This window comes from Tamandua tetradactyla, chromosome 21, assembly GCF_023851605.1.
Source record: "Tamandua tetradactyla isolate mTamTet1 chromosome 21, mTamTet1.pri, whole genome shotgun sequence".
NCBI classification, from domain to species: domain Eukaryota; kingdom Metazoa; phylum Chordata; class Mammalia; order Pilosa; family Myrmecophagidae; genus Tamandua; species Tamandua tetradactyla.
The window spans coordinates 27,366,717-27,430,765 of record NC_135347.1 but is presented as its reverse complement, the minus strand read 5'-3'; the positions used below and the strand labels follow the sequence as shown (position 1 = coordinate 27,430,765).

At 38.5% G+C, this 64,049-nt stretch overlaps 1 protein-coding gene across 2 annotated transcripts; it reads left to right on the top strand.

Moving 5' to 3' along the window:
• The first annotated feature begins 22,136 nt into the window (after positions 1-22,136).
• Positions 22,137-43,080, top strand: MACIR (macrophage immunometabolism regulator). Of its 2 annotated transcripts, none has more exons than XM_077139022.1 (3): positions 22,137-22,302; positions 29,078-29,167; positions 40,267-43,080. In XM_077139022.1, exon 3 carries the CDS (start codon positions 40,290-40,292, stop codon positions 40,911-40,913), a length of 624 nt encoding a protein of 207 aa, XP_076995137.1. In that variant the 5' UTR covers positions 22,137-22,302; positions 29,078-29,167; positions 40,267-40,289; the 3' UTR covers positions 40,914-43,080. The 2 variants fall into 2 exon arrangements, with proteins under 2 accessions (XP_076995137.1, XP_076995136.1); XM_077139021.1 differs by lacking the exon at positions 22,137-22,302 and adding an exon at positions 22,947-23,441.
• Positions 43,081-64,049: the final 20,969 nt, after the last annotated feature.

Below are 64,049 nucleotides of genomic sequence, written 5' to 3'. Positions count from 1 at the left end.
CATTTTTAAACAGTTTTATTCTAATATCATACAATCCAGCCTAAGTGTGTAGACATGCCTTCACCACCATAAACTACATGAAGACATTTCCTTTATTTCCACAAAGAATCCATACCCCTTCCCCATTCCCTGCCCTCTGCCTGCTGAGATTTAGGTATGGCATAATGCCTTTGTTATATTTATTGGAGGCATATTACAATGATACTGTTGGCTATAGACCCTAGCTTGCAATGGTGTACTTTTTCCTGTATACCATCCATTTTCAACACCTTGCAATGCTGACATTCATTTGTTCTCCCTTATGTAATTTTTTTTATTTGTACATTTAATCACCATCATTCTCAACTCTAGACATTCCTAAGTTATACCATCTCACTCTTTATCTTCTATCTTTCTTTATAGTTCCATATGTGCCCCAAGCCCTTCTCCCTCAATCATACTGACATTCAGCATCATTCCGTTTACTTGTATTATTGTACTAAAATCAGGTTGTATTGGACTGGCTATTTCTGAATTTTTAGAATCAATCCTGCTGCACAATCTGTATTCCTTCAGCACCAAATGGCCAATCTCTACCTTATTTCTATCTCTTGATAACCTATGTTCTTAACTTCAACTCTCAAAGTTCCCTCACTAATGTTAGTTCATATTAGTGAGACCATACAGTATTTGTCTTTTTCTTTCTGGCTAATTCTGCTCAACATAATGTCCTCAGGGTTTATCCACCTTGCCATATGCATCATGACTTTTTTCTGGCTTACAGCTGCATAATATTTCATTGTATGTATATACCACAGCTTTTTAGCCACTCGTCCATTAATGGATATTTGGGCTGTTTCCATCTCTTGGCTATAATGCTGCTATAAATATCAGTGTGGGAATGTCTATTTGTGTCCTTTTCTGAATATATATGTAGTAAAGGGATTTCTGGATCTTATGGCATTTCTATACTTAGCTTTCTGAGGAACTGCTAAACTGTCTCCTAGAGCACTTGTACCATTTTACATTCCCACCAACAGTGCATAAGTGTGCCTCTTTCTCCACACCCACTCCAGGACTTGTCATTTTCTGTTTTTTTGATAATGGCCATTCTAGTGGGTGTCAGATGATATCTCACTATGATTTTGATTTGCATTTCCCTAATAGTCAGTGATGTTGAGAATCTTTTCCTGTGCCTTTTAGCTATTTTATTTCCTCTTCTGAGAAGTATCTGTTATGTCTTTTGCCAATTTTTAAATTGGGTTGGTTGTCTTTTTGTTGTTGAGTTGAAGGATCTCCTTATATATTCTGAATATTAAACCCTTATCTGATATGTGGCTTCCAAATAGTCTCCCATTGTGTAGGCTGCCTTTTTACTTTCTTGACAAAGTTCTTTGATGCACAAAAGTGTTTAATTTTGAGGACATCCCATTTATCTATTTCTTTTTTCATTTCTCATGCCTTGGATGTAAGATCTAGGTAACCACCTCCTATCACAAGATTTATAAGATATTTCCCTACATTTTCTTCCAAAAACTTTATGGTCTTAGCTCTAATGTCTAGGTCTGTGATCCATTTTCAGTTCATTTTTTTAATAGGATATGAGATATGGATCCTCTTTCCTTCTTTTGCACATGGATACCCAGTTCTCCAAGCACCATTTATTGAAGAGGCTGCTCTGTCCCAGGTAGGTTGGCTTCACTGACTTATCAAAGATCAATTGTCCATAGACAAGAGTGTCTATTTCTGAACACTCAATTTGAATCCATCGATGAATCCATATCTATCTTTATGTTAATACCATGCTGTTTTGTCCACAGTTGCTTCATAATATGCTTTAAAGTCAGGTAGTGTGGGATCTCTCATTTCAGGTTTCTTTCTCAAGATATTTTTAGCTATTCAGGGCTCTGCCCTTCCAAATAAATTTGGGTACTAATTTTTCTATTTCTGCAAGTAAGTTGTTGAGATTTTAATTGGCATTGCATTGAATCTATAAGTCAATTTAGGTAGAATTACCTAAATTTAAACTATATTTAGTTAAGATGTTCCAACCCATGAACACATATGCCCTTCTATAAATTTAGGTCTTTGATGATTTTTTTAAGCAATTTCTTATAGTTTTCTGTCTATAGGTCTTTTGTATCTTCAGTTAAATTTATTCCTAAATATTTGATTCTTTTGGTTGTTATTGTAAATGGAATTTTTTTTTCTTGATTTTCTCCTCAGATTGCTCATCACTAGTGTATAGAAACACTATTGATTTGGGGGAATTGATATTTTACCCTGTCACTTTGATGTACTTACTTATTAACTCTAGTAGCTTTGCTGTAGGTTTTTTTGGATTTTAGACATATAGTAACACGTCATCTGCAAACAGTGAGAATTTTATTTCTTCCTTTCTAATTTGAATATCTTTTATTTCTTTTTCTTGTCTAATTGCCCTGGCTAGAACTACCAGCACAAAGTGGAATAACAATGGTGATAATGGGCATCCTTGTCTTGATCTTAGAGGGAAAGCTTTCAGTCTTTCCCCATCGAGGATGATGTTAGCTGTGCATTTTTCATATATTCCATTTATCATATTGAGGAAGTTCCCTTCTATTCCTATCCTTTGAAGTGTTTTAATCAACAAATAATGTTTAATTTTGTCAAATGCTTTTTCTGCATCAATTGAAATAATCATGTGGTTTTTCCGCTTTGATTTGTTGATATGGTATATTACATTAATTGATTTTTTTTATGCTGAATCACCCTTGCATACCTGGAATATATCCTACTTGCTCATGTTGTGTAATTCTTTTAATGTGCTGCTGGATTTGATTTGCAAGTATTTTGTTGAGGCTATTTGCATTTATATTCATTGAAGAGATTGGTCTGTAATTTTCTTTTCTTGTAGTATCTTTGTCTGGCTTTGTTATTAGGATGATGATGGTTTCATAGATTGAATTAGGTAGATTTCCCCCTTCTTCGATTTTTTTCAAGAGTTTGATATAGATATTAATTCATTCTTATGTGCTTGGTAGAATTTACATGTGAAGCCATCTCATCCTGGACTTTCTTTTTTGGGAGCTTCTTGATGACTGATTCAATCTCTTTACTTGTGATTGTTTTGTTGAGGTTATCTATTTCTTCTCATGTCAATGTTGGTTGTTCATGCCTCTGTAGGAAGTTGTCTATTTCATATACATTGTCTAGTTTACTAGAATATAGTGCTCATAGTATCCTCTCATTACCTCTATTTTGTGTGTGTAGTCAATGGTTATGTCTCCTTTTCCATTTATGATTTTATTTATTTTCATCCCCCCCCCCTTTTGTCAATCTAGCTAAGGGTCCATTGATTTTGTCAAAGAACCAACTTCTGGTCTTATTGATTTTCTTGATTGTTTTCATGTTCTCAATTTTCTTCATTTCTATTCTAATCTTCATTATTTCTTTCCTTTTGTTTGCTTTGGTGTTAGTTCTTGTTCTTTCTCTAGTTCTTCCAAGTGAACAGCTAATTTCTTGAGTTTTGCTCTTCTTTTTTTAATATAGGCAGTTAAAGCAATAAATTTGCCTCTAGGCACTGTCTTTGCTGCATCCCATAAATTTTGATATGCTTGTTTTCATTTTCACTTGCCTCAAGATATTTACTGATTTCTCTTGTAATTTCTTCCTTGAACCACTAGTTGTTTAAGAGTGTGTTGTTTATCCTACCTTTATTTAGGGATTTTCTGCTCTCTGCTTGTTATAGATTTCCAACTTCATTCCCTTATGATCTGAGAAACTGCTTTGTATGATTGAAATCTTTTTAGATTCATTGAGACTTGCTTTGTGACCCAGCATATAGTCTATCCCAGAGAATGATCCATGAACCCCAAGAAAAATGTGTATCCTGGTGTTGTGGGGTGTAATGTTCTGTAAATATCTGTTAAGTCTAGTCTATATATTATATTATTCAAAATCTCTATTTCCTTATTTATCCTCTTTCTAGCTGTTCTATCCATGATGAAAACAAGGAATTGAAGTCTCCAGCTATATGGCTGAGGTATCTACGTCTCCCTTCAGTGTTGTCAGTGTTTGACTCATGTATTTTGGAGCACTCTGGTTGGTGCATAAATATTCATGATTGTTATCTCTTCCTGTTGAATTGTTCCTTTAATACATAGTGTCCTTTTTGTTTCTTTTAATTGTTTTACATTTGAAGTCTAATTGGTTGGATATTAGTATAGCTACTCCTACTCTTTTCTGATTGTTGTTTGCATGAAATATCTTTTCCAAACCTTTCAATTTCAACCTATTTTTGTTCTTGGGTCTAAAATGAGTCTCCCGTAGAGCGCATATAGATGAGTCCTGTTTTTCAATCCTTTCAGTCAGTCTATATCTTTTGATTGGGGAGTTTAATCCGTTAACATTTAACATGTTATTACTGTAAAGACAGTATTTTCTTCTACCATTTTGTCTTTGAATCTTATATGCCATGTCTAATATTTTTCTCTTTTTACCTTTACTGATAGTCTTCATTTCTACACTCTCCTCCAGACTTCTCTCTCCTGCCCTTTCCTATGTGCCTGCAGTGCTCCCTTTAGCATTTCTTGCAGAGCTGATCTCTTAGTCACAAATCCTCTCAGTGATTGTTTGTCTGAAAATGTTTTAATCTCCCCCTCAGTTTTGAAGCAAAATTTTGCTGAATTTTTGCTTGCAGTTTTTCTCCTTTAGAATCTTAGCTATATCATATCACAGCCTTCTGGCCTCCATGGTTTCTGCTGAGAAATCCACACGTAGTCTTATTGAGTTTCTCTTGTATGTGATGAATTGCTTTTCTGTTGCTGCTTTTAAAATTCTCTTGGATCTGTAATTTTATGTCTTTCATAAGAGATGGGAAACTTTCAGTGATTATTTCCTCCTTAGTCTTTCTCCCCTTTTCCCATTTCTTCTCCTTCTGGGATACCTACAACACGTGTGTTCATGTACTCCATGTTGTCATTCAATTCCCAAAGGCATATTTTTCTATTCTTTTCCCTACATTTACTTTAGTGTGTCAGATTTCAGTTTACTAATCCTTCTTCTGCCTTTTCAAATATATTGTTGTAGGCTTGCATTGTTTTTTTCCATCTCTTCTATTTTGCCTTTTATTTCCATAAATTCTGTCATTTGTTTTTTCATGCTCTTGAGTTCTTCTTTTTGTTCACTCAATGTCCTCTTTATATCCTCCCTCAATACATTGATTTGATTTTTGATGAGATTTTCCATGTCTGTTTGAACACCCTGAATTAATTGTTTGAATTCCTGTATCTCATTTGAAGTGTTGGTTTGATCCTTTGTCTGGGCTATATCTTGATTTTCCTAGTACGACTCATTATTTTTTGCTGGTGTCTAGGCATTTGATTTCCTTAATTAGTTATTCTGGAGGTTGTTTTCACTCTTTTATCAAGAGGTGAATGGCTTTGTGCTCTATCTGTTCTTTGATATTCAGTTCAACTTATTCTAGACTTCTAGCACAAGTTCTGTTTAACTGATCAGAATTTTTCAGTTCTTGTTTTTCTGTTTCTTGCCCTGCCTATATGGAGGCATACACTATAATAGGGTACTCTATAATACAAACCAGTCAGATTTTCCCAGAACAGACAGGCCCACATTTCAGATGGAAAGAGTATCTAGTATAAGTTTTACCTGAGGGTAAGACCCAGCAGGTTGTCAGACTTTCCTACTAAGCCTCTAGACTCTGTGCTTTTCCTAATCTTCCCAGCATGTGGTGCTTCTCTGCCTGTGGTTTCCCACTAGCTTAAAGTGATATGGTGTCTCTAATTTCAGCAGATTTTCCTGCCAGGGGCATGGTTGAGCCAGAGGTAGTAGGATGGCTTTAATTGCTTCTGTTTTCCAGTCCCTGGGGCCTGAATTCCTTGAAGGAGGGATTCCACTTGAGCTGGGCCTGTCCACTTTTTCTTGGGGGAGATACACGCTTTAGGGAATTAACTCCTTTTACCTGACTAGTTTCTTTGTCTCTTAGACAAGCTTAATTCTGTCCTTACCTGAGACAGTGCTGTAGCCTGAAAATACTTCCAGTCCTATCTAAATAGCTGTTTAAAGAGTAAAAAAAAAGGAAAAAAATCCTTTTCAGAGCCGGACTCCTGCTGCCTGGGTTTGTCAATCAAGAACTTGAGTTGACATGGCTCTATGTATCCCCTGGCTCTATGTTCCCCTTTTCTTAGGGCCCAGCCCTTTTTCAGGATAAGCCTTTGGTTTATTTTTTTTCCATCAACCCCACCCCCTCTCTGTTTGGGGCAAAAACTCCCAGTTTCTTTAGTGCTTATTCCAGGTTTATCTTTGCTGGGAGCCTGTTTTCAGTAGTCAGAATTTGTCAATTAATTCTGCAGTTGGAGCTTGTTTGAGCTAATCTCTTGCTGCTAGTGAAGTTTGTTTACTTTCCCCTTAGGGCACCAGCTTTCCATGCCATGGTGGAGTGGCATTGGCCTCTGTGGCTTGGAGAACTTATAATTCTCTGTGGGACCTTAGCCATTCCACCTGGTGCAGACTGCTATATGCTGTATATCTGGTCAGTCATGTTTCACCACCCTATTTTCACTGTTTTGGCAAATCCATTTGAAGCACACAAGTTTTTAATTTTGTGGAGGTCCCATTATTTGTTTTTTCTTTCATTACTTGGGCTTTGGGTGTACAGTCTAAGAAACCATTACTTACTACAAGATAATGAAGATGCTCCCCTACTTTATCTTCTAGGAGTTTTATGGTCCTGGCTCTTCTATTTAGGTCTTTGGTCAATTTTAAGTTCATTTTTGTACAAGGTAAGGGTCTTTGTTTATTCTTCTGCGTATGGATACCCAATTCTCTCAGCACAATTTGAAGAGACTGTTGGCATGTGAACTTTATATATAGCTGATTACACCTGTGGTTGGCTAAGGGAAGTACCTTCCTCGATAAGCAAGGCATAAAAGAGAGGTCAGAAAACAGCTCAGCAGCCTAGCATGCCACAGCTCAGCACTCAGAGACCACTCAGACCCAGACATTTGGAGATTCAAAAAGGAACTGCCCCAAGGAAAGCTGTTTGAACCAGAAGTTGGGGGAATGGATCCACCTGTGTGTGTGGAAGTAGGTGAGTTGCCCCCTAGAGGCAGAGGGTGGGCCTTCTGTCTTGATGTGCAGGAAAAATTCAGGCCTTGGAGAGGGTGGAGTACATTCCTCAGGTATTAGAGGGAGCCTGGCTACCACTCCAGTGCTCTGAAGGAGTTAAGTGTGTGCCCTGGACATGGTACAGAATCCAGGTGCCATCCAGATTCTTGAGGAGGGTGGGGTCAATAAAAGGTGATCATGTCAATGTTCCCCAAGTTTGCAACCTTCATCCCACTATTTGGAGAGGACAGGGCTACTGTGGAGGCCCTTGGAAAGGATGGGACTCCCACTTTCTAAAATCGTGAGGATGACTGACTCTCAGACTTTGTAATCTAGTGGAGTTTGCCCTGCAAGTTTCAGAATTGTTTAAGTCCAGTGACCCATGTTTTCCTTCCAATATATCCCTATGGCAATGGGATTGTTTATCCAGTGACTGTCCTTCTTTGTATATTGGGAGAAGACAACTTGCTTTAGGTTCACAGGCTCACAGTCAGAGTAGAATTTTTCTGTAGGACAGACCATGACTGTAGCTGTATTTGTATTGTTACTGAAACGGTTTAAGACTTTTGTGATATTGTGTTAGAATGAAAGTATTTTTGCATATTGAAAGAACATGTCTTTTGGGGGTCCAGAAGGTGGAATGTGGCAATTTGAAACTATTAGGTACCCCAGAAAAGCTCCAATTTTGTGGGGCAGATGCATTGATTAGTGTGGGAAACTTTGGATTGTTTCCACAGCAATGTGACATACCCAATTGTTGGTGTGAATTTTTGATTAGATGGAGGTGTGACTCTGCCCAATTAAGGGGAGTCTTGATTAGTTTACTGGAGTCCTTTAAAAGGGGAAACATTTTGGAGAATGTAGAGAGCCAACAGAGCCAACACAAGACCCAGACATTTGAAGATGCGGAAAGAAAATGCCCCCAGCGAAGCTGTTGGAAGCCAGAAACCAAAAGTCCCCAGAATACAGCAGCCACGTGCCTTTCCAGCTGACAGAGGTGTTCAGGATCCATTGGCCTTTTGTGAGTCAAGGTATTTTTAACTGAATGCCTTAGTTCGGATATTTCTATGTCCTGAGAACTGTAAACTTGCAACTTAATAAATTCTCTTTTTAAAAGCCATTCCATTTCTTATATATTGCATTCTGGCAGCTAAGCAAACCAAAACACTTACTTTTGTCTTTCTTTTTATCCCTTTAGTTACCCTTACTGCTTATTTTCATTTCTAAACTCTCCTCCAAACTTCTTTCTCCTTTCATTCTGCTGACCTCTCCTTGGTAATTTTCATAGAACTGGCCTCTTGTTAATGAACTCTGTATGCTTCTGTTAACTTGTGTATATTTTAAATTCTCCATTTTTTTCCTTTTACATGGGCAGGCACTGGAAAGTGAACTTGGGTCTCCAGCATGGCAGGTAGGAACTCTGCCACTAAGCCACCCTTGCCTACCTTCTCCCTCATTTTCAAAAGACAGTTTTTCCAGGTAAAGATTTTAATGCCTGGCCTTTTTTTTTCTTTCAATACCTTAAATATATACCACTGCCTTCTTGCCTCCTTGGTTTCTAATGAGAAATTGACACAATTTTATTGTGGTTCCTTTATATGTTGATGAACTGCTTTTCTTTTGCTACTTTCAGGATTCTCTCTTTATCTTTGGCATTTGGCACTCTGAATTCTATGAGCCTTGGAGTAGGCCTATTAGATTTTATTCTGTTTGGAGTATGTTGCATTTCTTGGACATGTATATTTATGTTCTTCATGAGAATTGGGAAATTTTTGGCCATTATTTCTCTCAAATATTCTTTCTTCCCCTTTACCCTTCTCTTCTTCTTCAGAGACAGCCATGATGTATATGTTTGCATGCTTCATACCAGAGACCCTGCTCAAATTTTTTCCATTCTTTTCTCTATCTGTCTCTTCTGTCTATGAAATTTCAATTGTCATCTCTTCTATTTCCTGGTTCTTTCTTCTGCCTGTTCAAATCTGCTATTGTATGACTCTAGGGTATTTTTAACCTTTTCTATTGTGCCTTTCATTCCTATCATTTCAATTATGCTTGTTTTCATACTTCCAATTTCTTCTTTTTGTTCACCCAATTTCTTCTTATTATACTTCATCTCTTTAGGCATATTTTCCTCCATCTCCTTGAATTGATTTAGGAGATTTGTTTGAAAGCCTTTGATAAGTTATTCCAAATTCTGTGTCTCCCCTGAGGTTTTAGTTTGTTCTTTGACTGAGCCATATCTTTCCTTTACTTAATATGACTTGTGATATTTTGCTGATGTCTAGGCATGTGATTAGCAGGCTGAGTTTACTTTGAAATTCAGTTTCACTCTCTTACCTATGGTTTTATTGTTGATTGGCTTTGTGTAAGACTCTTTTTAGACACTTGGCTCAAGTTATTCTAGACATTTAGAATTGCCTATGTTTAACTAATAAGATGTTTTCAGCTCTTCATCTGATTCTTTCCCTGGGTGTGCAGTACAATATTTAAGATTGCACAATTTGTGCAGTTGTTTCACCCCCCTGGGGAAAGCTTCCCTTCCTCTGTTCCTTCTCTGTGAATTTTGATCTGTTCTGTGTGTTTTGTTTTGCATCTTTTTTTTTTTTTTCACTCCCCTTTCATTGCCTCTAATAGCTTTTGTCTGGAGGACAAATTCTGGAGGAAGATCACCTCAGAGTAGACTTTCTAAAGTCAGTATTTCCAAGCCAAAGCAGGGCTAGGGGCCAATAAAGGGGCACAGACCAGTTCCAAAGCACCCTGGGGAGAGAGTCAGAAAACACATCAAAACCTTTTTAACAGCTCCCTGAAGTTGCACTTTCCTGGCTTGCCCAACGGGGGTACTTTCCAGCAAACTGTTCCCCACAGCCCTAACGAGGGATCTTATCTTTAAGCCTCTACTGCCTTCATGCCTGTTGAGGGTGGGGTTAAAAAAAATGGCCATGGTTGTCGCTGTCTGGGGCAGCCTAAAACAGTGGTTCAGAGCTGGGACCCACCAATCTAAATTCACTGATCTAAAGCATGATCAGTACTTGGCTGCCACCTGCCATTTTGTTGAGGAAGAGAACTTTCACCTCCCTCTCTATCTGCAGCATCCAGCCAAGGACAGGATCTGAGGTGGGCACCAGCAGCTGCTGTGGAGCAAGTTATTCACAGTTTTTTTTTTTACCGCTGTTTCTCATCCTGTTCTCTGGATGCTGCACAGTGCTCTCCTGGCCTTCAGAGTCCCAGAACAGTTGTTTCAGACACTTTCTGCCTATCCACTGGCTGTTTTTATAAGAGGCATGAATCCTGTAGCTCCCTACTCCATCATCTTTCTCAGAAGTTCTTAGCTACAGAAATTTTAAAATTTATATTTTAGTTTTTTCTTTTGCATAGGCAATAAATTTTACATAACTTGAAATCAGATATTTGTCTTTTGTTAGGTCTATGGTCAGCAAATATTTTCTCTAAGTCTTCAGCTTGCTTTTTCAACCCCTTAACAGGATCTTCAACAAGGTAATGTTTTTAATTTTGTAGTCCAATTTATCAATTTTTTCTTTTATAAATTATGATTTTGGCCTCATGCTTGAGAATTTTTTATCTAGCTGGAGGTTCCCAAAATTTTCTCCATTTTTTCCTAAAAGTTATATAATTTTATGTTTTTCACTTAAGTGCATGATTTATTTTGAGTTCATTTTTGTATAAGGGGTGAACTGTAGGTTGAGGATCTTTTTTTTTTTTTTTGGCCCCCTATTGATGTTCAATTGCTGCACCACTATTTATTAGAAAGGCTATCTTTTCCCCATTGAAATTATTCTACACCTATGTAAAAAATCAGGGGTGCATTTGGGTGTGTTTACTTCTGGGTTCTCTATTCTGTTCTATTGATTTATGTTTATCTCTCCATCACAACTACTCAGTCTTGATTACTGTAGTTTTATCATAAGTCTTGGAATAAAATAGGTGTATTCCTCTCACTTTATTCTTCTCTGTTAAGATTTTTAAAAGATATTTTAGAACCTGTGTTCTTCCATATAAATTACAGAATAAGCTTGACCACGCCTACAAAAATCCTTGCTGAGATTTTGATAGGATTGCATTAAACTTTTGGCTCAGTTTGGGATAGAACTGACATCTCTACTCTGTTGAGTATTTCCATTTATTTAGTTCTTTGATTTCTTTCATAAGTACTTTAGAGTCTTCAGCATGTGAATCCTCTACTTGATTGGATAGATTTATACCTAAGTTTTTGTTTGTTTGTTTGTTTGATTTTATGTTTGGGGTGATTGTAAATGTGATTGCCTTTTAAATTTTGGTTTCCACATGTCCATTGCTAGTATTTAGACATATAATAGATTTTCATATGTTTATCTTTATCATGTAACCTTAACACAATCCCTTCTCTGTTCTAGAAATTTTTTGCTAGGTTCTTTGGGATTTGTTACTTAGGCAATCATGCCATATGCAAATAGGATCATTTTTATTTCTTCATTTCCAGTTTGGATGTCTTTTATTTCCATTACTTCCCTTATGGCACTGGCTAAAAATTCCAGCACTATGTTGAGTGAGAGGTGACAGAAGACATGCTTGCCTTTTTTTTGTAAAAATTAGGGGAGAGTACTCAGTCTTTCACCATTAAGTATAATATTAGTTGCAGCAATTTTTTTTTTTTTAGTAGATTTTCTTTGTCAACTTGAGGAAGTTCTTCTATATTCCTGTTCTAGTTTGCTAGCTGCCAGAATGCAATATACCAGAAAAAATGGCTTTTAAAAAGAGAAATTTAATAAGTTGCTAGTTTACGGTTCTAAGGCCGAGAAAATGTCCCAATTAAAGCAAGTCTATAGAAATGTCTAATCAAAGGCATCCATCCAGGGAAAGATACCTTGGTTCAAGAAGGCCGATGAAGTTCAGGGTTTCTCTCTCAAGTGAGAAGGCACATGGCGAACACAGGGCTTCTCTCTCAGCTGGAAGGGCACATGGCAAATATGGTGCCACCTGCTAGCTTCTTCTCCTGGCTTCCGGTTTCACAAAGTTCTCCGAGAGGAGAGCTTCATCTCTAAAGGTCGTTGGCTCGTAGACTCTCTGCTTCATGGTGCTGCAGCATTCTCTGCTCTCTCTGAATCTCTTTCATTCTCCAAAATGTTTCCTCTTTTATAGGACTCCAGAAACTTATCAAGACCCACCCAAATGGGTGGAGACATGTTGTCACGTAATCCAGTTTAACAACCACTCTTGATTAAATCACATCTCCTGGGAGATGATCTGATTACAGTTTCAAACATACAGTATTGAATAGAGATTATTCTGCCTTTATGAAATGGGATTTAGATTAAAATATGACTTTTCTAGGGGACATACATCCTTCCAAACCAGCACAATTTCCATTTTTCTGTGAGATTTTTTTATTACCATGAATATGTGTTGAATTTTGTGAAATGCTTTCTTTGCATCATATGAGAATATCATGGTTTTTTTCTTCTTTATCCTGCCATGACGGTTGATTACACTGAATGATTTTTGAGTATTCAACCTACCTTGTTTCCCTGGAATAAATTCCATTTGTTTGTGGCATGTTGTTCTTTTTAAATATTGCTGATTTCTGCTTGCTAATATTTTGTTAAGGATTTTTGTATTACTGTTCATGAGAGATATTGATTAAAAGATTTCTTTTTTTTTGTACTGTTTGGTTTTAATATCAAGGTAATACTAGCTTTGTAAAATGAATTGAGATGTGTTCACTCCTCTTCTATTTTTTGGAGAGATTGTCCAGAACAGGTGTTAATTCTTTAAATGTGTAGCAGAATTCACCAGTGAAACCATCTAGATCTGGAGATCATTTTTTGGAAGTTTAAAAATTATAAATTCAATTTTCTTAATAGTTATAGGGCTGGTCAAATGATCTATTTCATAATCAGTGATATGTGGTAGTTTGTAATTTTTTTTGAAGAATTGGCCTATTTCCTTTACGTTGTCAAATTTATGTATATAGAGTTGTTCATAGCACTTCCTTATTATCTTTTTGATATCTTCAAGATCTGTAGTTGTAGCCCCTGTATCATTTCTGATTTTGGTTGTTTTAGTTTCTTAGGCAGCTTAAACAAAAAGCATGAAATAGGTTGGCTACAGTTTTGAGGCTAAAAGAAAGTCTAAACAAGGTATCATGAAGGAAATGCTTTCTCCCTGAAGCCTGTGGAATTTTGGGGCTGGGCTGCTGGAAATCCTTGGCTCCTCTGTCACATGGCAAGGCACGTGGCCTGTCTCCTGGTCTCTTCCTTCTCTTCCAGTTTCTGTTAATGTCTAGTCTCTTGTTTCCAGTGGCTTTCTCTCTCTGTCTGAATTTTCACTTCTCTCATACAGGACTCCAATATTAAGATTAAGGCCGTCCTGATTGAGGTGCGCTGTATCTTCTTAAGTGAAGTAACCTCATCAAAAGGTCCTATGTACAATGGGTTCACACTCACAAGAATGGGTTAGATTTAAGAACACATTTCTCTGGGATGCATACAGCTTCAAATCACCACATTGGTCATTTATGTCTTCTCTTGTTTTTCTTAGTCTTTCTAGAGGTTTGTCAGTTTTATTAATTCTTTCAAAAAACCAACTTTTTATTCAATTGATTTTTCTTTTCAATTTCATTGATTTCTGATCTTATCTTTATTTTCTTCCTTCTTTTTGCTTTGGATTTATATTGTTCTTCTTTGTCAAGCTTTTTGGAGTGGGAGCTTAGATTATTAATACGAGATTTTCATATTTTCTAACATATGTATTTAGTGCTATAAATTTCCCCTTTAGAACTGCTTTATTACCTGTGTCCCATAACTTTTGCCATGTTTTATTTTTGTTTTCATTAAGTTAAATGTATTTTTTTTTAATTTCCCTTAAGGCTTTCTCTTTGACCCATGGATTATTTAGAAGCGTGCTCTTTAGTGTCCCAGTGTTTGGAGATTTTCCAGCTATCTTTTTGTATTGATTGTTTTATTTTGTTTTGTTTTATTCCATTGTGGTTGATAAGATGCTCTGTATGATTTCTTTTACATTTGTTGACATTTGTTTGATAAAAGGTGGTCTGTCTTGGTTTATGTGTCATGTGCCCTTGAAAAGATCTGTGTATTTTGTTCTTGGGCAGAGTGTTCTATAAATATAAATTAGATCCTGTTAGCTCATGGTGGTATTGAGTTCTTCTGTATCCTTGCTGACTAATTGTCTGACTGTTCTATCAATTATTAATGGAGGGGAGTTGAAGTTCCAACTACAGTTCTCTCTCCTCTCAGTTCTAACAGTTTTTAATTTACATATTTTCCAGCTCTGCTGTTTGGTGTACACACATTGCTATGTTTTCTTGGTGGGTTGACTGTTTATCATTATAAAATTTCCATCTCTGCCTCTTAATTTTTTTAAAACTTTTGCTCTGAAATCTTCTTTATCTGATACTGCAGATGCCCTTGTTTTGTTTTGATCAATGCTTGCATGTTTTATCTTTTTCCATTCTTTTACTTTCAACCTACCTATATTCTTATATTTAAAATCAATTCCTTTTAGACAGCATATAGTTGATGATGATATTTTTATTCCATTCTTCGAATCACGTTTATTAAATATATAATTATATATACAATTATAAATGTAATCATAATTACAATTAATGTAATTATTGATATGCTAGGTCTTAAGCCTGTCATTTTATTATTTTTTAAATATATTTTCTCTTATCTTGCATTCCTGTGTGTTATTTGAACATTTTTTTAGAATTTTATTTTGATTTATTTGTATTTTTTTGAGTATGTTTCTTTGCATAACTTTTTTAATGGCTGATTTAGGTATTACACTATTATACATAACTTCTCATGGTGCAGTGGTATCATCATTCTATCAGTTCAAGCGACATATAGAAACTTTCTCACCCTTTTATAACTGTCTAAAGTATTTCCTCTATAAACATTTAAACCTACACTATATAGTTTTATATTTGCTTTGCCTGTCAAACATTACTTAGAAAATCCTAGAGGAGAAGGAAAGTCATTGCATTCACCTATAATTTTGCTTACTGTGCTTTTTCTTCCTAATGGGTTAAGTTTCATTCTTTTGTTTCCTTTCTGCTTAGAGAACTTCCTCTAGCCTTTCTTAGGGTAGTCGTGCTGATGACAAATTCTCTTAATTTTCCATCATCTTGCAATGTCTTCACTGTTCCTTCGATCCTGAAAGATATTTTTGCCATGTATAGGATTCTGTATTGACAGTTATCTTCTTGCAGCACTTGAGAAAATGAACCGCTTTGTCCTGGCCTTCATCTGCTGTCAGTAGATTTTTTGCCCCACCCGTATGTATTGTTTCTCTCCCATTCCAAGAGTTTTTCTTTGTCTTTAGTTTTCGAAAGTTTGACGATGATGTTTCTTGATGTGAATTTCTCTTTGCTCAATTTCTTGAATCTGTAGGTTTATGTCTTTTCAAATTTGGGGAGTTTTCAGCTATTATTTCTTCATGTATTTTTTCAGCATCATCCTCTTTTCCTCTTCTGCAAAGATGTTGGTGACCTGAACGTGACATCTTTTCACTGTTCCAGGCTTCTGCCTGCAGGAGAAATTCTTTGATTCTCTGAATGATTCTGGGATCCTGAGTTGGTCTGTCTCATCAGGAAGATTCAGTGCCCAGCCCTACTGTCTTTTAAGTTTTGTGGGCCTGTGTATGTTGGTTTGTGTGTGGGTGTGGGTGTGGGTGTGAAGAGAGGAGTATTGAGGGTGGGAGAGGGTGTAGATTTTTTTCCTTAATCTTTCCCAGGGCAGAATAGTAAGCCAATACTGTCATGCAAACATAATCTTCTTACCTTGAAACATAGCTGGGTAAATCTCCCTGTTCTTTAATAAAAGCATAAATATGTGATCTCTAAACATGTTTACATGCCAATATTTAGAAACATACTAAGATATTAATATTAATAATATAATATTAATACCTTAATTAAGAAAAATTAATAATGATCACAGTTTGTTGATCTCATTTGATTTAATGATAGGGAAATATGTAACTTGGTAGTGTCAGGGGGCTCTCAGGCCCTACAGAGGGGAGTTTCCTGAATTTCTCCTCGAGTGAACCTGGGACCATTTTTGCAAGTCAATTATTCAGAGCCCCAGACTTTATCTTCCCATAGAAACACATCCTCAGAGAATCCTGGAAATAATCAGAATATTATCATACCAAATTATAATTGTATACTTACTTGTCTCCCTTATTCATTGACTTTAAATACTTTGAGGGCGGGATTGATTCTTCTCTGTCTTTGGTTTGCCAGCACCTAACACAGTGTCTGATATGTAATGTGTATTCAATAAGTCAGAATTTGATTGGAAGTGATCTTGAAAACAACCTAATTCTATCCATTGTTAGGGGGAAGACTCGTTCCTCATCATGATGTTTCATTCGGAATGGAAGAAGCTCTATAGCTATTATATCCCTAGTCTTGATTGATCAAATAAATCAATCAAGTAGCATCATTTAAAAATTGGAATGAAAATAGTGTAAAAAATATGAAATCTATAATTATTTAAGGTTCTGCTTTATGAGCAGGGGGTAAACATGACACAAAGTCATTAGGTCAAATACCACCTTTGGACATTGTTTTAGATGAAGACTTTCATGATATATTAATTTACTGTTTAGGAATTTTAAATAGTTAGGAGGAAATAAATAACAATGTAGGTTCAAATTATGCTGCTAGGTAAAAAAGCTGTCATAGATTATTAAAATTACATCATGAAAGTAGTCAAATTAGGCAAAAATTTAAAGAAGACTACTTGGTAATATCTCTGTTCAATAACACTTTCCTTCTTATTTATTCAGTGTCTTCTATGTGCCAGGCACTATGCTGTGATCTTAGCATACACTTGAGCAAGAAAAAGGTAATTCCTGCTTTTATAGATGTCACATCTTTGTGTCATGTTTACCCCATGCTCATAAAGCAGAACCTAAAGACAGAAAAAGCAAGTGTATAAATAATCAAATAAGTAAATCATAAGAAGTCAACAATTTCATAGGGTAAATTCTATAAAGGAGAGCAACAAGGTATTATAACTGAAGATAATACTAGAGGATACGAGAACCAGTTCACACACAGGCTAATGGAAAAGTAATAAGTCTCCTGCCATAAAAGTACATCAGCAGGCGGTGCAAGGGGAGTTCAATGGTAGAATTTTCACCTGCCATGTGGGAGACCTGGGTTAAATTCCTGGTCCATGCACTTCCCCAAAAAAACAAACAAGCAAAACAAACAAACAAAAATAAACAAACATCCCTATTCTCCCTCCAGCCCCTCATGAGCAGTGCTGTACCTGGCTGCACTTTCCCACAACAGTTTAAGGAGCACAGAGCACCTGCTCCAGTGCAGACGGCTCATTCCCCAGAGGAAAATGAGGGTGTCTAGGTGGAGCATGCCCAATCTAATTCTCATATGAGAGTCTCTCCTTCTCCCTTGGATAAGAATATAATGGAACATATATATATATATATACACACACACAAACTAAACTACTTCCTCCAGCTTTCCAGAAACAATTGGCTCCATCTTTGTGCCTTCATCTTATTTCACAATTTGCAATGGGGGCAGAGAAGAAGGGTGCTACTAATTGAGCCCTCTTGAAAACCCTAGCTCTCATCTCTTATTTACAGATGAAGGAATAGAGGCAGAAAGAAGTAAAGCTTAAATTAACAAAATTCAGTGGTAGTTTTTGAGAATCCTTTACACACAAGTTTATGTATTGTGAGGGACACCCAAATAATCACAATTTGGGGAAGTTTCCCATGAAACTTATAATTTAGTGACCTGTCCAAGGTCCCGCACTAATACTGGCAGAGCTGGAACTAAGAAATGCTTACTCCGGTGAGGTTTACACTACGTTCTCTCCTTTTTTTGCTGTTCTCTTTCCTCCTTTCTTTTCTATCCTCTTTTTTACTCATATAACTAAGAATTAAATAGACTTTCTATACTAACTCTAGAACTGAATTTGCTCTGTTTCTGTGAGAGATATTCCTGAAATCACAGATGTTACTTCTCTGACCTCCCTCTCCTCTGCATATAGTAGGGGCCCATTGAAGCTCTTTAAGTTGGGTGGTAAAATGGTTTTTGGATGGGGGTTGGAGAAGGACCCTGATTTGTAGTGTTTGCCAATTTCCATAGGGTAAATACTCCCACTATAGGTGATTTCAAGCTTCCAATGATTTCACAACTGGCTGAAAAATTTCCTGAAAATTTAGCAGTTAGCTCTTATGAGCCAGATAAAGGCTGACTTCAGAAGGCCTAACCTGCAAGCTCTTCTCTCCTACTCTCTATTTTAGCACTGCGTGGTGAGTGTTATAGGAACAACGTGAGGTACATCCATGGGGATTAGGACACTCCTTCCGGAGGGGTCTGTATCTACATTGAAGTCTGAGGAACATAAATGGGAGGCAGCGGTTGAGAAGAATGCTCAGTGTAAAGGGACTGGTTGCATTACAGGTTCAAATGATGAAAACAAAAAGCAGGATGGGAGTGTGGACTTAGAAGTGACTCAGTAAGGCTAAGGGCAGTCGTCACCTCCCTCCTGAGCTCTAGGTCCACATATCCAACCTCCTATGGACCTCTCCACATGGACATGCCAGGCCCACCATAGTCAGTGTGTCCCAAAGTAAGCTCATCTTTTTCTCCCCACCTTCCTCTTCCTTGGCTTGGTCATCAGTACTTACAGTATTTTACTTCTATGCCTGGATAATATTTTAAGATATTAACTTATGATTGTTTTCACGTTGTATTTATCCTTTGTTTCATCAGGGGAGGTCTGTGGCAGGGCATAAAGGAGCTGCCTGCGGAACATTCTCCTTTCTGGCTTTTTCTGCCAATGGCCTGAGCTCCTGAGAGGGGCAGAGTTTGTTAGTAAAGGCAAAGTAGAGTGGGAAAAACAGGCAGAGAAGACGAAGACCTGCCAAAGAAGAAATCTTCTGGGATCTGGAAAGGAAAGGGATAGGTCTGTGTGTTCCAGGGAAGAGGGATTTGAGCATGAAGTCCTTGGAGAATAGGAAGGGAGGTGACAAGACCCTAACTGTAAATGACAGAGGATGTGTGAAGCTTATCAGGATGGTCCCTGACCTAGGAAATATTCTCTGGCCCCAAACATGGTGATGGAGCAGGAGAGAGCTGAGGAGCTATAGGGCAGGGCCATCCCATAGAGTTGGACAAGTTGTGTACGGTAGCACGTAGCTGTAGCTTCTGTACACAGATAAGTATTAACCAAACCCCATCCCCTACAATTATCAACCACCCATATTCTGGCAATGCATAGGCTCTTGGAACTTTGACCTTACCCGAGAAGGGGATTTGAGGAATTTAAGAAAGACTGAGGCCTTGAGATAGAAATAAAATTGCATGCTGATCCTGGCCTGTTTGCCTGCCTTTAGATTCATTTCTTGCCCTTTTCCTATTTTGCTCTGTATTGCAGAGGGGCTGGCTGCTGCAGGCTGTTTCTCTGGCTCCTTGGCAGCTGGTCTCCAGGTTTGGCCAATGGTAGGCCCTGGCAGGAGACTGAAGAACAGGAGAAGAGGAGAATCTATAGTACCATAGAGGGCTTCCCTCTCAGGCTGTGGCATCTGTGGCATTGGCTTCCAGCAGTGGCTGACTCCTGGCCCTAGAGCTCCAGCAACCCTGCCTCCTCCCTTTGTTTCTACAGCTAGGGTTGATGTTGGTAGTTTCTGTTTAACTTTTGAGTCCTTCCATCACTGGTGTTACCAATTCCTTGCATTAAATTCTCTTGTTGTAGATATTTGAAGTGGTCTCTATTTTTTCTGGTTAGATACTGCCAGAAACAAGTTGGTTTATATTGAAAAAGGCAATGTGGTAGTCCTTGCACAAATGACTTTGTTGTCCACATTTTATATCCTCTGTCTTGTTAACCAAATCCACCTAGTCTGTTCTCTCAAACTGGCTGTTTGCAGGGAGATCCTATTTACATCAACGTATAATCCACAACACAGACATTTTTCAAGTGATTTTCTGAAAATGATGCCTTGAGGCAAGGTGTAAATTACACAAGGGGGCACTTGAGATGGAGTGTCTGACCCTCCCCAGGTTCAGAAAACCTTTTAGAATACAAGATCTATTCTATTTTGGATCTAATCCTTTATAAACATGCCCTTCTTAAAAAAGTGGGTTGATGAGGTCTTCATAGAACATGGAAAAGCTCTGGGAAGGATTTCTGCATCAGTTCCAACCCCCTGTCCCACCTCTCTCAGCTACAGCCCTTGCAACCTACACGCTTTCTTTCAGTCACAAGTCTTTAGGTGTTTATTCCCATCCCTGACAGTACCACGCATTAAAGTTATTATCAGCCACTAACTGCTTGGTGAATTGGCTTATTAGGAGTTCATAGTTACACTCAGGAACTGACCAAAGTTTTTACTGGATAAAGAGTCAGGGCTAGGTTGGGAGTGTGGGGCGCCACCCATGGAGGAAGACAATTTGAAGAAAATGCCCTCTCAAAGGGGGCTGGCCTTGAGCCTAATAAACTTAAAGGCAAGTCAGAACTTTATTGCTTTGGCTGAAGAACATTGCCAGCATTTTTAGAGCAAAGGGCAAGTACAAGCCATTCTGCAGAAAAGGTTATATAAGATTTCAGACAGGACAAACTGAAAGGAAGTTTCTGAATATACAATATGTAATATTTTGGAGGTGGTTTCATGAGGGTAATCAGAACAATACAGTTCTGTGTCAGTCAGACTATAATTTGAAATAATATTCAGTGTGTTCTAAAGTACCAACGGGGGGAAAATCCATTCATTTCTCTTTTCAACACATATTGTGTTGTGCTAGGCACTATATTTGCAAATGACATAAATATCTATGTTGGAAATAAAGCAATGTTTTCTAAAATTGTTCTTTAGAGAGTATTAGTTAAAACTTCTTCTTTCCTCTACATTTCCATACATATTTTTAAGGCACAGAAGAGGTAGTATAAAATGTCTCTAGCTGAGGACCCTGAAGCATCAGTTTAATGAACTAAACCTGTTCAGATTTATTGGCCCTCACATTATCAGAGGCATATATGGATTCTGAGACAAGTTTGGATGAAAATTTGTTTAAATTTGTGTTAACCCACGGGACCTTGGAAAGTTTATGCTTTTTATGTTCAGATAAAGCCTTTTGTTAACAATAAACTCTCTTGGAGAAGATTGGTACCTAAATTAACAACATTTATGACTAATTCTGGAGTTCTACTGCCTGACTTCCAAACCCAGTCAGCCACTTAGTAAGTGTGCGACCTCGAGGAAGTTTCTTAAACTTTCTGCATCTTTAAAATGTGGATCATACTTGGCCACTCCCTCGTAGAAGGAGTGCATTTGCCAACTGTTAGGAGTGCATTTGGAAATGCATGATAAAAAGCCTTACTCATAGTATGAGCTAAATAAATGTCAGTAAATATTCTTATCGCGAAGCTTATTAATAGGTTTGGCCGAGGAGATGTACTTGAACTGAAAAAAAAAAGAAAATACTGATGAAAGACAAGAAAAGATATTAGGAAATTCTTACAATAGTGGAAAAGGTCATGTGTTCGCAGACTGAAATTGTGACGAATCCAAAAACATCAGAATCAGAATATGAACTTTACACCACAGGCATTTACTGGATTTTTAGCAGTTTTCTAAGACTGACCCTATCATTTGTAATTTCATGGGCTTCCAATCTTCTCTGATTCTGCTCAGTGCTGACTCTTTTAAGCAGAGACTCACAAATAAACATCAGCACACCACTCCAAATGGAAGACGGTGTTCCCAGGCCTGCGAATTGCAGCTCTTCAGCTGGAGTGCGGGGGTTTGAGTTGGGGAGGGGGTGTTACGGCTCCTCCTCCTCTTCTCCCCAGTCAGCAGCACCCCACCCCCAACTTCTTCAGGCCTCTTTGCGCTTTTCTCTTCTCTGCCTGCCCGCCCTTCCTCCGGTGTCGGAGCGGGGCGCGGGAGGCGGGTTCAGCGCTGACGGGCCGCGCCTCTGCAGCCAGAGGGAGGAGGGCGGGAAGGCGGGCGGAGGAGGAGGAGGCGGGGATTACGCCGGGCGGTAGCCGGCGCTGAACGCGGTGGGAGAGGAGAGGAGAGGAGAGGGCACCCCGCTGGTTCGCCTGGCGGCCTCTGCCCGGACCCCCGCGCCGCCGCCCTGCGCCTCTCCTGCCCTTGTGTCTGGCTTCGCGGGCCCGGGCACAGCGGAGGCGGAGGAGCTCTGGGCCACCGGTAGGTTGCACGAGGACGGCGGTACCGTCTGCAACCTTTTGTGCTGCAGCAAAGGTGGTGGTTGTGATGATGGGGGGGGTTTGGGGGGGTGGGTTGCCCCAGTCACCGATCCCGGGTGCCAGCCCAAATCGCGGCACCGCCCCTTCCTCCCTGCCTCGTGTCCGGGCCAGTCGCGCGATGCACGCGCGGTGCTTGGGGACCCTGGTCGGGCCGGCCTCCGGGGTGGGCTGGGGGGGTGTCGCCAGGCGTCCCCGGATCTCGGAGGCTCGGTGCCCGGGCGCCCGTGCAGTAGGACGGATTCTGATGACCTGGGTGGGGCCCGTGCGCGGTGCGTGGAGCCCGCGGTTCCCTGGCACAGGGGTGGGGCCGGAGACGCCGTGAGTGTGCAGCGCGTGTGAGTGAATGTGCGGGGGCGTGCGCCCCCCGTGTGCGCGCGGCGTGCGCTCGCCGGGGAGGCGCGGGGACTCGGAGAGCCGGAGCGCCTCTCCCTCCGCGCGGTGGTGCGGAAGTCGGGGAGCGTTGGTGCGCACGCTCGCTCCCTCGGCCGCGGTGCCCTCACCGCGGGGCAGCGGGCCCGGGCGCCCGATTGAGAAGTAGCGCTTTCCCGGGCCTGCTGCGCCGCTGGCCGCGTGCCCCCGCGGCGCGCGGCTTGTGACTGCCCGGGCCAGATAACACCTCCCGGCGAGCCCCGGAGGCCTTATCTCACCCGCCGTCCTCGCCCCCGCTTCAGCCCCGCGCGGGTGGGGCAAGGCCACCCAAGAGCCCGCCGCCCGCGCCCGCTGCGCTTCTGTCGGTGCGGCGGGCGGGCGGTGACCGTGTCAGCTCGCGTGGATTCGGACCGCCGCGGGCCAGAACTGAAAGCGGCAGATGTCGTTGGGCGTCACCGCCCTCGCCCCACCTGCTGCGAGTGGACTTTGGGTCGGGTGGGAAGCCGAGGGAAGGGGCTTCGAGGCCGCGGGCTGTCAGACCTTGAGCAGTCGGCCCCATTGTGAAGCTGCCAAACTCTCTCTAGTGGTGGAATCTGCAAATCTCTGCCAAGGAGACTGGATCGCGGAGGAAAGGACGACCCGGTCCTTTCCCGGTGCAAGTGTTCCACGTCTTTACAGCCCCCTGCTTCCCCGTCCACGCCTTGCGCTCGGGTGGGTTAGTGATTTGTGTTGAGTCAGGCTTCTGTGTGTGTATGTGTATGACTGTGGGGCACGGGTAGAACTGGGGCTGGGAACTTTTTAATCATTTCAGGAGAGGGAAGGATGGAGGCAATAACATTTTGTGTGCTTGCTGCTAGCCGAAATCACAGTTCTCGCACAACATGACGAGACCCTTCATTTTTTTCAGATGAGCCGCCCTACAGTTTAGGGTTGATTGATTCTAACCTTGTAGAGCAGGAGAGACACTAGGGACATAGAAATGCCTCCTTCCTAACGTTTATTTTCCTAGTCACTTCAGTATCGGTTATTTATTGTACAAGCTTTTGGTACTTTATTATAAATTCAAGGCAGTGATTTATGTTTACACGATTATATTTAATAGTGAATGTTTCACAGGTTTCTCAGTGTTTTTATTATGTAAGTGTATGGATTATAAACTTCCTGTGAACGGGAGGAAACAAAAGGGGTGATAATCCCAGAGAGGACTTGATTTAGTAAGAGCAGGTATATAGAATGTGCTTCTGCCAACAGTTTAGCTTATTTAATTGCAAATAAGACTGGTTAGCAGCAATTATTGCAGGATGTAAGGTGTGGAGTATTTATTGACCTTAAGTAATGGCCAGTGAATGTTTATTTTTCTAGTGTTTTTCTTTCTGTACGTTTTGGAAGGTTATTGTCCATATTAACTCTTAAATTTATTTGGTGTGGTGGGAATAATAAAACTTCATATACATTTAAACTTTCTGATCTTTTGGGGGGAGGGTGGGTGCAGAGCATATCAGCTATTTTTCTCCAGAGTTTTCTGTCCCGGTTTTGTCATCAGTCTTATTGAAATGAATACTTGATTTTAAGCTTACATTTAAACAGCCACATCCACCCCAGGGACATCTCCTGTCCCATTTTGATTATGGTGTGAGTGATATTGTCTTGTAACGACTACCAGTAGACCTGCAATTCCAATTACTGTCAGTCATGTTTGCTGTGAAACTGAATTTTCTTTTCCAAAAAGTAAGATGACGTCATATAATGATAAGCCATTGATAACCTAGTTTTAATTTAACTAGCAGAAATAGAAAATGAATGCTGCACTTTAAGGACACTCCTACTAAAAGAACTGGTATTAGAGAAACACATTTTTGTCTTTACTGTTCCAGATACAGGTTTTCTTGCCACGTTGGTGAGGTTAATGATTTGCTTGTAAGGTCAAGGATGGTTTCGGAAGTCACACTGTACTTAACTGCTCTTCTTAAAAAGCATTGATAATTTAGTTTTCACAAGTTGCAGATGATAAAGTAAGACTGCTTGAAAGTAACCTTTAGGATGAGCAAATATGTACAGTTTGGCATTTTGTTTTCATTGTGTGTATTGTCCTTTGGCAATTGAACCATTTTATTCTTACTCAGTGCCCTGTTATTTGAAAGGTATTTTAGGCCCTTCTCTCTTTTCCTTGTTTTTAGAGTAGTCTTTGAAATTCGTGTTTCCAAAATATTTTTATTAGTCCAAGTACTTTTTCATTATTGTTCTCTCCTTAAGTAGCCCCTCTGAGACTATTTCTTTTTCATGTTTTGGGAGCTAGAATTACAACTCATAACTTCTACTCTACCAATAGCTTGCCTAAAATTTCTCTCCCCTCTCTCTCTCTTTTAATAATGTGATCCTTAAGGTTTAGTGTGATTTATTTACCATATTTAGAAGGGCCATGTGCTGGCCTTTATTTATTTACGCATTTATTAATCTACCTTATGATTTATTAGTGATAGATTTAAAGTTTTTCTTGTTCCTGTTTTGTTAGTGGATCTATGCTCAAACCTGAGGTTTATGGCTTTTTTTGTGTGTGTGAAAGGGACCTGAATTTAGGGTCCTTTTTTTGTGTGTGGACCTGAATATATCCATTTGTTGATGAAAAATCGGGAGCTTTTTATATTTTTAGGTTAGCCACTCCCTTCTCTTGGGTTCCCAGTGCCCTTTGCAGTTACTAGTATATGTATTAGATGCATGTATTTATTTCCATGTCTGTCTTTTTCCTTGTAGGACTTGTCTCAGGCCTCGTGTTTTATATTTACTCTAGTGTCTATATGGTGTTGGGATGTAACAGGATTCAAGAAATAATGTTGAATGACTGAATGAGTAAATTAATCATTGAAAGGCTAAGTGGTGCATCTGAAGAAATGCTCCAGGTCTGTCTGATTTTGAAACCACTATGCAAGCAGAAGGGATGGTTTTCTGTTTCATTTTTGTGTAGTGCCTTACTTTTCCATTGTTATATATTTAAATGGTATAACAACATAACTGCCAAACTTGGAATTTTAAGAGATAAAGGGGAGACTGTAGATAATTTTGCCAGGGTTCTACTGGCTGTGAACCCAGGCATATGGTCACCCTACTTGGAATGGCTTTGTTTTTTATTTACCTATGATGATATCTCACCTTACCGGAGAAATTTGACACACTTGCTTCGTTAATCTTTGCAAACTTTTCTATTTGTAGAAGCTTCACTTGCAGTCAGATGTTGAGTGTCTTTTGCTTAGTCACCCATGGCTTTCCCTCTCCAGAGACTGCTTGGCAGGTCTTTGCCGTGCTTTGCTTTTTCCTATTTTCACTGCTCACAGGATAATGCCACAAGGCTCTCTATTAGCTTCAGCAAAAGTATGTACCACTTCTTTTATCTGGACACATTCTCGCCTAGCTCCTTGGCTGTGTTTACTTGCCTGTTTTGCTATGCAGCATTTGTTTAGTCCATTTTTGTAATGATTTCGCTTGGGTTCTTTCCCCACTTGCTGGACTGTCTTTCAGAGGACATCGATTGATGTCTCATCTTTCCAAGGCTTCGTGTTCAAAGTATTGGCCAGAATCAATAACGAGTGTTTGAGAGTCAAAGATTTTTAAAATGTGTTATTTGGACAGCATGTGTTTTGGGGGTTTTTATGATCAGTAAGGAGAGATGGGGTAAAAACCTTACTATAATTTTTACTGTAGTAGTTTTTGTACCAGTCTCATAAAGTTTATTTTTACACGGTTTTGGGTTTTTTTTTTTTTACCGCATTCTTTTAAATTTTTCTTCTCCCCCCCCCCCTTTTTTTTTTTCCACATTTTCACTGTCATCCTTTTCTTGGCAGCTGCGGGCTGATAGTACTCAATTACACACAGAACAGTAAGCAGAATCAGAGTGTTTAGTAAAAACTGAGATAATGGAATGGAGTTACTGTAACTTCGTTTCACCTTGTGCTGCTCTCTTGGACTCTGTATTCTGTTTTTGGTTTGGCACTGGCATCATAAGGATAATCAATTACTCTACTTTGTGCACTATGAAATTACCAATCTAGACTTCCACATCAGCTCCAGGGCAGGAGTTGGATAATTACTTTAAGGCTTACCAGCTTTCAAATCCAGATTGAAGTTTTAGGTTGATTTCTTTCTTCTGGTGTTAAAAACATGTTTGAAAGTGTAAATATTTTCAAAATGCACTTAAAAGCTTGAAAAGACAAATATATCCCCAAATACATGGTGCCAGTTTTATGAAAGTTTAAATGAGGTTTTAGACTGTTTTAAAACTATTCTTTATTTAGAACTAAGACAAATGTAGATTTTTTCTAATATTTCACCTTCTCGGTTTTCAATCTAATTTTCTAAAAGTCTAAATGAACTATATATTACTTCATGATAGATGTGGTTCTGAAAAATAAAGTTGTTTTGAAATATACATTAGAATTTGGCATCCAGCCATATAAACCAGCAAGCATTGTTGTTATATTTTACCCTGCCCTATATGTTATGATTTTTTAAAAAACTTGTAATATGAGCTCTAAGAAGAATGAGACTGTGATTGAGAATGATTGTGTTTAAACGTCCATCCTCTATGTGCCTTAGAATCCTGACACTTTTCAAGTTGGAAATAACCTTAAAATTAGTAGTTAAAACTACTTTGCCCCAATTATTTCACAGATCAGGTATTAAGGCTTTTAAATAAAGTGCCTCCCTACAAGTTTAAAATAGGATTTCATTTACAGAAATTGATTAATATACAGTTTCAGGAACAATATGGTGTGAAAAGATCCACGTGTGGATTCGTCACTGAGTAGAAGGCACGTGTATAAAAAGCGAAGTAAATGCGCTTGGATTCACATGGATTAGGGTTCAGATTCCTGCTCCAGATTTCATGGTGTTACTTCATCGAATACCTTAAAATGGGAGTAATAATTAGAGTGGTTAGGATTAAATGATAAACACGTGATATAGCTCTGGCATACAGTAGGTGCTTAGAAATGTCATCTGTTAACTTAAATGAGAAATTATCTTGAACTGTTTAATGCTAGTATTGGGGAAGTCCTTTGGGGGCAATTATATTGACAAAAAAGTGATAGGTAACAGTTTTTGCTGCATTGTAAGTCACTTTATATTAAAACTAGAGGCTTTATTGTTGAAGTAGACCATGTTTTATCTAGGTTTCTTGATTATCCAGTTTGAGAATGGCTTGTGGCGAAAGAAATGAAAGGGAACATGTCTGTTGTCTAAATCTAAAGTAGTCCAAAAACGGATCACGTGTCAATTTCTCAAAATGACAGTTCTTGGTACAAGATGCTCAAAGAAGCTGAGGAAACAAATGCCTGCAATTCAGTAATTATCCATTTCCTTTGGATAAAACTTCTGTACTGGTAAAGAAAGTAAAAGTGACCAACTCCTTGCCTTTTCCTTTGCTTATTTGTATTCTGTTTGAAGACGTGTTTTACTGTTGCTGCGTATTCAGGCATTGAGCGCCCTATTTGTGTAAAATGAATCCACTGGCCTCAATTGAGCTATCACCCCCGCTCAACTTGAACACAACAGCAGAAAACCCAACAACCAAAGAAGTTTACAGGTGCAAAAGGACATTGGGGAGTTGTTTTGGTGTCAGCAAATTAACTCAGTTAAGTGGGGAGGTAGGAAATAAAAATAGATTTTCTTACGCGTTAACTCCCCAGGTAAGATGGGAGAGCACAGGTGAGATGCTAGAGACCTTAAGAAATGCGATAACTATAAAGAAGTGCTTTTTTTTTTAGGTTTCTAAGAGCCTTCTAATTATTTCCCTCATATTAGTCTTTGAAGGAGTTTGTTGCCATTTTATGATTAAAATGAGTAGACTCCAAAATATTAATTACATAATGATATCACATCTGTAAAGGATTTTGCAACATGCAAAACACGTTCCCCTACCTCCTCTGATTTGAACCGCATAACAATGTGTGAGGAAGGAAGGACGGTATTATTGTCCCCATTTTAAAAATTACCATTTATGCAAGCTCAAGAGGCAGAATTCTTGGCAAGACCAGGGCTCAGTCCTGTTGGTTGACCCAAGCCTCAGCATTATTTTATTCCATAAGATGCTATGACTCTGCTGAATGCATGAGTGGGACTAGGTTGGTTAAACCAATGTTTAGACCCTAATGTTTAATTGTCTATATATCCTGAGTCTATGCAGCAGAATGCAGATAAACTAGCAACAAAAAATGTTTGATGTTTCATTTAGCTGAATAAGTACAAAATTGGTTTAGTTGAATTAATAAGTATTTATACCCTATATAACCGAAATGTTATTGCTATATAAGTTGTGTTATTTGTTGAATTGGTTTATTTTTGTATTTCATGTTTAGTATCTGGAGTAGAGCAGAAAAATTATTATGCCTGTGTTCCCTTGGGACTCTTTGGAAATTGTACACTGACATCTTCTGGGATTTAATCTGGTGAGTTATATTTTGCTTTTTCTGTTTATTAACCAGTTGTATGAGCATAATACCATCATTGTGTTTTCAGAACTATATAGATGAAAACAAGGTCAAATATTAGTACATTATTGCAGATACTGCAGTCAATCAAATTTTTAATGATGAGAACCGAAATTATTGTTACAAAATGCTACTAATATTTATTTGAAATGTCTGACTTTTTGGTTGAGTGGATTTTCATTCTTTATTTCTGTAAGGTAAAGGAAAATTGATGGAATAGTGTCGCAAAATGTAATAGCTGAAAAAATATATATATACGTAATAGCTGAAGGTAGTTGCTCTAATCTAGGTGAAATCTTAGTAAAAATTTTAGTAGAAACATGAGAACCACTAAATATTGGAGAAATAATTTGCAGGAAATTCTTGTTGTATATTATACATTCAAAAATGGCAAACAGATGACTGAAAGGAGCAAAATTTTCCCTTAGTTTAACAGCAGCTCACTGCCTGTGTAGCTAGCATTCCTTTGATCCTGCCATGAATCTAAACTAAAAAGTATGCAGTGCCTTGTCTTCCTTCAGTGTGTGGCCTGTGTGTCTGTCTAACACGATTGTTTGTGTCACTCTGAGTCTTTGAAGGGGGAAAGGTTTAATATTCATCTTTGTGACTCCCTAGAGTTTTTAAAACTACATTAGTGTGAGTTCATGCTTTGCTATAATATTCCACTTGGCCAATATCGTTGTGGGTTCTTGTTTTGAGTTGTTAGAGAAGTCAGGATTCTTGGAAAAAATAGTTTCTTAATAACTAATATCCAGATTAGCAGTGGAATAATTCTAAGGAGTGATGGGGAAAAAGCAAAAACTTAGTTTTATCTTTTTTTAAGTAGATAGAGTCTATTGAATTTATGAAAGTGCATTTTAAGAACATTGAAAAAATGGAAACTTGGCTTTTTTGGGAGGAAGGACAAAAAGTTTGAAATGATAATGACAGACTACTTTTACAGAATATTGGATAAGAAATAATGCGGCTGAGTTAGTAACCCCACCAAGTTAGAATAAAGCACAAAATTAAGAGTAATTGGTAGAAGGTATGGAAATACATGTCTTTGTATGTATGTGTGTGTGTATATTTATATAGTCATTTGTGTATATGCATATATATGTACAAAAGATGTGTACATAGATGTATATGTAAATAAACATATTAACAGAGCTGCAAATGGTGAAATGGGCCATCTTGGAAGATACAGGGTTACTTGCCATTGAAGGTAGAGACTGGATAGCCATTAAGATTCATTCTGGTTCTAAGGATATATACAATTTGGAAAAATATTAATATCTGTAGGAGTATCCAAAACTTGAAAATAGGTGGCAAAGGTTTTTGTTTTTTAACAAAACACACTTATTGAAGTAGCATTTGTATACTGTAAAATTCACCCTTTTAATGTAGATCATTTAAGCTTTGACAAATATGTCCAGTGTGTGATGGCTGCCTGAGTCAAGGAAAAGAATATCTTTATCATCCCCCCAAATTGTCTTGTGCCTCTTTATTATCTGTTCCCTCCCCAACTCCAAATTTGGGGAGCTGTTGATCAGATTCCTGTTTCAATAGTTTTGCTTTTCCGGAATGTCATATACATGAAATCGTATGGTATGTGTCTTTTCTGTCTGGCTGTTTTTACTTAGCATAATCCCAGTTTGCTCCTTTTCATTGCTAAGTGGTATATTCCACAGTGTGGATAGACGACAGGTTTTTGTTTTGTTTTGTTTTAATTGGTTACCCTGTTGGTAGTCTTTTGGATTGTTCCCAGTTTTTGGTGATTGTGTACCTGCTATAAACATTCATATATTTTGTGTAGACATATATTTTAATTTCTCTTGGTTTTAAATACTTTGGATTGGGATTACTGGGTTGATTAATAAGTATGCCTTTAGGTATAAGAAAATGCCAAATTGTTTTCCAAAGTGGCTGTGTTTGACAAGGGCTTCTAAGTAATTAAAATAACTACTGAAGTGTTTGCAGATGAGAGGGCCCCCATCCTCATGCAGCACAGACTTATTTTTATTTTATATGCAGTTTTCACAAGTTTGTTTAGTAGATATTTTCAGCCCACAACAGATTAGAAACAGTAAATTAGAAGACCTCAAGGATCGGTTGTCAGCAGAACTGGAAAGAGCCAGAAATATCTGCCACATGACTGTAATTACTGATTAACAAAAAGGGTGGGGCACTTAGAGGATTGAAATTCTTCTGACAAATTCTCAAATGTATCTGCATATTAGAACCACCTTGGGATCTTTTAAAAGTTCCAAAGCCCAGGCACTATACCACATCAATTAAATCACAAATCTAGGAATGGAGCACAGACGTCAATATTGTTTGAAGCTCCTTGGGTGATTCCAGTGTGCAGACGAGTTTGGGAAACACGTGCTAGAAGCTCAGCATGATGAAATGGAAGGAGCACTGGACTAGGAGCCAGGGGAATGGGCTGTAGTCAGGACCATTCTCTAACTGTCTGGAGAGATCTGGGCAAGACCCTTCCTCTGTGGCTTTAGTATCCTCTTCTCTCTCATGGGAGGTTGAGCTCCAAGATGTTTTCTGGGTTTAAGACTAGATGGCTAAAATGATCATGGTGATGAATAACCAAACTATGTGATGATATTGTGAGCCATAGATTGTACATCACATATGGACTGTATTTCAATAAAAATATTTAAAAAAAAATAGATAGCTTTAGTTATCATAGGACTGGCATTTGTCGTGCTTAAGAGACCCCATTTTTTCAAGGGTTGACTCTATTCTGAATGATTTATTTCAGGTTCTCCTTGAAAAGGATTTTGTTGACAATGATGACCTTTTTGTTCTATATATTTAAGACAGTTATATTCTTATTGTTTTTTTCTTATATACTGTTTTGCTATATGCTGTTAAAAACAATTTCTTTTGATGATGGCTCAGTGGCAGAATTCTCGCCTGGGTTCGATTTTCGGTGCTTGCCCATGCAAAAGATAAAAAAACTAAAAAACAGTTTCTTTTGATACCTGGGCGTGAATTTATTTGATAAGCCAGATGAAAAGAAAACACTTCCAGAATGCGTGCTTCTCAGAAAGCTTTCTGCTGTATGTAGCGATTGTGAAAACTTATCAGATATTTTCAGAGCTGGTCGAAGAGCTAAGGCCATCTAGGTTTTATTTTCAAAATGTCCCTGTTCGTGCCAAAATTAGTGGAAGCTTGACCTCTTAGAGAGTCAGTCTGGTCAACCAGAATCTCCTACACATGGTTTGTGGTTTGACCTATTTGCTTTAGTCTCAGCCATAATACTCTGGAATATTACATGCAGTACCCATTGTTTTTAAAATGTGCCTTTCTTCATTTCTTTTTTGAAGGAAAACTGGCATTTAGTTTGTAAATTCCTTTATGAAAAATGTCCAAGTCTTCTAAAGGGAACAGATTATCAGGGATTTGAGGTTGAAGAATGGACAACACATCTTTGTCCCTTTTGGGAAGATCAAGCAAGTTATCTTTTGGGCACTTTCTCTGTTTTTTTCTTCTTTGATAATATTTGATTTGCATGATAAGAAGGAACAGGAACTCTCCTGGTTACTGTGTAGAATATTCAATTTGTAAAACTATTTAAGCAATTTTTAGTTGTGTAATGCAAAAAAGCACTCTTTGTAAAAATGATATTTTATATGAAGCTTTATGTAGTTGTTATCAAAATTTTAAAAATGTGTGTACTCTGATGTAGCATTTTCACTTCTGGAATCTTTTTAGATAAATCTTCCCGTATGTATCTATATGTATGTCCCTAAATGTTTTCATTGCTGGATGAAATTGATCCCACTGTCGTGATTGTAAATGCACAAGACAAAGAAAGTATGTGGGAAAAGGAAAGATACACACCAAAATATTAATAAGGGCGTCTTCGGGGGAGGGGGTGACTAGCAATGGAAAGGGACTAAGATGTGGTTTTCACTTTTATTCTACATCATTATGGTGATTTGGGTATTTTTCTGTTGGCATATACATTGCTTTTGCAAATTTCAAGACAATAAAAAGAAAAAAGTTAATGGAGCAGGTTTTTGGGAAAGGAGAAGGAGAAGAAGCTGTCTGGAAGGGAAAGATGATCATAAAAAATATTCATTGACGAGAGGCACTTTTTGAGATATTTCTGCACAATTAGAGAATGTAGTGAATAAAATGGAGCCCCAGATCTAGAGCCTAGAAAAATAAATCTCATTTCTTGGAGTGTGTCACTGCATTGATTTAAACCTGCAGCGAGGGAGCAGGCGGTAGGTAAGATCACGAGGAATCTTGGTGCTAATTCACCTTTTCTTTTTCGGAAACTTCTTTTCTCTCATGAGAAGCACATTATCCCGAAGTTTACCTGATCCCTCCTGCCATGAAAACCATTTCTGATAAACTAATTCAGTCTGTGATGGAAAAGTATAGGGGTGTTTTAAGTGAATACAGCAAAGAGAGCAGTATGTAAGTCAGTGGCGTGAGTTTTTTTTTTAATTGAGAAATCGTCACACACATTCCATATATGGTGTATAATCGATGGCTCACAATATCATCATGTCATTGTATATTCATTATCATGATAGTTTTTTAGAGCATTTGCATCATTCCAGAAAAAGAAATCAAAAGAGGAAAGAAAAAATCCCATACATCGCATACACCTTTCCCCTCCTTTTCATTGACCACTAGTGTTTCCATTACCCAATTTATTTTACCCTTTGTCCCCACCATAATTTATTTATTTATTTTTTATCCATATTTTTTACTCATCTCCCCAAACCCTGGATATAAGGCGCATCAGACACAAGGTTTTCACAATCTTATAGTCACATTGTAAACTATATTTTTATACAATCATCTTCAAGAATCTAGGCTACTGGAACACAGCTCAACAGTTTCAGCTGCTTCCCTCCAGCCACTTCAATACACAATAAAGTAAAAAGGGATATCTATATAATGCATAAGAATAACCTCTAGGGTAACCTGTTAAAATTAGCTCTGTTTGAAATCTCTCAGCCACTAAAACTTTAATTTGTCTCATTTCTTTCCTCCCCGTTTTGGTCAAGAAGGTTTTCTCAGTCTTTTGATACAGGGTTCCAGCTTATCCCAGGGTTTCTGTTCCATGTTGCCAGGGAGATTTACACCCCTGGGAGTCATGTCCCATGTGGGGGGAGGGAGCAGTGAGTTCACCTGCTGTGTTGGCTTGGAGAAAGAGCCCACATCTGAGCAACAAAAGAGGTTCTCTGGGGGTGACTTTTAGGCCTAATTTTAAGTAGGCTTAGCCTATCCTTTGCAAAAGGAATAGGTTTCATTCAAATGAACTCCAATATCGAGGGCTCGGCCTGTGGATTTGGTTGTCCCTACTACTTGCAAGAATATCAGAAATTCTCCAAATAGGGAAGTTGAATATTTCTTCCTTTCTCCCCATTCCCCCAAGGGAACTTTGCAAATACTTCTTTATTCACTGCCGAATCACTCTGGGATTTGTTGGGGCATCACATTAACCTGGACAAACCAACGAAATCGCATGCCCTACTCAAGATCATGCACTTAGTGGAGTGAGTTTTCAATGATAAAATCTCATGTCTTTAGACATCTTTGTTAAACAAAGTTTTAAGTATTTGAAATTTTTTTTTAAGAAATAATTTTTTTTTTAGGTCATGTCACTGATACAAAACAACGTTTCACATATATGTACATACACATTGGTACAAAATGTAGGTGTGTATGCATATATGTGAAAGTTAATAAAGTGATTAATTATTTGAGATTCTTAGGTGAAGTAAAGATATTTGCATGCGGCATTTCTCCAAAAGAATTCTTTTACAGCAGTTGTGAAAACTTAGCTATTTTCAGATCTCATTGAAGGAGCTAAAGCAACTAGGTTATATTTTCAAAATGCCACTCATTGTGCCAAAAGTAGAGAAAGGAAGTTAGAACTTGTGGAAAGGGCTCAAAGCTGTGCAGATTCGATACTGGCTACTGGACCCTAATCCTGGTGTACCAGGTTCCCCTCCGTATGGGTTGTGATTTTTACCTGTTTGCTTTAGTCTCAGCCAAAATACGCTGGTTAGAATGTTGCATGCTCTCTTAGTTTCAGAGGGGCAGCTATAACCAGAATTCCACTGAGTGGCTCAAAACAGCGGAAATTTATTGTCTCCCATCTCTCGAGGCTGGAAGTCTGAAATCAAGTTGTCACAGGACAGTGCTACACCTCTGAAGTCTGTAGGAAAGGGTTGATTTTTCCATGCCTCTTTCATGGCTTCTTGCAATGGATTATCAGCAGTTCAGAGTGTTCTCTGCTGGGGCTGTCGCGTAGCATTTGCTTTGGTCTCTCTGTTGGTGTCCAAATTTCCTCTTCTCATAAATACACCAGTCATATTGGATTTGGGTGGTCCCTAATCCACCTTGACCTCATCAACTAATAACATCTTCACAGATCCTGTAGAGTCACATTCATGAGACTGGGAATTAGGACTTGAGCATACCTTTTTAAGGGTCATAATTCAATCCCTAACTTGCTGCACCCAATGCTTTAAAACTGTACCCTGTCTAGTGATGTCTGGTTTTATATATTTTAGATAAATACAGTAGTATGCAGGTAGTACATAGAGCTGGGGGGACATAGCTTTTTCTTTCATGTTATTTTAATATATTGCTATGGTGACTGGATGCATTGTGAGGGAGTTTAACATTGAAGACCCTTGGGTATCATTTAAGAGGTTATTTTTGTTCAACTACAAGTGGACTTTTCTATTGTTTCATTTTCTGTTCTATACTCTTCTAACCACAAAAATTCTGCTGCTTCTGTTATTTTAACTTTGACGCTTTTTCAGTTTTCTGTTTCCTGTCTGTAGTTTTGCTCTGAACTGTACATGAAAAGTGTTAACAAAAGACATAAAGGGTGTCTTTGGTCTCTGATTTTTGGTATTCTGGAATATAGAAGTTAGTATTGACTCTCTTGATTTTCAGTTAATTCTTATTGATACAGTGGGAGTGGTATCTGTTACGCTTACCTGCAATGATATTTATCGAAGTGCCTTGTCATCATTTATCTTGGCAGTATGCTTTTTTGGATACAGGGTTTATTTTAGAATATGGAACAAGATGCTTATTCATGTGTAGGCTCATTAAAATAACAGTCTCCTGAGCAGTTTTGCCTGGTAAATTCTGAAGGATATTTGATTAAACACAAGCCATCTCCACTTGTAGTCATTTTAGCTGAGCTTCCTGATCAGTGTCTTTTAATAAGAAAATTTGCAGTGGAAAAGATTTGACACCCCCATATGAAGATATGTTGACTTGGAGACCATTCACTCTTTATTGTTTTTAGCATCACCCTTTTTTTGTAGAATTAGAAGGGGCATAGACTTCTTGTACTTTAGATGGACACTACCACTTCTGGCCATTCAAAAGATAACCTGAGAAAGTTGATTCTGTAACCGATCTCATGATCATGCTTCAACATTTATTACTCCTATCAGGAAATTCTCAGGAATATGATAATATAAAAAGTTTTGCTTTCTGTCACATTGAAGGATGGGAGATAGGCTGCTTAATCAGCATTCCACCTGACTAAAAATGAGATATTTGTCAGTCATTGGTTTCCTTCTGAAACCCAGCCTCCACTTAACTTTGTTAGTGCCAAATGGTAGATATTCTTTAGAAGGACAATATATAGATAAAAAGAATCATTAAAAAAAAATTGAGAGCCAGTAAGCAATTTTCGAGACTCCTGATAGAAGTTTTTCTTGTATATATGGCATACACTGCAGAAACCAAGGAAACCGCTTGAGAGAACGAAAAGACAATATTTACTGTTTGATGCAAAAGTGATGATGTTTTATAGCTACAAAGTACAAACTGTTTCCCATTTCTTAGAATTTCTCATCAGGAGGTAGCAGGTAGCAGCTGTATATGTAATATTTAAAATGAGCCTTTCCAGGTTCCCGTGCAGAGACACTGTCATTCAAAAATTTTGCACAAAGTATTGACCTCTTTTGCTTTGGCCTTTGTTACTACATTGGGTATTTGTGTTAGAGGATATTAGGAGTGATTGTTTGTTTAACCTTCTGGTGAAGTCATGTTTTTTATTAATAGGTTATGTGTTGTATACCTCAGTGAAACACGGAGAGGTTTCTCATGCCAGGCTGGTTGGTTGAATTTCTGGAGCTCTTAAACCACAACTACTTACAAATCTAGGTTAAATCATTGACCACCAAGTAGATGCCTGAAGATCTGGGGTAGTGCTTTCCGAACTGTGTGGTATTTTTTATGATGCTATTGGCTGTTGGAAACTTCACTAAAGATAGATCATAGGCACTTATCTAACAGTAGCATCTGTTTCATGTCACATGAAATTTTGACCTTGACAGATTTCTTTACCCGTTTTCTTAACTTTCATAATTTCCCAGTTGCTTATTTTCTCTCTAATATATAGCTCCAGCTTTGTTTCTCATTGTATCTTCCCATCCTTCATCCTCCAGTCTGCAAAGATCCTGAGAATTCCTGATTGTCATGATGCAGCAGGATGGGCTGAGTGTGAGAGCAGATTTTTGCAGATCCACCTACTCTCCTTTACTGCAGCTTTTTATACTGTAACTTGTTTAGCAATTTTTCCGTCATAGGCAAAAAAAAAAAAAAAAAAAAAGATGAATTTCAGTCTTGCCTCTCTGTTTGAATTATTATCCAATTCAGGTTTGGTAGGATCTGAACTCACAGATTTTAAGAGGTTTATAATATATCAAATGAGAGTGTCATAAGGTGGTTGGTGTAAATCCATGGATTGTCATGGATGGCCAGATTTGGAAGAGACCTTGACCAGTTTTTCACTTAAGTGGACTGACTCCTGGTCAGCTCCCCTTGGGGACGCCGGTCTCTGTGTGTGCCCCTCTTCTATGGTCCTGGTTATTTTCATCTTACCACCCACCGTTCTCCTTGTCTTTCAGGGTGGAGTTTCAGAGAAAAGAGTTCCTGCCTATAGCTGCTTGTCAGAAGGAAAGAGCTCTTTTTGTGCTCTTTCTGGGATACAGAATTAGTGAGAAAGGGAGCCTTTAGTTTGCCATTTGCCTTAGAATATACATTTATTTAGTATAAAAATTAAGGAAGTTCCATATGGCCCTCTAAAGTTTACTAGATGAGAAATCTTCCGACTTTTATATGCATAGCAATGGAAGAGGTGTGGCTATCTACATTTTCAAGCCTATTAATAGAGAAATGTTACGTAAATATAAATTTATGTTTACATTAATAAAATACGATAAAGCTTATTCCTTTGTATCTAGAAGGGTTGAGGAAAGAGTGTATTCTGGTTCAATTAGAATTTTAAATAATCTTTAAGAATTAGAAGAAAATAGAAGTGAGTCCAACTGTATTGATCCTTTTGGCATTTGCTTTGTCTCAGGAATCATTAATGTTAGTTTTTAATCTTGGTATAGATCTGGAATGTAGTGAGGGGGATGGCATCTGGTAAGCTCTTCATGGGCTTGACTTGTTTATTTTCTAATAAAGGAAAGTAGAGCAGTCAAATAAAGGAATTAGTTCTTCTTTTTGGGAGCTTTTTAATTATCTAGATTTTAAATGAATACCCATATTTTAGGAAATGTTTCAATTAAGAAGTGGTCATTTGTCTTATAAAAAGATTCATAAGAATCTTTTACTTAATTATGCTTTTTTTCTAAATTTTCATCTTTTAAAATTAGTTATTATTTGGTACTGTTTTGATTAATGATTAGTAATACTTAAAACCGTTCTCTATTTCCATTTAAAGAACAATTAGAAATAAAATTTCTCAGAAATAACATTGTTACTCAGTTTCCCTTAAGATTTTATTTTCCAAAATTTGATTTATCTGCCTAGATAAATGCCTGGCCCTTATTTCTGATACTCCTGGTCAGTGGTATTCTCCAAACTTGCATAATGTGCTAATTGTAATGAATAGTACTAGTATCCCTGATGAACTGTTGTTCTTTTGATTAAACTATTCAGAAGTAGAATGTCTTCACTATTGTAAAACAACCGTCAATTAATGGTGTATTTTATGATTAAATAGCAAATAAAATGGCATCTGATCTTTATATATTTTAATGTTAAAATTTATCTCATTTATTCGATGTAGGGTTAGCTTTTAAGTTGCAAAATAGTTTTATTTAAAAAGGTTGTGGATATGGAGGAGGAACATTTACACAGTTTGGGGGGAAACTTCCCTTAATACTCCTCCCCACTTTGAAAAAATTTCTCTAGGTGTAAATTGGGTTCTTTGTGGATTTGATCAGGTTTTACCTTTTATACACCTTATGCACAATTGAAAAGGAATGCAAGTATGAAGAGCTGGATTCTTGTAAACTGTATAGGATTATTTTTTATTTGCTTAACATTGAGCTCTGTATTTGATTTATTTCACATGGCACCAAGGAAAACCACTTTTTATGATTGAATGGAATGCTGCAGTTAGGGAGGTAGTGGAGGTGTTTTCTGGTTGCCTCACCATTTGAGCCTTGGGTAGTATGTCTGACTTTAGTTTAACCCGCATTTGTGCTCTTGAAAGCAGACAAGTAGTGACCATTTCACGCCTGCTCTGAAAACGCCCAGTAGACAGAGAGAAAAATCTGTTGGAGATTAAAAAAAGAAAAACTTGGCTGTTTTTCAGGCGAGTGTTATTTCATGCTCCCTGGGCTTTCTAAAATGATCCAACTTGGGTTTGTTTGGCTTTGTTTTGTTTTTAATTGACAAACAAAATAACGTACAAGCACACACATTCTTAACATGCAAACATTCCATCCACGGTGTACAATCGGTGGCTCACGATATCATCACGTAGCAGCATATTCATCACCATGATCCTTTTTTAGAACATTTGCATCACTTCAGCAAAAGAAATAAAAAGAAAAAACTCGTGCATACCATACCTCTTCCCCCTCCCTCTTGTTGACCACTAGTATTTCCATCTGCCTGATATATTTTAACCTTTGTTCCCCCCCTTTTTTTTTCTATACCCCTACCGCTCCCTTTCACTGATCACTAACTAGTAAACTGATCCCACTTGGCCAAAGAGTCCAGATATTTTACTTTTCTAATCTGCATCTGCTTCCTTTTAGGAGCGTGCAGCCTGGTGCCTAAAATGGAAGTAGATATTAATGGAGAGTCCAGAAGTAGCGTGACCACCCTGCCCTTGCCCGTGTCCGAGGCAAGCTCCCCGGGAAAGGCAGAGGCGGAGAAGCCCCGCTGCTCCAGCACACCCTGCTCGCCCATGCGTCGGACTGTGTCAGGCTACCAGATCCTCCACATGGACTCCAACTATCTGGTCGGCTTCACGACTGGGGAGGAACTCCTCAAGTTAGCCCAGAAGTGCACAGGCGGCGAGGAGGGCAAGGGAGAAGCCGTGCCTTCCTTGCGCTCTAAGCAGCTGGATGCAGGACTCGCACGCTCTTCCCGCTTGTATAAAACCAGAAGCAGGTACTACCAGCCATATGAGATTCCAGCTGTCAATGGCAGGCGGCGACGGCGGATGCCCAGCTCAGGAGACAAGTGTACTAAATCATTACCGTATGAACCTTACAAGGCCCTCCATGGGCCTCTGCCTCTTTGTCTTCTCAAAGGGAAGAGGGCTCACTCCAAATCCCTGGACTACCTCAATCTAGATAAAATGAACATCAAGGAGCCAGCTGACACAGAAGTGCTACAGTACCAGCTTCAACACTTAACCCTCAGAGGGGACCGCGTATTCGCCAGAAATAACACATGAGCCACTTGCAAAGAGTTTAAACCAGTTTAGGTCAGCCTACACTTGGCGGAAATGTCCACTGTTGCACTCTGTACATGACTCTTCACATTAGAGATGGTTATATCAGCTAAGTGTTCCTGGAACGTAAAAATTGGTTGGATCGAAATTTTGAAGACAGGAATGAAATCACAGGTACTTGAGGGGAAATCATTCTAGAGCACGCCACGCAAAGAAAACCGAATGTTGACCATTAGTTTGTATAGCTTCTTAGCTAGGAAATAAAAGGGTTTGGTACAATAGTATCATCTTTACGATTGTGGTACTTAAATCGGGAATGTTACCTGCTTGGTTGTTGCTGACATGGTCTGATTCATTAAAAATTTAAGTACTCAAGTACTTCTTTAATCTCTGTATTTTATTATAAAATGTATGTAATGATTTGATTTATGAAATTGAGAACTTGAACATTGCTGAATTGAACCACTTTTTATTTTTAAATATTGAGTTTAAATATTTTATAACTGTTTTGCACTGAAAAAAAAAAACCTAACATTTCAGATTGACAAAGAGAATAATCTTTCTTCACTTGCCTCAATGATATGATTGAGCAATGGATTTTTTATTTCCGCATGGAAAGTTACTGATCTCCTCTATGGTTGTAAAATATTTCTTTATAGTGTCATTAAAGTGTGTCTTAATAAAATTAAATTTGGGATACAAAGTATTTATTTTACAATGGGCAGGGGGAAGCTTTTCCCAAAAGTTTCCAATAGGAAGTCTTCGTAAGTTGAAAATGTTTCCTTAGTGCTTATTTTCTAATTTAAAATTCATCTGGAACTTTAAGAGGGAAAGGATTCTTTAATTGTGAATTGTAGGCATAATACTGTTTGCATCTGAATGTTCTGTAAGTTAATGGAACTTTAATAAGTGAACTCATGATTTCTACTATCGAATGCTTAAACGAAGTATGAAGTGATAACATTCAGCATGGCGCTGGGTCATTTATCCCCATTATAGTTCTGTGCAGTACAAGCACTCATAGGAATTCCAATTTCTAGGATTAGTGTAGAGCCTAAAGTGCTTCTACAGTTTTAATGGGTTAATCCTGGATTACTTAACTTATGTCAGTTGCACTGGTTTAATTTGTTGCTAAAGAAATAATGCCCTGGCTTTAGTAACAAATACAGCTCAACTATTCTTGAATATATTTTGGAAAAAAAAAAATGTAACTTGCCTTTTGTAAAACTTTCTATTTCTTTTCTTCTTCTTTTTGACTCTTGAAGGTGCAATTTATTACTGAATTGGCATTTCTGGCAACATAGAACTGCTTTTTTAAATTTTCATTTTGGGAGGTGTTTCTTAGGTGTTAGCAATCTTGCTTATAAAATAGGAAAACCTTTTAATTAATGAGTGGGTCATTCCTGGTGCAGTTGTGACTTTTCTTGAACCAGAATGAATAGCAAACTCTGTTTAGAGCAGAATAAGACTTAGAAAACCCTAGGAACTCTTAATCAACATTAATTATACTTCCACTGAGGTGTGAACCATGTGCAAAAGACTTAGGAAAATTGGCCCATATCTTACGGAGTTGACCAGATTTCTTGGTGGGCTGGAAATTTTCAGCTGTTGTATATTTTAAAGTAAATTGCACCTTTGTAACATATTGTATCGACAAATGATCGCTAAGATGAACTATATCTATACCGTCATTAGTTTGACAAGAAATAGAATCCTGTCAGATGCCAAAGAGTTGGAATTTTTACGTTTAATGATTAAACACCATTATTTATTGATGATTTACCCTGTGGAACTGTATTATTTCTAACTGAAATAAAAGGGTGATACAAACACACATTGTTGTGTGGTGCTTTAAATGTGGGTCTCAATAGTATATTTTCTGTGTAAGAATTCCGCCTAAAGGTTTCGGCCCCGTTTTTGTGAAAAAACGTTCATTTTGATGCTCATTGGCATTTCAAGGCAAAGAATATAATCACAGTGATGATATGTATTGGGGAAACATAGCTGGGGTCTGCCACTGTCCATGCCCCTGAATAATAATTCCTTGGGCTAAATAAAAATACAGTGTTTTTTCCTCCCCCACCAAAGACCAGTCAAGCTCTGTAGCAAGCATAAAAAAGGGGTTAAAAGTGTGAGCTACTGGCTTATTTACTATTATCAAATTAGTAAAGATACACAATTTTTTTTTTTTTTTTTTTTGTCACGGGCAGACTCCGGGAATCGAACCCAGGTCTCCAGTGTGGTGGCGAGAACTCTGCCTGCTGAGCCATTGTTGTACCCCCTGATACACAATTTTAACTTTGGTCTCCTAGATACAGTTTTAAAACTTTAAAACTTTAGTCAGTACTATACAAAATGTGTTTGAAGAAGCCCCTTCATTAGTTCCGTTTCGTTTTGCTGCACAAATGGTGGGCAGTACCCTATTAACTAAGAACAACAAACAAAAAGATCTCTTTTCTAGCTGGGGAAAAATATTCCACTTTCTTGAGTCTTTTAACATAGTTTCTGTTTTTGTACTTTTTAAAATTTTTCATTTTTATGCTAAACAGGGCATACCTTGGGCCAGAATATCCCGGATGGTACTCGCTTATCGTGCCTGCTCTTATGTATGTTGTAAAACCACATAACTTAAAAAAAAAAAAAAAAAACTTTTTGCAAGAATACCTTGTTTTATTGCCTGCTATGCCAGAGGACCCGGGTTCGATTCCCTGTGCCTGCCCATGTTAAAAAAAAAAGAAAAAGAAAAAAAAAAGCCTTGTTTTAGAGGATCAGCCGATGTGTAAAATAGCAATAGTATTTCAGTCCATGCCTCAGTCTCTCGAGGTGAGTTTTTCTCCTATGATGGCTTTCATCCAGCTGTATGTTGTGCCTCTGGTTCTGGGAGTCCCAAGGTCAGCAGTCAAGAAGGAAGGTCCATGTGGGGATGGACTAAAACCTGCTCACTGGATGTGGCTTCCCAGCAGGTCCCTCAGCTCCTCCAGACCCTAGTTTAGCTGGTCTACCTCTCAGACCTGTCTAGTCCTGCCCACCGTTTCTCCTGTCCTGCAATGTTGATGCTTGAGTCACTGTGTCTCGTCCCTACACGGAGATATTTATTTAAATAATTTCAGTATTTGGGATTTGGGATGCTTTTAGGAAGATAATCATCAAACTTTTAGAGGCAAGTGGCATTTACCTAAAGAAAGAACATTACTTGAGATCTTGAGAAAAAGCAAACCATTTTCAACCGTTTTCTCATCCATTTATATATACGGCATACCTCTGTCTTGGAAAAACTTTCACTTCATTTGTGACGATTTTAAGCTATCTTTTTAAGGGAAATTTTAAATGATCCTGGCTCAAGTGGTTTGTTTTCAGTTAGAGAAAGTAGGAGAGATTCTCAGGCGATTTATAAATGGTATAAACACTCTAGAATAGTAGGGGGAGAGAACAAAAATGTACATTACTATAAGGCAGGGGAGACAGCAAGTATTAAATGACATTGCCTTTTTAAATAATGTAATTTGATTAGGGAAATGGACTGGTGAGAAGATCGCCTTGGAAGTATAACTAATGGGATTATAAAGCTAGTTTGTAATGTGTGTTTTTAGGTAAGAACTAAGAAATGAACTTCGATTTATACATTAGAAAAAAAATGAAGGATTTTTCTGGCTGAATTGAGCTCTACTAGAAACAATGAAAAGAAGCATGGGTTTAATTTGTCACTTTGAGTTTGCTGAGCCCCTAGGACATTTCTTTACTCCAACTGGAGGACATGTTGAACTTTTATTCTTGCCATTGTGAAATGACTTTGGAAGGCTTTATTAAATGATTTCAGAGGAAAAACCTGAAACTAAATCTCCTGAACTTTGTCACCCCTGATCTTGAGATGGTATTTGATGTACAGATTTGTTGGAGAGCACAGGATAAGAAAAGAGAAGTCTTTAAACAGAAGATTGCAGCACCTGCTAGAATGAAAAAGAGTAGCTACCCAATCTGGAAGCCTTAAGTGATGCTGAGATCACTTCTGGAAAGAAGAGCTTTGAAGCTATTGCTTTTGTGAAAAGTTAGTGGCACTTTCAAAGTTCCTGCTGAATGCAATTGAAAAAGCATTTTAACTGTACACAGTGGGAAGAGTATTGGGGAAAAGTGGATCCAGAATGCTGATCTTTATTCTGATGCTGATCTTTATTCTGACTCATCAGGAAGAGTATGCTTCATGAAACTTTCATTTAAAAGGATTACACATGGACATATGTTTTTGGAAGACTGAATCCTCTAACCCTAACCAAAGCTTCAGCTAGGGAAGGGAACTTTTGTGATAAGAAGTTCTTGTACTTACTGAAATTCAGATTTCGGTTAAGTGATTAGAGCTAGGATGGCAAATACTGAATATACATACCCCCACTGTCCTAACCTATGCATGTGGCAGACATCACCAATCAATCACAGCACAGCCATCCTCAGAGTTCAGATGTGGCCTCACTATCTCTCATCCTTGCATTTTAGGCAGCTGCTACTGAATTGATCAGCAGTGTGCTGGAGATAAAACCTGCTTGCCAGCCTCATCCCTGGCATGAGTTACAGGGTGAATTAAAAAACAGTCTGAACTTTGAATATGTTCTGGGATCTATATTCTAACCAAAGAACAGAGGAGAATGATCTCACTGTCATCACCCATAAGTCATCTGCTGAGCACACATGCTGAGGATAAAAGGGTTTAAGGTACAGTTTTCCCCGTAGGATATGCTTCTTACTGGAGAGGGAGCAAAGATAGCATGCTGCATGAAAAGTGAATGTTTTGCAGAATAGATAGCAATATAAGAGAGGGACCCTTAAATCCTGTGGGGCTGAAATCAGAGAAGCAGCAATCTTGTTCGTTTTTCTCTCAGCAGCATGCCCTGCTTATTGGATATGCTCACTTAGATTCCTCATCTGTACAGAAGTTGGAATGTTAAGATATATTTTTCTTTATAAATATACATATATAATTTAAAAGGAAAGATTTATAAGTGTAAATCTTTATAAAGAATAAAAGATGTAATAAATATAAATAAAATAAAGACAGTTGTAATTTAGAGAAGTTGTAATTATATCTCAAATTGCAAGATATAGTTGAGCAATATGAGTTTCAGTATTATGCTTTTTTAAAAAATGGAAAAAATAATTCTAACTTTACAATTCTTGTGGGAATTAGATATAATGTACATAATATAAAATTGCCTGCTGCATAGTAGTTGTTGAATAAAGTGCAGCCATTGGTAATTAATAAAAACAGAATCTTTGAAACTCCTAATTTGCTGCGTCTTTATTCTCCCCAAGACTGCTTTGAAGTTCTGAATGTGGAAGCACTACATTTAAAACTTAAGTATTTTGGATAAAATACTGCAAAATCTCCAAGCCCATGTGTGCATGGATTTTGCATGAATATATGTTGTCCTCCACACCCAAGGGATGCAGAGGTGATTCACATACATATGGGAAGAAAATTTTAAAATATTTTTTATCTCATCCTTTAAAAATTGTCTTTATTGTATATGTATGTATTTATTAGTTTAATAGTAAATACATAAAAATGTAAATATACGCATGTATTGGTGGTAACTCAATATCTTTAAGTTTTAAACTTGTAACCAAAAGAGTTTGGGGACCTCTGATCTAAACTGCCACACCTATTACGACATAAAACTTCTTCTCCTAGAGCCCAGTCTGCCCTCTGGGCATTTACTTGTTTGGGCTTGAGATTTACCAAGTTTTAAAAAATAAGGACCGCTTTCAGATACTTACGGACATTTTTATTGTGAGTATTTTTGCTGGAAGTTTTCTGTCCAGTACAATAGTTCTTTATCTTGGAATTGCTTTCTGGTTCCTAACTTTAGGACTTGATCCAGTTTGCGATGTAAAAGAAAGCAGAAAAAAATGCAACCCACCAATCTCAGTAGGTTTCTGAGGTTTGAGTCTGAACCTTTTCTCGTGCACTCAAATTTCTGGTTAGGGATTTCTGAACCATGCAGTGAAACATTTGCTGAATAACTTATTTGCAGAATCCATTATTTGTGCCTCAAGTGAGGTTGTGTTCTTGGCAATGGTTTTTAGTCATGCCATTTAAGAGGATGATGTCGTTTACCAGCAGAGTTTTCTATTTTTCATCCTGCAGTTCTTTCAGGCAGCCATTTCTGGCTATCTGAACACCGTTTTAAGAGCATTAGCAGAACTTTTAATCTCATTCTTTGGTCTGTGGTACCACAGAGAATATGCCTCTCCAGAGGTTGATTTCTCTAGCTCTGACAGGTAAGCTGTTCCCGGGGTCACTTTACTATAAAGAAAAAAAAAATGTGTGAAACCAGAAATGCTGGTCTAACATACTTTGTTGTCAGAAACTTGGGTAATTTGTAATTTCCTTGCTGCTAAAGCAAATAGCATGCAAATAGCATGCAAATTATGGGCTCATGCTTTGAGGCTAGGAGAAGTCCAAATCAAAGTATCATCAAGGCAATGCTTTCATCCCAAACACTGGGTGCTTTAGCCAGCGATCCTTGGATCCTAGGCTCCTCTGTCACATGACAATGCACATGGTGGTCTCTCCTGGCCTCTCCCTCCTGTTTTGGGTTCCATGGTGTGCAGCTCCTGACTGCTTTCTCTGTGGCTCATTTCTCTGTGTCTCTCCCTATAAATCCTTTAGAAATGGGTTTAAGACCCATCCACACCCACACACTATTTGAAGAAACCTCATCAAAAGGTTGTTTACAAGGTTTCACACCCATCTGAATGGATTAAGTTTAAGAACATGTTTTCCTGGAGTACATAACTCCAACCTACAGTAACAAAATGAGAAATAACATGAATGACACCAAGAGAAGTTCTAGAAAGTGACTTCTCCCTCCATCTCTTCCCCTTCCTCTTACCTACTCTTTTTGCTCTCTTCCCTGATGCTGCCACAACTTCTGAAAAGTGGAGTTGACCCCAACGCTCTCTAGACCCAGGCTGCTCTTGCTCCAGCACAACATGTAAGGCACAGGGCTGGGTATTGTGCTCTTTTGAAGCTATTATGTACCCCAGAAAAGCCATGTTTTTATCCTGATCCAATCTTGTGTGTGGGGGGGGCAGCAATTTCTTGTAATCCTGATTCAACACTTTAGGTTGGAAACTTTTGATTAGATGATCTCCATGAAAACATGACACGTCCAGTTGTGGGAGTGACCTTTTGATTAGATGGAGAATGTGACTCCACTCATTCCAGGTGAGTATTGATTAGTTTACTGAAATTCTTTAAAAGAGGAAACATTTTGAAGAGAGTTAGAAGCAACAGAAACCTTAGAGCCGACAGAAACTTCAGAGTAGAGCTGACACAGGTGCTGACCTGTGGAGAACAGAGACACGGATATTTGGAGATGCTTGGAGCCCAGCAGACATCGCCATGAGATTTTAAGTAAGCCAGAACCTGGAGAGAGCCAAGGGAAGCCAAGAGATGAAAGACAGCCCCAGACAAGCAGAGTGAGGAACCCTCGGGAACAGAGGCTGAAAGCAACAGAGCCCAGGAGCAAGGGACCAGCAGTTGGCAGCCATGTGGCTCCCCAGCTGACAGAGGTGTTCCTGACCCACTGATCTTCCTTGAGTGAAGGTAACTTCTTGTTAGTGCTTTAATTTGGACACTTTCACCCCCTTAGAACTGTAAACTTGTAATTGATTAAATTCCCTTTATAAAAGCTGTTCCGTTTCTGGTATACTGTGTTCCAGCACTTTGCAAACTAAAACAGGTGTGATCGAAGAACTTTCTTCCCAGGTACTCTCCCATCTTTAGGACCAGCAGCTCTCAACAAGCCATAAAGCTGCAGGGTACAAGGAACCCTCCCCCCTGGCCCCCACCCACTGCCCCGACTTGCTACAGTTGTGACTTGCTTGAAGGCATTCATCTTACTTTGGGTTATTATGAAAAAGGATCCATTTTCAACATTTCCTTATTCTACTGACAGCAGAAAATATTTCCATTTTTTTTTCTTTCCATTCTGTGTCCCATACTACATGTTTATAGCTCATCATTGGATTTGTTTTGCTGTCATCGCAATACCTGGTCTGGTTTCTCATGTGTATTGTTGTTTTTAGAGTTGTTTTTGTTTTGTCTGGGGTCAACTGAGAACCCGGAGGGGAAATTTTCAATGATTTCTGCTGAAGTTTTCTTGAGTTGCTACCAGTGTCCTTATTTGCTGTCTAGCCACTGTGTGCACTGACTTTGATGAGGACTGTTGGGAATTCAACTTGTCTTTGTTTTTGATATAGAAATGTATTAAACATCTTTTGATCTGTTTTTTACAAAAATCTCTTGTGACTGGTGCAGCTTCGTTTTTCATTGCTTCTGGAGAAAAACAATTTTATATGTTTTTTATGCACAACTGCAGAATTCATCACACTGTGACAAAGCCTCAAAAGGATATTCTTTTATTTGAGGCTTCATGATACATCTAAAAGACAGACAAATTGTTTAGCAAAAAATAAAAAATCGATTCCTATTTGGCTGGGAATGGGAAAGGTGAAAGAGCCGGTCTGGTTTTAAACCTGCATTCACTACACCTCTGCAACGACTAGTTTTAATAAAAACAGCTGAGGCAATAGAAAATTGAGGTGGAGGAGGGCTCTGTGAGCGTGTGTTTGGACCTTTGTGGAATTACAGAAGTTCTTACAAAACATTTTGTGCCAAAAGGCATAAATTTAGATATGCAATCAGAGTTTATAGCAACCTTCTGTGTGGCTCTTCTTCAAAGACATGTATTAACAAGACTCTTTATTGTGGGTTATATAATAACTCTGCATTCACAGGCTTTCTGTGTAGCCTGCCTGTGGCCCCTTCTGCATGGTGGCAGTAGATGGCACGACTGATACTCATTCTATCAGTACTTCATCTTGAATGCAGTAACTACCATAGAATGTATATGTATTTATTTTCCTCTGAGCACTTCCTAGACTAAAAGTGATTGGACTTACACAGGCAGCATGTATTGAGAACCTGTAGGCACAAAACACTTTGACACCAAACCAAGTTAGGTAATAGGTGGCTTTTAAAAATGGTCGTTAGTGGTTAGGAAGCCTGTGAGTTTTCGCTGTGATAAGAGTTGTCTGTGTGATAAATGGAATGACAAAAGAAGGTAAGCATTTAGTATGTGCACCTTCCCCAAGTCACTCTCCATGAATAAAGGTACATGACACTTCATGTGCTTTGTGACTCTGGCAGCCATTTTTGAGTTAAATATCGTATGTTCTTTGTTTTGTGTAAATAGAATGGTATCATAGAGTTCGGTTGTCATGACAGTTTTATTAATGTTTTGACAACTTGATAATAGCTATGTGCTATAACTATTGTATGTTTCAAGAAAGAAACTGAAATTACTGTTCTAAAAGGAAAAGAATGCTTGTAAATAAATAATTTCACTTAATGTCTAAAGAAAAATGTGGCTAAAAGGCTGCAGCACAATCAAGTCAGTCTATTGTGCGTGTGTGTGTGTGTGTGTGTGTGTGTGTGTGTTGAGGGGGGGAGTTTGGGATAATTGTCCCAGATTTGTTCAAAGCTTTATGACACTGATGGTGTCAGCAATGAAAGGAGCAATACAACAATGCAGAAGCTGAGAAAACAGTCTTAAGTTGGTTCAGTAACACTCATGTCCTCCCTTTGTTTATCATCACCTGGTTTAGATTTAAAAATAGCTTTTCAATTGCAGACTTCCAACTTTATCCCAGTGTTCTCAGTGCTGTGGGCTATATGTGGCGCCTAGTGTCTGCTAACAGTACTTTGGTAACCATCTTGGGATTTTTAAAATGACTTGTTATTTCTGTGAAGTCACACAAAAAAATGTGACTGCTGAAATAGGCAAGAATCAGAGCAAGGTGAAAATCTGGAGCACCTTATAAAAGCTTGACCTTATGCCTTAATTTGGTTATCTCTTCTCAAAAGTTTGATTGAGTTGCAGAATCAACTCCTTTTGTTGATAAGGACAGTTATGCTGGGATGACTTTAAAATCACTTTGCATGGCACTGTTTAGCTCAGCACCGCTTAAAATCACTTAAGGGACTGGAGAGTCCTACCCGGAATTCCCACAGTAGGGCAGTGGAAGAAAACCTCCCAGAGAGCACTGGCATTTAGGGAACAGTCACATTTGATCTGCGTGCGTTTGCTGTCCAGCGCTGCAAAGTTAGGTCTCACACCAAATGCTGCATCCCTGGAATGAGCCAGGTCCGTCTGCAACCAAGCAGGAAGACATGCATTGGGAAGAACTGGGCCTTTGAAATCAGACAAAGCATGGATTTGAATTCGGATCCAGACACTCATTATTGGTGATGACCTTGAACTACTGTTTTAGAGTCACAGTTTCCTCAAATACTGTGGAGATCATGAGCTGTTTATATGTAATCGATCTGTTCAGTGTCTGGTGCAGTAGTTACTCATGTTTCTTCCTGGTTTAGGATAATGAAACAGACATCCATTCACCTTTGGCACTTAATAAAGGAGATTGGCAGCATTTATTTATAGTGACTTTTTTTTAATCATTAAAAAAATGCCATAGAGGTGTCATAACCCATGAAAGTTCTCTTTGAAGATAACTGTAGGCATTTTTTTTTCTGCTAGGAAGAACAAGTTTTTCTCTTAAGATATCGTTTACATTTGATCTTGACAATACAAGTGATGTGGTTTACGCTGTTTAAATCGAGTTTCCAAGAAGAGTGTCCAGCAACAATGCATTGGATCCTAGCTGCATTCTGAAATTATTTTCATCTCTCTCATATTTATGCCATGTTATAATGGCCAAGTTTGTAAAAACAATGTATAATCACATCTGCCTGTCAAAGTAAGACAGTCTCTAGCCCATGGATTCAAATTTCTTTAAAAGCAAACAAGCAGGATGGTATGATGGTGGCTCAGTGGCAGAATTCTCTCTTGCCATGCCAGAGACCATGCCAGAGAATGGATTCGATTCCCAGAGCCTGCTCATCCTAAAAATAAAAAACAAACAAACAAACAACAACACCCCCCTGCCCCGCCATTTCTTAACAAAACTACAATGCATCCTCTCCATGGTCAAAAATTAAAGTAATTACAACATTTATAGATATACATTTTCAACAGCATTTCTAGGTTGCTTCCAGGCCATAATCTATAGGTTGCTTACCACTGGCAAGACTTTTTTTTTTTTTTTAACATTTTATTAATGCTTTCTGGTATGTAATGATAATTAACTGCTTGTCTTCTCTAGAATCATATAGTGTAGCTAAATAACGTAAATTGAAAATTCATTTGGAGACTAAGTGTTGTGTTTGATGAAAACTTAGACTTATCTTGGTTTCAGACTTTACCTTTTAATAAGGTATTAATGAAGTTTTATTGCTGAATCATTTTGATCATTAATTCTGCTTCATATTTGGTCAAATTTTAGGGTAGCACTGATCAATCCACTCTCAGTCCTAGGTCATTAAATGAATGTTGCGTAGAATGTTAGAGATTGTTGTGTTTTATCATTAGATCAATTTATGAATACAATCTTAGAAATGTAAAAACAATTGCGTGTTTAATACTAGAGTCATGGTAACTAGCTCTCCTGTTCTTTTCTACCTTATATTTTATAGACCACGTTGGGGTGGGGGGGTCCCTTTTCTGCAATATACTCTAAACTCCTTAATACTTGAAGACATAACAGTTTTATGAGTTTGTGCCCTGAGATTGCTTACTCTGAGAGCAGCAAGTTTCTCTAAGAAATATTTACCTGGGACTTTTTTTCTTTTTCCCTTGGTGAACTTCCTAGGCCAAACCAGAACTATTCTGGTTCATATAAGCTCATTTATACATTAAAAACATGTCCTACATTAAGTCTAGTTTGTCAAAAGGGAAATCTATTGGAATACGCGCGCACACACACACACACACACATATATATAAATATATATTTATTTCTTTAACATACAAATGAGAGAGCAGAATTAAATGTAATAGATAATCAATGCAATAAACATACTACAGACCCATTTTGTGGCTGTTTTCCAATTCCAGTTCCTAAAATGGGGCCAGTAAACTCGAGCCCATCGTCGGCTGGGATGAATGAGAGAGAAACAGCGGTGACCTTTTACATCAGGGGAGAGACATCATTCTGCTTCTGACTTTTCACAGCTTATGTGTTTGCATTTTTAATGTATGACTGAATCTGAAAGTTCATCTCTTATCTTGATCCACAGGGAAATGGCAGCAATCTCAACCAGCCAAACGATACAAATTTAAATTTCCTGTAGAGGAAAGGCCGGTCATGTTCTATTCACCCGGGAACAATCTCAGCACAGCACAAAATTCTTCTGATTAAAATCCCCATCGACAGCTAGTGATTTGTCTGATTAGAAAATTAAGTCAGTCCTGATCACCTGGGGAAGATGACATCACAGGCGCATCATAAACTGTCCCACAGATGAATAATATCTCCCAATTAAAAAAAACAAACTTCATTTTGAAATTGAAAATAAACGTAGGGCTGCACTTAACAGCAACTATTTATAGGTCTGTGATGTAAGGCTTCCAGTTTCCTATTAGTTCCATTGTTCTCTAAAAATAAAGACCCGTTTAACTAAGATGGACTGACCAGTGATCTTGTGATGTGTTCGAGTTATTATTCGGTGCTTGAGGAGAGGGGCAGTACCATGGCATGGGGCCACCAGTGCTGGAAACTTCTCACTCAGTGGCACGCCGCCTTAGCCCACTGGAGATACTAATTTACACACCGGTACTGTTGAGAAAATAACTCTGTGGTTGGTTTTTTGTTTTTCCACTGCGAAACATAAGGCCCTTTATGAGATGTGAATGCAGCCTGCATATTTAGTTGGTGACAAGTGACAATGACATGATGAAGAGTCATTTCCCCTCCACCATCCTTAAGGCTTTATTATTTTTTAAAGTGGGAGCTTTATGTCTGATCACCTCTTTCGACCTTCCCATGAAGTCCCAAGCTAGCCTTTATCCTGAATTTAAAATAAGCTGAGATGTACCATTTCACCCCGAGGCCAATAAAATGATGCATTTCGTCCTTGTTAAGGTTCTCAAGATATTAGATTTTATTTTATTGGTAGTTCCCGCTTATTGTTTACTTCCCTATTTTCTCACTCAATTTTTAGGTGCACTGCCGTGTCTGTTGCTTTTTTTTTTTTTCTTTTTCCTTGTGAAGTAAATGGAAGTAATAAAAAATAAAAGCTAAGAAAACACATCCATGCAGATTAGGCTCATTTCCAGTAACACTGAAATAACATAAAGAAGTTCCTATTTTCCCTCGCTCCGTCCCTGACTGAAGAGAGCTCCCGAGGAGAGCCAGGAAAGCGACTGCATTCAGAAAGGCCCTGGGAGGCCCTTGTTTGTGGCTTCCCATCTTGTTCCCCAAAGGGCTGAAGGAGAATGTGGGTCTTTCTCACAATTAGGTAAACCCTGCCATTTTGCCTTTAATCTTTTTTTCAATGTGAACTCTGCCAGACGCTCTGAGAAGACACCCAATTACAGCCTGAGTTGCCATCCAGTGCCTCCAACTGCTCAGGAAAAGGGCTCTCTTTTCAGGATTTGGATAAAATGTATGTGTCTCACATGAAATTAGAATGCCTTGTGCATGAAAGTGAAACACCGAGGATGACGCAGCCTTATTCAGTTAAATTTAGTGGATGGGTCATTCTGATGATGCTGAAATGATGCTCATTCTGAGAGTAGGCACTTCGGTGCCAGGAAAGTCCTTGATGCCTTTGGCATGGAAGCAGCTTGAATAGAGCTGAAGGAGTGAGGGCTTGAATGCTTGAGTGGACTCACTTCTAAAGCATTTGGGCATTTCTCTGTGTGCCTGAGTATAATTAAGAACTTCATATGTTTCCTAAGCAGCATTTATTTATGGTCTTCATTCAAATGAATTTAGAAGGCTTATTGATCAGATGAGTTTGGGTATATTTTTAAATGTCTAAGGCTCACAGTTTCAGTTTTCAGAATGCAGCCTTATATTGTGTGTGAACGCGCTTAAAAATCAGATAAATAACTGAAAAATAACAAAGAGAAGGAGAACATTAACTAACATTCAGCAGGTCTTTAAAAAGCAAAGTAATGTCAAGTATTTGTTTTTAAAATGGACACACACTGTATGTTTGTATGTTTTGCTTGTCAAGGTTTACAATAAAATGGACATGTACTGTAGGAATCAATAAACAAATGAGGTGAGTTCCTGGGCCAAAATCTTGATAAAAGTGTCTCTGTGCACAAAGAAACTGATGATAAAAATTTCAAGGAAAAAAACCCTTAGGACATTTTTGCAGAGCCCTCTGTGCAATTTCACAGTACAAAGCACTGATAAGGCTGGAGTATGCTGGGAAGGCGAATAAGGATTTTTCTCGCGTCATTCATATAGAATTAGCTACATATGGTTGGCTCTTGAGTGGTAATCTGAATTTTAACCCCAGTTCCATAATATCCACTTTCAAGGCCTTGATACTGTGAAACTATTTCATTTTAGTACCAAGTGGCTTTTCATTAGTAAGTCTTTACCTTTTAGAGAGAGGGGGGAAAAAAGAAAAACAAAGCCAATTTCTATGCTCGGTGGCTGTAAGTGCTTTGCATCGTGATTCGCTTTGCTGACACTGGAGAGGGTTGTGTGGGGGTGACAGAGCATGTCACACAGTCTCCGCCTCGACTGCTACTCAGACTGCGTAGGGGTCACCCAAGGACAGCCGGAATCTGCAGGAGTGGATTCTTTTCAAGAAGGCTCCAGATGGGATTCTACTTATTTATTTATATTTCATTTGGAGATACATTCAGTTTTGAAATGGTAGGTCCTTGTCAGACATTGATATAAATAAGCAAAGATAATAACGATCTAGCTCTGTCTTGTGGGATTGGTAAGACATATATGATTTTTCAATTATACTTTGTGATTTTCTACACTTTATTCTAGAGGAGTCTAGAAAAGTCACATCCTCATACTTAATGGGAAAAATATTAATTGCGCATAGTAATTGAATATATTGGCTAAATTGACTGCATGCACAGTGGAACTAAAATACAAATATTTAATAGTTTACAAATCTTTGCTGACATTAGTATTTTAAAAGCATTGATGCCTTTCCCTGCCATACTATCTAAAATTGCAAATGACCTCCAACTCTCTGAATATACGTTCTTTGCTTTGTTTTCCCTCTTAGTTCTCACAACCGCCTGACATATTAAATATCTGATGCATCCCATTTATTTTCTGCTTCTTTTCATCAGAATGTAAACCTCATGAGGTAAGGTATTTGTTCTGTTTTGCTCACTGTATTGTCGCCGGTACTAGAACAGTACCTGCCACGTCGCTGGTATCAAATAAATAGTTATCGAATGAAGAAATATATGAATTTTATGAGTTGCTACATTAATTCATTCGTTCAACAGATGTTTAGTGAGCAGACACTGTGTGCTGTGCCTTTTTAAGGTACCTATCTCGGTTTGTGATCATAACCAATTAGTTTACGCGTTATGAAATAGGCAATTCCAATTTCCCTCCTGTCTGAAACTGGGGTTTTCGGTATCTGTTGGGCATACGATTTAACAAGTCACTCTATTCCTTCGGGTCCAGCCAATCTGTGAGAATTACTCTGCTTTACAGATATTTCTATAGCTAGAGTTCAAGTGTTCAAAGTGGCTATCTGGATTACTCTAAGTGAATCAGGCTGCTTTTTGAGAATGGGGAAGAACTGAAGGAAAATGACATTTTTGATGTCTACGAATCCCTAGGTATTGGTCAAATTGGGCCATGCTTCCGGTCCGCTGCCAGTTTGGAGAAGCTGTCCGAGTGCAGTTGTAGGGAAGGGGGCCTGGGCTGGAAGGCAGGCTCCTCCGCTTCTCAGCTGTGTGGCTTTGGGCACGTTCCTTCGCCACTTTGTATCGCAGTCTCCACGTCTGCTGTGCGGGTGAAATGGCGTTATTCACGCAAGCGCTCAGGCCGGGGGGCAGCAGCGCGTGCTCACCCATGCCCTGTGCGTGGTGTGCGCTCGATGGAGTCGGGGCGGGTCTGTCTGCCTGGCTGTGGTGCTTGCTTTTATTTGGAAATAATGTCTATGATATTTTTCTCACGTGAAGCAAGAGTTACACTGAATAGAAAATATATTCAATTCACTAACACTCTTTCCCAGATGCTCGGCTTTAAAAAACAAAACAAAAGCGAACTGAAATACTGTGTCATTCACACTCTCCAATATTTTGGCGTTATTAGAGAAGAAACAATGAATATTAAATGTTGCCAATTATCCTAGTTTAGTATTGCTTTCGCTCTCTAGGTAAGCCAGTGATTATGTGCACTGTGTTCCAGAAAGGAAAACTAAGGGATAAAAATTTATGAATTTGGGCTGGCTATGGTGACTCAGCAAGCAGAATTCTCGCCTGCCATACGGGGAGACCCTGGTTGGATTCCTGGTGCCTACTCGTGGAAAAAAAAAAAGATTTGTGAATTCAAGAAAGAATTTATGGTGACAATTTTCAAGTGCATTGTACTCTAGGGACTTGTGTCTAGCATGATGCTTTTGGGGCTAAATACGAAGAAAAGCAACTGGAGGCTCGAGGGCGCAAAAACTGCGGCAGAATCTTGACTCTCCTGCATCCTGGCGATGTACTATTGAATCTGTCTGCCAACTTCTTGGAGAAGCAGAAAAAGATACAGACCAAGTGCCCTGCGGAAAAGAGGCCTCAGTTTGAATCCCACTGCTTATTAATTCCTGGTTAATTTTGGGCCAAGTAACTGAAACAATCTCTCTCTCTCTCCCTCCCTCCTCTCTCTCTCTCTCTCATTTCAGTTTCCTCATCTGTAAAATGACCATAATAGAGTTTCCCTCACAGTGCCAATAAGATAAGGTTTAAACGCTAAATTACTTTGCACTGTGCCTGGCATGTACTGAACCCACAGTAAATTACTGTTGTTATATCATTATAATGATGGGGAAAAACAATACCTCCCTTAGAAGGCTGAAGGATTAAATAAGATATAGAAACACCTAATACATAGTAGATGTTTTAAATATGTTCTGACCTACTTCCTTTTTTACTTTCCTAGAAATTGGGGCAACTCTCATACTTCCCTGGAGTGATTTCTGCCTTCTTTCCCCTCTTCTCTTCACCAGCAGCGTCGTCCCCTCAGCTCTCTCAGGGATGCTCACGTGGTAGGACAGCCCCATCTCTTGCTTCATGCTCTCCAGGTGCAAGATTCAGAGGATGATGGTAAAATGGGTCACCTACGTGAAAGCCACATATTTTATCTTTTTGAACCTCTTTAACTGAAAATGTATCCTCCTGTACGTCTCTCTTCTTCCCAAAGATGGTATCTCCTTAGTACTTCAAATCACAGCATCCTAATACAAAAGAGAGTTTAGTCCACTGGTAGAAAAATGAGGGCATGGGATCTACTGCAGCCCAAACGCATTTTGCTTTGCCTACCCAGTGTTGGTTTAGGTAGTGTTTAAAATTTTTTAATTGATTGCTAATCTTTAAAAAACTCAGATAATTTCAAGTTAAAGTATACACATATATCTATTTGACTACACTGGGAGAGTGGAACCATCTGACAAGACTAAGCTGTGATTCACCCAGGCAACAATCATTTGGGGTGGATGAGCAGATGCCCCAGTTCCTAACCACCGCCTTCCTATTTCATTTACCTGTGGGGCTCCCGCAAGCATGGGGGTCCAGTGCTCTCCATTTACTGATAGGGAATCTGAAGCCAACCAAGATTTAGTGTCATTTATAGATCTCAGGGTAGGTTAGCAGCTGAGTAAAAATGAGCATTCTATTTTGTCTACTTTGGGCTCTTTCTTTCTTTCTTTTTTTTTTTTAATCCCTTTCGCTGAAATTCATAGATCATCATTCAGCTGAGAACATGCTTTTAATTTTAATTTTTTGATGATTGGATTTTCAAGCATCTTGGCCCATTATCTTTTTTGGTTAGAGCATAAACAAATCTACATGGATTTGCAGGTTGGATCTTGCTGTTGAGTCCCATTTCCCTCACTCTGTTTTACAGTCCCCAACCATACCTGCTGCACCCAAGTTGTAAGACACTTGGCGTCCTTCTTCAGATACTGTTCAGTGGATATTGGATGCCTTCATTTGATACCATTCATCCAGAGATGGCAAACTCAGCTGCCCATTGGGGCCTGGCAGGTATCTCCCATGTGTGTGACAGGTTGTGGTCACCTGGAGATACCAACTTTGAAGAAAGGGCACAGCCACCCCTCCGCCAGGGCTGACAGTTGTAGTGAGGGAATCCTGGTGCTGTCTGATCCTTCTTTGCTTTCATTTATAAGGAGAAGCCCCAGATCAGAGTTTAATATAATATCTTCTGGGTTTTAAATTTGATCAATAATTTAAAATGTTAAACAAAACTGTCTTAGTTAACAAAAACAAAGGCACAAACTGATGATTGTTTGTGACCCTGCCAAAGAGAAGTTCAAGTGAAAACATTGAACAACTAACTAAAACATCTGCCAAGGAGGCAAAGAGTGATACACAGAGAAAAGCACATACTTAGGCTTTGACAGACTTGGGTTTGAATCTCAGTTCTATCACTATTCTTGTGCGATGCTAGCTGACTTGCTTCATCTCCAAATTTCAAGAACTTCACCAGAAAATAGTCCTTAATAATACCTTAGGGAATGAACGTGTCTTAGTTTGGCAGGGCTGCTATGACAAATGCCATGGAACTGGTTGGCTTAAACAGCAGGAATTTATCAGCACAGTTTTGGAGGCTTAAAGTCCAAGGTCAAGGTATTGGCAGGGTTTGCTTTCTCCCAGAGTCCATAGCCTTCTGACAATCTTCCCTCACGTTTTGAACTCTTGCTCATTGTGTTTGTTCCTCTGTTTTCCTCCAATTTCTGGCTTCTACTTCAGTCTCCAATTTCCTTTGCAAATAGGGACTTTGGCATTTTGGATGAAGGGCCCCTCTCATTCAGCTTGACCACACCTTAACTAATAATAACATCGCCAAAGGTCTGATTACAAATGGGTTCACACCCACAGGACTAGAGTTTGGGACTTGAACATGTCTTTTGTGGGGGATGTGATTCAATCCCCAACAGATGCACATGGCACAGACTCTCAGCTCCTTTCTCCCTCTGCAGGTAACACATTAGTTTTTGCAGAATCGTGCATTTAAATTTAAATCCATGTGCTGATTGCTTTCTTTCTTCCTTTTTTTTTTTTTAATGTCTCAGACTGTCATGAAAATGGTGGTGTTTGAGACTCCTCTTGCTGTCTTGGCTCCTTTATGCTTCTTTTCTCTGCTCTAGGACTGAAAACGATCCTTTAGGAAGAGACAAGCTATTTAAATAGCCAGCTATTTAAACATTACCTGGTACAATTAAGAATCATGCTATTATTTATGGCATTAAAGCAGGAATCAGCAATTAACTATTCTCAGATATGGTTGCACAAGGTAATGCTTCACTGAGAGAAAATATGCTCATATTCGGAAACAGCAGTTCAGTTAAAGCAACACATATATCAGAACAATCCAGAAATGCTGGCAAATTCAGATGTTCCAATTTATTTTTAGACATATTTCAGGACTCATGGCAGAGACATATTTTATAGATTTTTTTGTCTGGAAAAATTCAGATATAGCACACTGGATTTAGATGAACTTTGAAAGAATTCTAAATGCTGTTTTGAATAGCGAAAGCTTTTAGATAGCAGGATGGCAAAAGAAATGCCCACCTCATTCCTTGATGTCGCCTCTGAAAGCTGCAGTGGTAGAGAGTGAAATTAAGTAACTGTAAACAGAATTATGGGCTGTAGGGTGACTACCTGTTGACTCTACTATCATCCACTTAGAAATTCTTCTATTTGTCACACATCTTTGGTTAAGGAAGGGAGTAAGAAAAGCCACAAAGAAGAGAATGGAGGTGGCCAACCACACTTCATATTGAGAGGGTGCCAAAGGTGGGGGGACCCCCTCCTATCCATCCATTTCCTTGTTTTACAAGAAATCTCTGAGGATGATAGATGGCTTTCCACCTCTTAGACATTGATTTGCCCTCACCAGTGAGGGATAATTTTAATACATCCTTGTGCGAGTGTGTGTGTATGTGTGTGACAAGTCTCAATTTCTCTAGGCAAATCTAAAATTTTGGGTGAATGCCCCCATGATGACTATAAAAAAAAATTGATAAAAATCTTTGTATGTATCTGCCTATAATTTCTTTCATAGCTTAAAAGGGGTCTAAGAGTTATGTGATGCAGCCGTTGCTAGGGAAACTTGCTTTTTAGTGAGCAGCAATTTTCCAAAGCAGATGCATTTCCTCTCTAACTACTGAGTGTGTAAATGGTACCTCTATTGCTTTTCGCCTACATATTTTGGAAACAACCTGAACTATTTGCTTAGGACAGCAGACATCTGCTTTATAAAATAGAAGGAGATAGACTCCAAGAATGACTTATTTATATGCAACGTGTGCTGCATGTTTTAAAAGCACATTTGCTATTTTGCACTTTCTTGTTAAAAGACATTTTACACCTGTTGATGGCAGAAATAATTGCTTAGACTTAAAAAAAAGTCCTCTCTAAAAGGTTTGACTGCGTTCGGTTACATTGTACATTCTACTCCCACAAGTCTACCAGCAGGGAGGGGAACTTTCCTGATTTGGACAGGGAAGCAGGCTGGAAGTCCTGCTGAATAATAGGGAGCAGAATATTGTTATGCAAAGGTGGGTGGGAGCAAGGCTATTTCAGAGGCAATAACGTTTCCTTCCAGTTCACCGATCCACTAATTTCTATTCACTTTAAACTGCTCTTGTGATTTTCGGAGAGAAAAGCTATTTTCTACCATTTACAACTCTTCTAATCTTTGGCTCTGACAAAAATCTGTCTGGATAACAAGGAGGTATGGTCACCCTCCTGCTTTTACTGACAGCTGGCAAATGGTCCAAACACATGCAAATAAGGGATATAGTGATTTCCATAAAAGGTGGAGCCACATGCCCTCTAATTAATGCTCTCTGATTGTAGAGAGAGGAGAAAGATAGATTTAAGGAATTAGGAAAGGAAAAGGCCAGAGAAGGAGGGCAGCAGTTTGAATAACATAAAGGATTTTCTGTGCAAAAGACAATATACTCATATTTTTTAGTATCTCCCTCATACAGTCCTCTAAAAGCTTCTAAATCTGGTGGCTTTTTATAATAAAACTGAAATGAAAGACTATTATTCTGGTTATTAGTTTACATTTACAAGAAAGCTGATCCTTTTTTCTTTTTGCAATATAGTTATATGGTCATTATCAAAAACCAGAAAGCTACTGGATTACAGTTCAACAACTTCAGGTATTTCCTTCTGGCTATTCTAAAACACTAAACACTAAAAAGAAATATCTATAGAATGAGTCAGTTGTCATAATCATTTGTTTAATCCTATTTTCTCAGTTACACCTCCTCCTTCTCATTTGATTTTTCTCTCCATCTTCAGAGACATCTGGGCAATGATTATGTAACTTCCTTGTGCTGGAAAGGGTGTTGACGTTCAGGGTAGAGGAAAGATGCACTGGTTGATGTTCTCAGAGAGACTGGTACCTCTGGGTTTCAGGGCTTATCTGTCATAGGATCAATCTAGAGGCCTTGGGTTTCTGAAAGAATAGACTTACTAAGAAAAACTTTTATAGGGACTTAGATAGAGGCCACGGTACGTCCTAGGGTTTTAGGGAATACTGTTGGTTGGGGCATGGCTACGATATCTGGCTGAAGCTTGCATAAGACTAACCTCCAGAATGACCTCTCGACTCTACTTGAAATCACTTAGACACTGAAACTTTTTGTTCCATTTCTTTCCCCCCTTTGGTTAAGAAGGCGTTCTCAAGCCTGTGATGTCAGGGCGAGGCTCATCCCTTGTAGTCATGTCTCAAATTGCCAGGAAGATTTACACCCCTGGGAGTCATGTCCCATGTAGCAGGGAGGATAGTGAGTTTTTTTGCAGAGTTGGCTTAAAGAGAGAGGTCACATCTGAACAACAAAAGAAGCTCTCTTAGGGTGACTCTTAGACATAATTACATTCAGGCCTAGCTTCACCATTGCAAAATCAAGTTTCATAAGGGCAAGCCTCAAGATCAAGGACTTGACTTATTAAATTGGGAGTGCCTAATGCCTTAGAGAATATTAGCAAATTCCCCAAGTCAGGAAGTTTAATATTTCTACATTTTTCCCCAGTACCTAAAGGTGACTTTGCAAATATTTTTTTAATATTCTGGCTAAAACATTCTGGAATGTATCTGGATATTACATTAACCTGTATGGAATCATAAACTCTCATTCCCAATTCTTGGTTCCATGTAATTTGTTTGTTTAAATAAATGGACCAGACAGGTTACATCAGGTTGTGTGCTACAAAAAATTTAAGTTTTGGACCAAATAAACATCTCTTCCTTTGGTCTCCCACAGAAGTTAAAGTTTTAAAATACAGACAGTGCCATCCTTTACCCTGTGTTCTGATTTGCCTTAGTCCTAACTAGGTCCATTTCATTCATATCTTTAGTTGAAGTCTGCTCTCTTTTTCAACTTCTTTAACAGTTGTTATATGGAGTAATGCTGACACTCAGAGCTGCAGAACTCTGAGTCTTAGGTGTCACACAGATACCCAATTCCCAGGGAACTACAAGGTTAGACACAGAGCACAGCACCTCAGAATTTAGAAATCACAGTTAAAGCTCAGGAACAGATATAACTGCTGTAAGAGTTTACAATCTAAGAACCTTTACAGTGATACTTATTTGAACATTCTGTACTCCTCAATCATCAATTGCGCAATCTCTGCCCACTCTCTATCCCCTTAATAAACTATGCACTTGAATTCAATTCTGAGTTATGATTAGTTTGTATTACTGAGACCATACTTTATTTGTCCTTTTATTTGTGGCTTATTTCAATAGTTTTTATTAGTGAGACCATACATTATTAGCCTTTTATTTGTGGATTTTTTCAATCAACATAAGGTCCTTAAGGTTCATACACTGAGTTGAATGCCACATGACTTCATTCTTTCTGCAGTCATTCAATATTCCATGATATGTATACACCACATTTCACCCCTCTATTCATTAGTCAACATACCTTTAGGCCATCTCCATCCATTGCAAATCATGAATAATGCCAACATAAATACAAGTGTG

What these genes read in the sequence shown, in the direction of transcription:
- MACIR (XM_077139022.1), top strand. Translation starts at nt 40,290, where the DNA reads ATGGAAGTAGATATTAATGGAGAGTCCAGAAGTAGCGTGACCACCCTG.